Genomic DNA, 72089 nt, shown 5'->3' with positions numbered 1-72089 from the left:
CCCCTCCCCCTGTAACCACCACACTCTTATCAATGTCTCTTAGTTTCACTTTTATGTCCCACCTACGTATGGAATAATGCAGTTCCTGTTTTTTTCTGATTTACTTATTTCACTTCGTATAATGTTATCAAGATCCCACCATTTTGCTGTAAATGATCCGATGTCATCATTTCTTATGGCTGAGTAGTATTCCATAGGGTATATGTGCCACATCTTAATTTTTGACTTACTTGCTTGAAGTTAAAGTTTATTAAGAAATAAACATATTCTTTACCATTCTATGTTGGAGTCTCAAAAAAATGGGAGTTGGTGGAGATTTCTGCTTGGAAGTTTAAAAGAGAGAGAATCTTGATCCTGGCTGCTGTGGAACCTCGGAATAAGGAATAGCAACCAGGATTTGCAAGTCCCACAACTGGAAGAGAGCAGAACTCACAGGAATGTGGCACTTTAGATGTGGGAGGACCACAGCGAATGCCCTGTAGATGCTGGAGAGGATCAGGGCTAACATGCACAGCTGGAGCCTGCCCAGATCAGTGGTGCTCAACCAGTGATGGGAGACCATTGTTCACCAGAGGCTTTAAGATACAGCAAGGAGAAATAGCTCAGCACTGCTCTGGCACTGGGAGCCTGAGAAAGAGCACCAACAAACTGATGCTTTACTTTCCGTTGATACCATTTCAGGCCATCGTTTTGTCCCAGCATGTCAACTCTCTGTATCTTTTACATTCCATAACTATCACTCAGCACAGAGATATGACTCTATTGTAACACAATGGAAATTAATAAAGTTCAGCCAAAGGTTGTCCTGGCTTAGATGGAGAGGTCAGCATCACAATTCCTCAAAGTTTCTCCTCTGAAGTGAGAAGCCTCTGGAATAAGAACAAGTAGTGGCAGAATCCCACCAGGAGCCACATCTGAAACTTTTTCTTTACTGCTTCACTGCTTCCCCACAGCTTACTTGGAGACTAGGCAATGACAGGGAACAGCTAGTTTAGAGATTGAGGTCCACGAAGGAAGCTGGGTTCATAGGCAAGGGACTAGGGCAGGCATGGCCAACATACGGCCCGCGGGCCGGATCCGGCCATGAGTTTATGCGGCCTGCGATTAAATTTTTAATATTTTCTGCTACTTTAAAATCTCAGCTACTCAGAAGCAGAGGCGTCTTTGATTATTGGAAATCGAGATATTTAAGAAGATAGTGATACGCGGAAAAGAATTCCGCGTGTGACTAATTTGGGGTTAACTTCCAATAATTGGTCGAATGGATTTGCAATACTTCTTTATTTTTTTAAAAAAATTCCATTATAAAGATTTACAACTTTTGTACTCGTCTGTACTCGATATGAACTGTTTGACGTTTAGCAGCGATGTGAAACCCACATTCTTTTAGGTGGAGTTTGCCAGTGCACACCCAAGGTCAAACAATTCGTTATTTTTGTGGTCAAGTGTGCTGAATCAAGTGGCATTATAGCATAGACAATAGCTGTAGTTGATAACTGAAAACGTGTCCAGGCTGTTTGTAAAATGAAATAATTGTTTTATTTGTGATATAACCCCTTCAAACTCATTCTATTAATTATTGTTTCGATTGATTGCGATAGTTTGGATATTTATACGGTATGTAATTACATTTTTATTAAAATATATTTTTATTAAAATAATATTGTATATTAAAATTTTTTCACTCACATTTATTCATAAACAAATTACATAATAACATTTTGTTTACTTAAATGAATTGTTTTTGTATTTAACATTTTTTAATTTTAATATTTTGTCTAGCCCGTGAAAAAAGTTTTCTTTCTAATCTGGCCCGGGCAAAAACTGTTGGCCATGCCTGAACTAGGGATAGCCTTTTAGCTCTTTCTTAGATGAATCCAAATCCCGGAATTGGCCTTGAATCAGGAGAATGACTGGAATTCGAAAACCTTTGGTTCCAAATCCTATTCTAAGCCACACAGTAAACACTATGGGAAGGAGGGAAGTAGAGGGAGCGATGCACTTTCTCCCACAACACTGGCTATATTTCCATACCATGTCTCAGATTCTTGCTCATCCCCATCTGCCCTCCAAGGGCTCTGGAATCCAAAGGCAAGGGTGAGGAAACAGTAAAAAGAGAGAAGATGGAAATGGAAGGCAGGAAGAGGAAGGTGTTCAGAAGTCTCACTATGTGGGAAGAAGTGGAGAAGGGGTTTCAAAGTAAGGCAAAGAGCATCTGGAGCTATGGTGCTTTTGCTTCTTTTTTGAGCTCTCTGCCTCACTTTTAAATAAGTAACTTCAGATTATGAGCAAGGAGGGTGTTCCTAGCTACTAGCATAAAGGACCAGAAGAAACTGAACAGGGAAGGAATAAAGTTCAGGGTTAATAACTTTGCTATTGAATTCTACTATGAAAATTTCAGAAGTAAATTTCCTTGATAAATTTTAGTTCATCTTTCATGTGAGAGAAATGTCAGCTACTCCCTTCTAATTAGCATTGCTAAAATGCCTGGTAAGATGGGCAACTAGATCAAGGCTTTCATTTCCTGTCGCTTTTGTATGGGGAGCTGCCACAGCAATCAATGTCTGTGTAGCTTTCATTCTCTTGGTTCTTGCTGTTCTCTCTGACAGCAAGGAATTCTCTTCCTTCACAGAACAAATACCATTTTGTTAAAAATGAATGCCTGTCATTTATTCCTTGCAACTAATGTGCATTTTATGAAAGGATTTAGGTGGCTCACACAGAAGTCCCACAATGCAGTTCTCCATTGGAAGCCATTTTTATTTCCTGAAATTGTTAACTGGATTACTATAATAAACTTTTAAGCACTCCTCTATTCTGAGAAAATTGCTCTCAGAATCAGTAGTATCGAACACAAATAAAGAGACAATAAGATCATTTTTTTCATGAAACCAAGCTCCTATTTACAGCTTAGTTTGTTTACCTAAACTGGGGAATTGTGGGAGGTTCCATGAACATTCTTGAGATTCTAGTTGCACAGAGAGAATTTGGGGTTGTTATCTAGAAATTGATTCTTCCCAGAGTGGGTGATTGAGCCAGTCATGTAACAACCCTGGGTGGAGCTGTGGGTGTATCCTTAGGAACAGTGAGGGCTCACTCTGAACCTAAGGCTGAGTTTCTCCACCATGTCACTATAGACATTTTGAATCAGATAGTTCTGCATTATAACGGCTGCCCTGTGCACTGTAGGATGTTTAGTAACATCCCCGGCCTCTGCCCATTAGATGCCAATACCCTTCCTCCAGTGGTGACAACTGAAATGTCTAGACACTGTCGCATAAGGGGAATATTGCTCCCTGTTGAAAACTAGTGACCTAAAGCACACAATTGTTTCTTCTGATGCAGTTGTAGAAGGCTTTAAACACTTTTCTTCAAAGGGTTGCACAGCTTGAGAGAGCCACTGGAGAGCAAGAAAGAATGCTAATTAGAGCAGCTTTGTAGAGATGTCCTTGAGGAACCCCATAGAAATTGTGGGAGAAAGAGAGGTCCCAAGGGAAACTTGGTGAGATCCTTGATAAGAGTAAGTCCTGGGATTCTAAGAGCTTTAGGGAGGCAGCCACCAATGAGAACACACGCCAAGATCTGAGAAGAACCTGCATTAAAATATGACTGTCAATTGATAAGGCTCCATAACTCAGGGCTAGGTGTTTCTTTGTGAGGAAAGTCAGTCATCAGCCTCTTCCATCTGCTTAATGTAGTGGCCTTAGTGCAAAGAGGGAAGAGATTGTTGATTTTATCTTGATTTTTCATGAAGAGAAGACATTGTTCAATTTAATAAGCATTTAATTTGTGCCTATTGTTTATTAAGTTCTGTGTTTGGTTATGGAGATATTGGTAGATTACATAAATGGCCACAAATTGTTTATTCCTCTGTATCTGTACCTTGGGGTAGTGCTCTCCCACACTGACTCTGGGGTTAGCCAGGTAATTTGTTTCCAATGGGTCAGTAGTAAATGTGATACAAGTAGAGACCTGAAAAGCTCTTGCTCATTGGATCTTAATCACTCTTGAGGCTCTTGGGACCCTGCCACTGCTGCCATGTGCAGAAGTACAAGTAGTCAGCTGGAGGATCACAAACCTGTGGCCTAAGGGCTCCTATCACCCTAGCTGATAGCCATCCAACTTACCGAAACAAACCAGCAGCTAACTGATGTGGCTCAGCTAAGCATAGCAGAGGACCAGCAAAAGAAACATCCAGCAGAAATGCCAACCCACAAAATTGTGATCGAAATTCATGGTTGTGGTTTTTAGGTACCTGAGTTTTAAGGTAGTTTGCTATGTAGTAAAAGTTATTGAGACATAGTTCCTGTCTGTAGGACTCTACAGTTTAATAGACCACTAATTTACTTCCAAAGGAGCCTGCTTGTGTAATCAAAAATTTAGAGCCATGGTAGATGGTAATACTGGTCACCCACATTCTTTTCCCCTGGAATACTAGATAAAACTATAAACTCTGACACCAAAGTGCTTGGGTTCAAATCCCAGCTCCATCCCTTACTAGCTGTGTGCTCCTGAGTAGATTGCTTAATCTTTGTGCTTCTATTTCTTCATCTGTAAAAGGGAGTAAAATAATACATACCTTGTAGAGTTTTCAAGAGGATTAATATATACAAAGTTTTTATAACAGGACCCAATACTTAGTGTTTTGAAAATATTAGCTATAATGGTTGGTCTAAAATAGAATTAGCATTACATTTTTTTCTTTTTCTTTTTAAACAAGACTTTCCCTTAAATATAATAGCAATATAGCCTGACCATGTGGTAGCACAGTGGATAGAATGTTGGCCTGAGATGCTGAAGACCCAGGTTCGAAACCCCAAGGTAACTGGCTTTAGCGTGGGCTCATCTTGCTTGAGTGTGGGCTCATCAGCTTGAGCTCGGGGTTGTCAGCTTGAGCGTGGGATCATAGACATGACTGCTTGGCGGTTGGCTTGAGTCCAAAGGTCACTGGCTTGAAGCTCAAGGTTGCTGGCCTGAGCAAGGGGTCACTGGCTCATTGGAGCCCCGCTGTCAAGGCACATCTGAGGAATCAATCAATGAATAACTAAGGTGCCACAATGAAGAATTGATATTTCTCATCTTTCTTTCTCCTCCTTTTTGTATGTCTGTCCCTGACTCTCTCTCTCTCTCTCTCTTTCTCTTGCTAAAAAAATGAAAAATAAAAAATAGCAATATATGTTCTTTGTGGAAAATTAAATAAGAAACACTGGAAAAGTTCAAATAGGAGAACAAATGTCACCTTCAGATTACGTGCCAACTTTAGCAATAACACATTTTATTGTATATCAAGTTACTATAATCATCTGTTAAAGAAAGGTCATTCAAGACACTCAGGGAATAAATGTATCAAGTGCTTAGTTGGGTGGTGCCCTTTATGCAGACTTTACTCAGTGTACATGTCTCCAGGTGGATTAAAGGAGGTCAAGTAGTTCTATGTCCTACAGCAACTGGGGGGATAACATGCAAATCCCAATGAACTAAAACGTTAGGGCAAAGTGCAAAAGAAAACCAGCAAGGAAGACAACAATTAGTAGCTCTGAACACTGGAATATTTCTAACTGAAGAAGACATTTTTACCTTTTGTTTTTTGTTTTTGTTTTTGTGACAGAGACAGAGAGAGGGACTGACAGACAGGAAGAGAGAGAGAGATGAGAAGCATCAAGTCTTTGTTGTGGCTCCTTTGTCTCCTTAGTTGTTCATTTGCTTTTTCATATGTGCCTTGACTGGGGGGCTGCAGCAGAGCGAGTGATCCCTTGCTCAAGCCAGCAACCTTAGGCTCAAGCCAGTGATCTTGGAGTTTTGAACCTGAGTCCTTTAATCCCAGGTCAATGCTCTATCCACTTCGCCACCGCTTGGTTAAGCTTACCTTTCTTGATGTACAGGGCTGCCCAATAATTTCAAAAGGGAAGTTTTTATTAAGCTTGCTTTTGTAGAAGCAGATGCCATGTCTTAGAATGGTATAGCTGCTCACCGAGGTCACATGAGTAGTGATTGGTGGAGCTGGCCTAATGTTCAGTGTCACTGACCTAAAAATCCAGGCCTTTCCTCACCTCCCTGCCACATCTCATACAATCTGGAAACAGTGCCTGCCGAGTGAAGAAGTCTTGAGACCAAAAGTCATTTCAGGCGCTTTTTAGTGATGTTAGTATGACCTCATTAGGATGTGAAAGCTAAGAGTGAGAACAGAGCATGTTTTCTAAGACATCCTGAAGCCTGTAGGGCAAACACTAACTATCCTGTAGACCATCATATTAGAGTTGGTAAGATTGGGTGCCATTTTCCAAACTCTCTTGTTGTTGAAAGGCTTTTAAATCTATGTAAATGAACTGGGTAGTTGAAGTGCAGGTAGGAGTGGGGGAAGTCGACATGGGATAAAGTACAAATTCAAGGGCAGGAATTACAATTGGGCTCACTGTAGGTATTGGTTGTATTTCCACCAAAAGTAGTCAGCCACTCCAAAAACCCAAAGCCATATTTGTTAAAATAAGAAAACATCCATTTTCCACCAGGACCCAAATATTAGGCTTAATTTAGCCATAGTACCAAGAATAATGAAGTTAAAATTTTACCTCTTTATCCAATATTTAGTTGCTTTACATGTCAGGAATGGTGTTAGGCATGGGTGACAGAGCTTAGATAAGAGCACCTTCATGGACTTCAGAATCTGGGCAGCTAAAGACACTTAGAGAAAAAGGGCATTGAAGTATGTGTGCAATTTTCAGGAGTAGGTAGAGTACAGTGGGTGGGTGGAAAAAATAGATGTTTAGTTTGGGGATTTGGGAGGGGACAAGAAGATCTTCATGGACTAGTTATCTTTGAGCTAAGTTTTTTTCCCCCTTGAAACAGCTTTATTGGAGTTTAATTTATATATCATACTATAACACTCATTTTAGGCATATAATTTAATGAATTTTAGTCATTTTACAAAGTTGTGCAATTATCATCACCATCTAATTTTAGAATGGTTCCATCACCTCCAAAAGATCCCTAGTACCCATTGGCGTCACACCTCCAGGCAAACAACTCAACTTTCTGAAGTTTTGTGAAATCAGTAGGTGCCCAGTCACCAGGGAGGGGGGGGGAAGGAGGTTTCTGGAAAGGAGGGCAGCTTGAGCAAAAGCAGAAGCATGGACGGATGTGGTGTGCTTTAAGAAATAGCAGCAGTTTAATAAGGCTGAAGCTCAAGGTTTGTGGAGATAGGGGTGTGTACAGTTCAGGGAGAGCAATAGAGAAACTTTCTGAGAAGTGAGTTTTTTTTCAGAGTGGAGATGTTTATTGACAGAAGGGGGCTGGGCTTCTAGCCTCTGCTTCTGGCCAGCCAGAGTGAGGGAGAAAGGACGAAGCAGGTGCCCAGTGGGGAGGGCAGCACAGCCGGGCCCTAACTTCCTACTGCAGAAACCACACCTGGGGCCAGCCTCAGGTGCTGGGGGCATATTGCAGTGCCAGCAGGTCAAAGTCATTTTCCTCGGCCAGGTACTCCTTGATAAAGAGGTGGAACCTGTGGGTGTCCTTCAGCTGGGACAAGTAGCAGTTTATCACATTGGGGGGCTTGCCCAGGTGCTGGGGCAGGATGATAAGGTTAACTAGAGTCTTCGGGTGGCTGCTGTTCTTGTCCAGTGCCTCCTGAAAAATGTCCCAGATAACCTCCCAGTGGCCCTGGGCCATATAACAGTCTGCCTCCCCTTGAGTAGCAGCAGGGTGAACAAGCACTTGTTGGGTGAGACTAGCATCCTCGTCTTGGTCCTGCATTTTCTTTAGCTCCTTCCGGGTGAGGTCTAGGTGGTCCAGATTCAGCAGGATCTGCACTGTCGTGGCTGTCTCCCTGAAGCAGGGTGTGCAGGGCAGCGTCTGGGTTCTGGCCATGGAAGTAGATGGAGGCGACCATTAGCAGGAAGGTGGTGTTGGTCACATCCATACTCCTGCTCATATCTTGGTCTAGCTTGGGGATGATTGTGTCCCTCTGGCTGTTGCTGGCCAAGTACTCTGCAAACATGCATGTAGCCTAGAGCTCAGGGACCAAAAACGGCTTGATCTTATCCAGGACAACACCATATTTCCTCTGTGCCAGGTACGCTCTGTACAGGAAGACGTTGCTTTCCACCTCTCTCTCTGGACTTGATGTCTTCACCTGCCTTACCTCGTTGATGCACTGCTGGTAGCTGCCAATGTCGAAGGGCATTCCTCATGTAGAACAGCTCATCCACCTTCCCAGAGCCGCCGGATGCTGGGTAGGGGCCGGAGGCACCATGTCGCTCTGGTCTCACCTATTCCTTGACAAATGAGTTTGGAGAAAAATGCACAGTGTAACCACCACTCCAGTTAGCATATAGAACATTTCCATCACCCTTAACAAACCTCTTATAACCCTTCTGAATCAATTCCTGAGTCCTCTGCTTCCCCAAGAAACGACCATTCATAATACTACTTTTACCTGTTCTAGAACTTCATAATTACAATTGTATAGTATGTACTTATTTGTTTCTGGCTTATTTATTTATTTATTCATTTTAGAGGAGAGAGAGAGAGAGAGAGAGAGAGAGAGAGAGAGAGAGAGAGAGAGGAGGAGCAGGAAGCGTCAACTCCAACACGTGCCTTGACCGGGCAAGCCCAGGGTTTTGAACCGGCAACCTCAGCATTCCAGGTTGATGCTTTATCCACTGCACCACCACAGGTCAGGCATGTTTCTGGCTTCTTTTGCTCAACATAGTGCTCATCCATTCTGTTGAGTGTGTTTTATTGCTGAAGAGGGTTTTAAAAACACTTTTAAGTGTCTATGATTGTTTAGAAATTCCTCAAGTAATTCATTCACAATACATTCAATAGCTGCTTGAGTCCCTCCTATGTGAAAGGCATAATGTGGATGTTGGGGTTACAACAGGCAACAAGGAATTAATAGTTCCTACCTTTGTGGAACTTATGCTCTGTTGAGAGAAAGCTAGTTGTACAAAAGCTATGAAACATTTATAGCAAGATGTAGAGATTCAAGTTTATTTTTTAATTTTTTGTGAATATTTTATTTTTCTTAAAAATGACTTTGTTGAGTTACATATTTTATGCCATAATATTTACTAGTTTTACGTGCATAATTCAGTAATCCATAGTAATTTTATACAGTTGTGCCACCATCACCATGATCCAATTTTAGAATATTTCCATTACCCCTAAAAGGTCCCGGTGACCATTTGCTGTCATTCTCCATTCCTATCCCTCACCTTAGGAAACCACTGATGTACTTTCTGTATAGATTTTCCTTTTCTGAACATTTCATAAAAATGGAATTATACAATGTGTCTTTTTGTGTCTGGCTTCTTTCACTTAGCACGATGTTTTTGAGGTTCATCCATATTGTAGCGGGTGTTAGTACTTTGTTCTTTTATTTCTGAGTAGTGTTGCATTGCATGGGTAGACCACATTTTCTCTATCTATTTTCCAGTAGATGGACATTTGGGTTACTTCTATAAGTCTTGTATGAATACATGTCTTGTAGAGACATGTCTTCATTCATTTCTCTTTGGTTGATACCTACGAGTGGAATTGTTGGGTCATATGGTGACTCTATGTTCAACATTTTGAGAAACTGCCAAACTGTTTTCTAAAGCAGATGCACCATTTTACATTTTTCACCAGCAATCAAGGGAAGTCCTAGTTTCTTCACATTCTTATCTACACAGTGTGTTTTTAAAATCATTCTAGTGGGTGTGAAGTGGTATTTTATTTTTGTTTTGATTTGCATTTTACTAATGACTAATTCTGTTGAGTGTCTTTTATCTGCTTAGTGGCCACTTGTATATCTCTTTTGGTGAAATGTCATTCAAATCTTTTGCCCATTTAAAAATTTGGTTGTCTTCTTTCAAATTATTTGTTGTATGAAACCTCAACATGTATAAAGGACTGGCAAAGAGAGAATGGCAACTTTCAGCACCTCAAAGTTAAATATGTCTATAGTCTGAGAAGGCTGAAATGGTGGGCACAGTCCTAACCTTATAGAGCTGTGCTGTCTAATAGGGTGGCCTCTAGCCAGATGCAGCTGTGGAGTATATGAAATGAGGCATGTTCAATATGAGATGTGCTGCAAGAATAAAGTACACACCAGTTTTCAAACACTTACTATGAAAATCTGAATGGAATGTATCTCAGTATTTTTAATTCCTCCCAGCTTTATTGAGATGTATATTGTGTAAGTTTAACATGTACAATCTGATGATTTGTTACACATATACAAAATGATTGCCACAGTTAACACATTCATCACCATACATAATTACTATATATATTTTTTATAGTGAGAACACTTAATATCTACTTGAATTCTTTTTTTTTTTCTATATTTTTCTGAAGCCGGAAACGGGGAGAGACAGTCAGACAGACTCCCGCATGCACCCGACCAGGATCCAACCAGCACGCCCACCAGGGGGCGATGCTCTGCCCATCAGGGGGCGATGCTCTGCCCATCCGGGGCGTCGCTCTGTTGCGTCCAGAGCCACTCTAGTGCCTGGAGCAGAGGCCGAGGAGCTATCCCCAGCACCCGGGCCATCTTTGCTCCAGTGGAGCCTCGGCTGCGGGAGGGGAAGAGAGAGACAGAGAGGAAGGAGAGGGGGAGGGGTGGAAAAGCAGATGGGCGCTTCTCCTGTGTGCCCTGGCCGGGAATCGAACCCCGGAATTCTGCACGCCAGGCCAACGCTCTACCACTGAGGCAACTGGCCAGGGCGAATTCTTGATTATATACTGAGATGATAATATTTTGGATAGATTGGCTAAAATAAAATATAGTATTAAAGTTAATTTACCTTTTTGGAAATTGTTGTAAAACATGACTATTTAAAAAAATTTGAAATTACATATAAGACTTCCAGTATATTCCTATTGCATAACACTGTTCTGGAACCTTGGCAGTCAAGAATCTGGATCTTCTTCTGTAGAGAAATGGGAAGGCATTAATGAGTTTTCAGCAAAAAAAATTATGACTGCTTAAAAAATTTTTTGATTTATTGTGTTGACATGGTTTCAGGTGTCACACTTAATATAATATGCTCTACATACTGCTTCTCTTTTCTCCTTTTTAAAAGCTTCTCTTATATTTTATTTTTTATTTATTGACTTTAATGAGAAAGGAAGAGAGAGAGAGAGAGAGAGAGAGAAAGGGACATTGATCTGTTCCTGTATGTGCCCTGACCAGAGATTGAACTGGCAACCTCTGTGATTTGGGACAATGCTTTAACAAACTGAGCTATTTGGCCAGGGCTTTTTTTTTTTTTTTTTAAAAAAAGAGAGATCACTTTGAATTAATATGGAGAATAATTTAAAGGGGACAGTGGTGACTGTCAAGAAACTGGGTAGGCAGCTTTGCAATAATCCAGTCCTTGGCAATATTACTTTTAAAAAAAAAACTTAATGAAGCAGGAGTTCCAAGTATGACTTTAAAATAATTATTATATAAATTAGTTCATCCTCCTCCCTCCATGAAACACCGCTCCCTACTCTCCCCTAAGTCAGCTATTCTATTAAAGTTTGGGTCACTTAGATATTCAATCTTTTCTGGTTAGTGCTGACAAATTATTGTTTTTCCTGTTCTTAAAAGTGGGAGAACTGGTTACATTATTTAGTTTCCACTTTAAGTTTTTTAAAGGAATTAGATTACAAACACAAAGTAAGTATAGAAAAACAAGTCTGAGTATTTTTTGAACTATTCATTGAATATTAAATTTTGGTAAATTTTTAATCAAGAATCTCATAATTGCTAGAGCTCTAAAGAAAACTCAGAGCTAGCTTAATGATTAGAACAGAGTAAATTTTACTTTTTCTTTTGGTGAATTTTTTTCAGAAGTACTTTTAAGATTGGGCACAAATCCTTCAGCTATTCAGAATAAAGCCTGTTATCCAAAGTTTTTTATTTTTTTAAGGTGAAAAAAGTTAATAAACAGTCTAGAATTCTTTGTTCGTAGAAGAAAAAAAGGCAAATAAAGTACAGTATGTTTATAAAGGTATATGCACGTATTTAAGAATCAGTTCTAGTACTTTCTGTTCCCTGGAGAATCACTGGGTAAAATTAACTTTAAGAAAACATCTACCGCCCTGGCTGGTTGGCTCAGCGGTAGAGCATCGGCCTGGCATGCGGGGAACCTGGGTTCGACTCCCGGCCAGGGCACATAGGAGAAGCGCCCATTTGCTTCTCCACCCTGCCCCCCTCCTTCCTCTCTGTCTCTCTCTTCCCCTCCTGCAGCCAAGGCTCCATTGGAGCAAAGATGGCCCGGGCGCTGGGGATGGCTCCTTGGCCGCTGCCCCAGGCGCTAGAGTGGCTCTGGTCGCGGCAGAGCGACGCCCCGGAGGGGCAGAGCATCGCCCCCTGGTGGGCAGAGCGTCACCCCTGGTGGGTGTGCTGGGTGGATCCCGGTGGGGCGCATGAGGGAGTCTGTCTGACTGTCTCTCCCCGTTTCCAGCTTCAGAAAAATACAAAAAAAACCAAAAAACCAAAAAAAAAACACCATCTACCAGGCCCCTCAAAGGTTAAATTAAATTGAGGTGTGCTACTGGCAATTTGATTATGTTTTCTTCTCTTCAGATTAGTCATCTAATATAGATTGGAGCCCTATTTTTATATGTTTGTATAGGTCACCTGAAAGTCTGCTTCAAAATTCTAATGTTTTTTTCTTTTACGAAAAATTTCTCTCAGAAGGTAACCTTTGTCTCCTCTGGGCATAATAGAAGTGTTTATATAAAAATAGCAATGGAAAATGAATTATATTTTGTGACATACTGAGTTGTAAAACAAAATTATACTTCTGTACTCTGCAGGTACTCTTTTCTTTTCCCAAATGTGTAGGTGTAGAAGAAGAGGTTCGGAAGAGATTTGAGCTGCTATTATAGTTGTTTGAGAGAGAAGAATTAGGGTTGTCATTATAGACAGGAGGAAGCCATGACCATGGTCATGGGTTTAGAGCTAGTCAAGAACCGTGTGTGTGTGTGTGTGTGTGTGTGTGTGTGTGTATTTCTGCCACAAACCTGCCCCTGATATCTGACATTTCTGGTATTAGCTTATTCCTTGTATTTTAATGGCTCCTTAATAATACCTCTAGAAATTTATTCTTCCCTCCTAAAATCCTCCAGCCATCACACTTCGTCACTTTCTACTCTTTCTTTCTGCAGTCATTGCCAGATGCCCAGTTCAATCTTCTTCCTTGAAAAAAAATATATTTTCAAGTTTTCTGTCATTCTTTCCAGCACTACTTTTGCACAATTTTTGGTGATTTAAATACAGTGATTCTCATTATTTTTGGTAATTGTACTCTGTAAAGGAACCATGAACACTGAATTTATGAATGCTGAACCATTGCTGCTGGGGGAAATACAGAGTTAGATACCAAGGACTGGGTTAACCTTACCAGGTAAATAGTCAAGATCTGGAAATACAACTACAATTGGAACCACCTCCTGGTGGAGCTTATGTCAGTCCACCATTATCCTCCAAGAAACCCTATTCTTTGCACAACTGAAAAGTTAAGTGGGGATGTATATACTGAGAATCACCATCCACGCATTTCTTGGGAATTTCATGGTAACATGAATTGCTACAATTTCCTCAGATATGGTATTGTTCTTTATGTTCCATTTTGAGTGAAAGGGGTAACCCTGGGGGTTTCCATTTGGCTCATCTCACCTGTGGATAAGAATAATGGGTTTTTGGGACTCTGGTAACTATTTACATCTTCAAAGCTTTCCACTTTTCTTGGCCAACAGAAAGAATTGAAAGCTACTGTTTTCTTTCAGAGGAAAAGTATTTTTTTAAACCTTTTTGATATAAATTTTACATGTAGCTAATATGCTAAGCTGAGCAATTGTAAAATTATTTTCATCATTGCATTTATTGTGTCAACCAAATCTTTGGCTCCAAATATGCTGTTCCTGTAAAAATTTCATTTCAGCTGTCAGGGTAATCAAAATTGTTTAAAGCTTTCTTTGAATACTGACTTGAAATGAAATAATACAATATGCTATCAAATGCCAGGTTCTACAGAAGGAAGGTACCAGATAGAGATAGGTTTTACATTTTTTAAAAGTCAATTAAAATTTTATTTTACTTTGAGATAATTTGAAGTAACTGTTCCTGACATGTATAATTTTAGAGTATATCAGGTGGCTTTTCAACCCAAAATCAGATTTGGGAGTGCATAATTAAACACATAAAATGCAGAACAATACCTCATTTATTTAAATTATCTTCTGATGCCACAGTTTACAATGTGTACTGGTGTTTTTGTAATGTTGTTGCATTACATAGGCAGAAAAATAAAATGATGACGACAAGTTTTATCTTTAAAACTTTGACACTACAGATCTGTATTTCTAAAACAGCACAAGCTTCAGATGTTTATAAGCTACAGGATCTTCTTATTCTATTACAGAATAACAATGTTGTTGAGGTTGGGGATGACACAAATATGGAAATGAGAAACAAATTTTGGAGAGAACTCACTGAGTAGTCAAAAGGCTATGCAAAATATTGTTCAAAGGAAATTTCTATTTTAAAACAATACCTAGCTTAGTAAAAAACCAAAACAACCCAAGAACATAAGACTGAATCTTGGGAGACACTATGAGAATAAAAGTACCAGGTTGGGTATTGTGTGAGTTTGCCATTCTGGAGCAGCAGAGACGGACAGTTTTCATTCTCCTCACACCTCTTCTTTATTGAAAGCCTCTTGGCAACCTTCCCATCTGTCCTCAGACTTCTTCCTCTGACTGCTGTTGTATTTGCCTCTTAGAATTTTTTTTTTTGCTTTTAGTGTTTATTTATCCATCCATCCTTCCATCCAATAACCTTTTGTTGATCACCGCTTTACAGGAAGTTAATTATAGTAGGCTTGATAATTGGAAATGATGTTGGTCTGTGTTACCTAACCACTCAGACACAGGGAAAACTTCAGGGAAAAAGTGAATCAATTGATTCACCAATTTCCAGGGTCTAGATCTTGGCATTATTAATTTTTGCTGACTAGCTTTATGAACTGGTCATTGTATCAGACACTGGCATGGGATTAAGATAAAACAGACATCAATTAGCAAATTGGAAATGGGAATCAATCAGGTGGAATGAGAATGCGGGATGTAAACAGGGAGAGAGAGGCTAGGGAAAAAGGGGTTAAGAAAAGTTGTGAGGTGATTAAATATTTCCATCACCATCTCATATGCCTAATATCTGTTAGTAGGTGCCCCCTCAAATTTCCATGACATTATATTGCTTTATAACTAGCAAAGGTCCCCTCTCCAGCCCCATTCCTATTTTCCACTGGGGCACCATAATGCCTCTGTTTTTAACCTCTGAATTCAATCTTCCAATATGTTTCATCTACGTGTCTTATGTCCCTTTCCAATATGGCAGAGTCCTGTCCTAATGGCCAGTCTTTCCACCTTGATTAACTAGCCAATGAAAATACTTAAAGGGGACATTCAACAATGCAGCAACTGTAGTGGCTTTAATGGAGCTTAGCAAATAGACAGGGCTTTCACTACTAAGCACACACACTATGTAATCAGTTACCTATTAATAGTCTTTCTTAAAAAATAATGAAAATGGCCTCTATTTTCAGATGACACAATTTTCTGCCCAGAAAATCTGGAGGACTCTACCAAAAATAGTTTTAGAAATAATAAGTGACTATAAGACACAAGACAGACATACAAAGTCAATGGTATTTCTCTGTAACTAAAATGAGCATATATACACCTAAATTAAAATACAATATTATTTACAATTACTAAAAGAAAAAATAAAGAGAAAACTTCAAAATACCAATGAAAGAAATCAAAACAGATTCAAATAAATGGAAAGACATACTGAATGTAATAAAGATTTCAATTCTCTTCAAACTGACGTACAGTTTCAACACAATTCTTACCAAGTACAAAATTACGTATGTTTGTAAGTGAATACAGGATGACTACAGAATTTACATGGAAAGGTAAAGGACTAAGAATAGTCAAAAGAATCTTGAAAAAGAAAAGATCAAAGTGGTAGGAATCATTCCACCCAAGACTCACAGCATAGCTATATCAATCAAGCCTGTGCAAAATGCAATATTGACAGAGGAATAGACATATAGATCAATGGAACAGAACAGAAGACCAAGAAATAGATCCACAAAATATGCTTAACTGGTTATTTGATCTTTATTAAGATGAAATTCATGTAACATAAAGTTAACCATTTTTTAAATTAATTTGAATGAGATGACATTGATAAATCAGGGTACATATGTTCAGAGAAAACACCTCTAGGTTATTTTGACATTTGATTATGCTGCATTCCCATCACCCAAAGTCCAATTGTCTTCTGTCACCTCTAACTGGTTTTCTTTATGCCCTTCCCTTCCCCCAACCCCCTCCCTCTCCACCCCCCCACTCCATAACCCCCACACTCTTGTCCATGTCTCTGAGTCTCATTTTTATGTCCCACCTATGTATAGAATCATATACTGAGCGAAATAAGTAAATCAGAAAAAACTAAGAACTATATGATTCCAAAGTTAACTATTTTTAAAATGAAACAAATCAGTGGCATTTAGTACTCTTACAATAGGTGCAACCACCACCTCTCTCCAGTTCCAAAATATTTTTATCATTCCAAAATACACCCCCATGCCCATTAAATAGTTACTCACCATTTCTTCAACCACCAATCTGCTTTCTGTGAATTTACCTATTCCAAATTTTTTACATAAATAAAATCATACAATATATGACCTTAGTGTCTGGCTTCTTTCATTTAGCATTGTTTCTGAGATTTATTCATGTTGTAGCATGTAATCAAGACTATTCTTATGGTTGAATAGTATCTCATCAAATGTATTTACAATATTTACATATACTTATCCAATTTTATTCATTCATAGACATTTGGGTTGTTTCTAACTTTGGCTATTGCCAGTGGTGCTGCTCTAAATATTAATATGCAAGTCTTTGTTTGAGAGCCTGTTTTCAATTCTTTTGGTTATATACCAAGAGTAGAACCACTGGATCATATGGTTATTCTGTGTTTAACTTTTTGAGGATATAAGAAACTGTTTCCATAGCAATCAAACCATTTAACATTCCCACCAGCAATATGCAAGGCTTCCAGTTATCTATGTCCTAGCCAATATTAGTAATCTTGATATGAGCTTTGCCAAAATACCACTCCCCATTCAGTAGCCAGTAATTGTTCTTTCCCAAATTCCTCTTTAGTAAATGGCAGGAGGGGTACATAAAGCTTCAGCTACAAGTTTTTTTCCTTTGGGGTATGGAGCAGTGAATTCAGATACATAAACAGTAGAACAGATTGCTAAAAATGGCTTCAATACTTTTCAGCTCCTCCCATCAAGAGATGACATCTATTTCCTTATCCTTGAAATTGAGGTTGGGTGTGGGACTTGCTTTGACCAATGGAAAGTAGAGGAAGTGACATCAGTGTGGCTTCTGCTTTTGTTTGACTTGGGACCTTGTAACCACTGTGAAGGAACCCAGGTGATCCTGTTATATGAAGAAAGGCATGTGGCCTTGTTGTTCCAGCTTGCCAACAACCACAGATGTGTGAGACCACCTTAGATGATCTAGCCACCAGTCAGTTGTCTATGTGATCTGCCTCAATGCCTTTTTGGGCTTTTTGTTTGTTGGGTTTTTTTGTTTTGTTTTGTTTTTGTTAAAGGAGAGGGAGTTCTTTGTTACTTTGTATAACCCGAATGCAGTTGGAGCCCCATATGGTTCAGTCCCTTATCAGTGTTACTTTAAAAGAAACACCACTGTGGCAGAAAAACATAGTTGACAATTCACATCTATACTCAGTCTCTTGGGGAAAAAATGCCAGTAAGAGAGTACATTCTAATTGTAGCAAAGCTTAAAAAAGCATTTTCTTTAGACATCTTTATTGTTCTTTTTTTTTTTTTCAGAGATAGAGAGTCAGAGAGAGGGATAGATAGAGACAGACAGACAGGAACGGAGAGAGATGAGAGGCGTCAATCATCAGTTTTTCCTTGCGACACCTTAGTTGTTCATTGATTGCTTTCTCATATGTGCCTTGACCATGGGCCTTCAGCAGACCGAGAACCCCTTGCTCAAGCCAGCAAAATTGGCTCCAAGCTGGTGAGCTTTGCTCAAACCAGATGAGCCTGCGCTCAAGCTGGTGACCTCAGGGTTTCGAACCTGGGCCTTCCGCATCTCAGTTCGACGCTGTATACACTGTGCCACCGCCTGGTCAGGCTGCTCTTAATCTTTCTAATATGCTCTTCAATGACATTCTTAAAAGTTCTTCCTTGAAGTGGTTCACGAAAATATAAAATGTTGTTTTCTCCTTGTTTTGTTAGCCTTTAAAAACTCTTCCCCGAAATCAAAATGCATGGCTCTTCTGTCTCTTGATGATGAATTCCCACTCAAGTATATAGCTAAAACTCTCTTTCTTGTCCTCTCATCTAAACTGTCCCCTTACCACTGTGACATTCCTTCATTTACTTTCTGTTTCTTTTCCACCCCCGTGTTGTTCATGCACAGTGATGCCTTCCTAGAAGTTAGTGCTTTCTGCATCAGACCCTCTACGGTACATTTGGACCTTTGGGGTGAGTAATCTCTTTTTATTTCTCTAAGAGTCATTTCATTATTCAGACTCCATGCACTACAGGAGAAACTTGATGTTTAACTCTCAAGTAAAATTCCTTCCCCTTTAGTAATGGGAGGAAAGTATGAAGGGCTGAAACATTCATTATTAACATAGCCTTATGTAAATTTTTATTATGTAAATATGGAAGAATGTGGTGTAAATATACTTAAAAAAGTCTTATCTCTGAAACAAAATTTGAAATAACATGAACCTCCCCAAATGAGAAAAAAAAATCAGTCATCACAAATGTTTAAAACTCATATACTGAGTGACTTTAAAACTCTATTTATGCTATTGTTAAGGTAGCTGATAAACAGAACTACATGATACTATTCTTTGTCTGTTTTATGAGAAAATTATTTTTAAATTTTAGAAGTTTGAATTATAGAAGGTGTTCCAGAAAAAATACCAAAAACCCTGCTTAAAGGGACTTTGCCATTCTGTCCTGTTGTACTTGCTTTTGTGGCTGAGGCGGGGGGAAAAAAATTAGGAAAAACTAGGAAATGAGGGTTAAATTTTTAAAAATATTTTATTGATTTTAGAGAGATGATATATAGAGAGAAATGTGGGGGGATTCAATGAGCTGCTGCAGGGAAAGAGCCTGGCCTACATTGTAAGTGCTGAATAAATGTGAGATACTTTTGTGTTGTTACCACATCCACCGTGTTGAAAGCATGCACTCTCAATTTCATAGAACTCTTGGAGTTGCTAACATGGTTTGATGACCAGACTACCTTGATATCATTTGAAACTTTTGGGTCTTGGATCCCTTCTAATCTTTAATGACTGAGATAGTATGAGGAAGACATAGTTAATGATCCCTTCTTAATCTCAGGCCATCTGTAAAGAGAACTGCATGGCAGCTGTCATTTTCTAATTTCCTGCCCCATCTTCTGGGAAAACAGTAACTTCTTACTCAGGAGGGATGGTATGTTTTTCAGGCAAGATTAAGCCATTCTGAGAGAGGGGAAATTACCCATATCTTCTTATTTACTGACCTTTTTGGGAAAATTACTGCTATTTGCATTCTTCTTTATTTAATGGCAGAAAAATTCTTTAAAAGCAATTAATGAAAGTATTTATTTCTAACTATATTAAAGCCAAATTTTCTGTCTCTAGTTAAAATGGCAGGTAGAATGAATCCTTGACAGTATGATTAGGGTTTTCCATGGCAACCAGATAGAAACAAGGGAGAAGACCAAGTTCTGGGCATTTGTACTTTTCTCCTACTCATTGGGGACCCTACGGAACATGTTTGTGGATGGCACCTTACCATGGTACTTGGTGCACTCAAGTCTAGAGTTTCAAATCCCCCTTTCTACCCAAGGTAGGGCAAAGAGATCCCAGTGAATAATCATATCATAGATTGGATTATATTTTTCAGTCCATAAAATGTTTTTATTTATATTAGTTTATTTAATCATGTTATCACTCTAAGGTAAGTCATCTTCATTTTAAAGGTGAGAAAGCAGGTTCAGAAAATAAAATGGTTTGGTAGAGCCAAGTGGCAGAGCCAGGGCCTGTACCATCCAGCTACTAAGCTGGCCACTAATCATTTTTTTCTCTGGAAACTTTCCTGACTCTCTTGCTTCCTTTCATTCCTATCATAATCCCATAATAATCAATGGCTATTTTTGATCCACAGTGCATCTTCTGCCTTCTTAGTTTCTTGTCTTTATTCCAATGTATCCTACACATAGCAGCATGAATACTTTCTTCAGCTTTTATTTGGATTAGGTCATTCCCATTCTAAACATAACTCTCAATTACCTTTGGAATAAAATTAAACCACCTTTTATACACTCTAAAGTCTTCAGTCTGTAAACTCCTCCACTTGATGGCCCCCTTGCCTACCCCACTCTGCTTAGACATCCTACTCCAGCTTCATAAGCTTACCTACGCTCCTCACAGATAGTGCACATTTATACCTATCTGTTAACCCATGAACCTCTGAATATGTTACCTTTCCTGTTCAAAATGCATCCCTCTTCATTTTACTAAAAACAATTTGCTTAAATTTGTTTAACTCAGTGTTAACCAAATTTATTTTACTAGGGAACACTTTTGCTCACAAGATAGGTATTAAAACTGTGCTGGATAGCTTCTGTCTAGCTTTTGTTCCTCCAAGTCTACCCTCAATCTTCTTCCACTCTGCTATATGTTCATGAGGGAGGCTGACCAGTATAAATCACATCAACAGTTCCTCATTGGGCACTGCCATGGTTAGTTTTATGTGTCAACTTGGCTGGGCTGTATTATCTACTTATTTAATCAAGAATGAATATAGATATTGCTGTGAAGATATTTTGTAGATGTAGCTAATATCTACATTGAGTACACTTTAAGTAAAGCAGATTCATAATGTAGATGGGCCTCATCCAATCAGTTTAAGGCCTTGAGAGCAAAAAAGAGATTCCCCCCCCCCAAAATTGTAGCTCCGCCTGACCTGTGGTGGCGCAGTGGATAAAGCGTCGACCTGGAATGCTGAGGTCGCCGGTTCGAAACACTGGGCTTGCCTGGTCAAGGCACATATGGGAATTGATGCTTCCAGCTCCTCCCCCACTTCTCTTTCTCTGTCTCTCCTCTCTCTCTCTCTCTCTGTCTCTCTCTCTGTCTCTCCCTCTCCTCTCTAAAATGAATAAATTTAAAAAAATTAAAAAAAAAAAGAAATTGTAACTCTAGTTTGCAATATCACTCCCTGCCCCCCAATCGCATGAACCAATTCCTTAAAATTAATCTCTCTTTCTCTCTCTCAAAATATTGGTTTTGTTTCTCTGGAGAACCCTGCTGATACACTCTTTAACTCCTGGGTTGGTTTGGCCAGTGAGGCCTACCTGTAGAAGATTAGAAGGAGAGTGGGGTTAAGGTATTTATTCCTTAGGTTACAGTCTACTGAGTTGCTTATAGTTGATGATGTCTGTGAATGGAAATCCCAGCTCTGATCTGGAGTCTTCTCCCTGTGACTCTCCTTGATTCTGGTTTTAGTAAACCATCCCACATTGTTTTCCCTTGGAGTGTAGGGATGGTCACAACTCTCTGCTATTACTAGACCTGGGGTCCTGCACTATCTCTTGTGGTTTCTCTACACTCTCTTCCTCTTTGCAAATAGCCCATTATTAAACTTTCCTATATTGCACTATTTGATGTGCCATTTGTTTCCTGACATGACCTTGACTGCTATATCTCAATGAATTAGTGTTCCAAGGAATATACTTTGGGAAACTATGTTTCAACTTCAAGCTTTCTCTTATTAGGATGGTAAAATTGTAGGGTTCACTGTGTTTCAAAGCAGCCTAGGAGAAGTGAGGATAGACTTCATAGAAAATGACATTCATGTATTAGGAGTTGAACTATGGATAGGTTTAATTGAGCTGGTAGGTGTGGCAACAGAGACTAAAAACTAACATTTGTGAACTTGACAATTATAAAATGCTTCTGCACATTTTATCTCATTTAATCTTCTCAACAATCCTCTTAGGTGGGCAATTATCTAGTGTCACAGATAATCAAGGAGATAAGCAAATAAGCAGAGATGTCAGGGACTCATGAGAAATTTGTCTAATTAAAGTGGAGAGTTCTTCATGAAAATTAGGGAAGAATAAGGTTTCCATAGATCAGGTAGGGCCAAATTATTTGCGATCCTGAGGGTAGAGGTGAGGAATTGGATTTGATACATGAAGCTTCAGAGAACTTTTGAAGGATTATTTTAAAATCTTTTAATGGACTGTATGAATAATACATGTTTAAAGCAGAATATTTAAGAAAGTACAGTATAAAGCAGGGGTCTCAAACTTGCGGCCTGCGGGCCGCATGCGGCCCGCTGAACAATTTTGTGTGGCCCGCAGACTAATCCACGAAGTTCAAAATATTTTGGATAAAATTAAGTAAGCCTAGGGGCCTACTTGTATTTTTCATTTCTCTAGCATCCCAGCTAGATATTAGCTTAGTTAACAGCAGTTGTGATGCGAACTACAGTTTCTGGTCGTTTTGTGACACTGAGTAAACTGCATGTACGATTGTGCTTGTTGTACTGATTTTTTTTTGTTTTCAACTGCAGTGAGAAAAGTGTTGCGTAACAGTTGCCTTTTGTAGACCTAGTACGGCCCGCTGAACGGCTGTGATCTTGCTCTGCAGCCCACATGCTGAGTTGAGTTTGAGACCCCTGGTATAAAGAAAGAAAAAACTAAACATCACTCATAATTTTATCACCAAATGATATCCTTATTTTTTCTCCTAAAAATTGAGATTGATCAATATTTATAATATTGTATGCAGTTTTACTCAGCTGACTCAGAGCTTCTCAACTGTGGCACTATTGACATTTGGGCAGGATGATGCTTTGTTGTGTGGGGAGAGGACTGCCTGTGTATTGTAAAGTGTTCAGCAGTATCCCTGGCTTCTACCCATTAAATGCCTGAAGCACCTTCCCCCCTCAGTTATGGCAACCAAAAATGTCTATAGACATTGCCAAATATCCTTTGATGGGCTGAATCATCCTTGGTGGAGACTCTCTGATATAACTTCATATTGTGAGCATTTTCTACCATGTCACTAATAATCATTAAAAAATCCATGTGATGTATGTACCATACTTTCTTTACTCATGTTTTTTTTTCTTTTTTTGGCTGTTTGGTCTATTTTATGCATATATTACCATCATGAACAGCACAATAATGAGTCTCCTTGCATATAAATCTTTAGTTGGAGCTCTGATTATCTCCTTAGGACCAATTCCTAAAAGTCCATTTCTGAGCTGAAGGGCATCGACATTTCAGGGCTTTTGGTATATTTTTCTGAAAAAGTGCCTCCTTGAATGGTTGTACAAATATATATACCTACTAGCCAGTGATGCATGAGTGTCCCTGTCTTACCAACCTTTAAAAGCACTGAGGATTATTTGTAGAAACATTCCTGGTACATTTACAGGTTAAAAGAAATGATATCCTCATATTTTAATTTATACTTTTTGATCTTTAGTAAAGTTTTTTCATGTGTGGCTTAGAAATTTATTTTCTTTTACTTATAAATTTCTTTTATTTGTTTACTTTTAAATTTTATTTACTTCCTCTTATTTAACTTGTAAATTGTTGAATTTTTAAAAAAGATATTGTTTATTTATTTAACAGGATGGGATGTAGAGTGAGAAGTATCAATTCATAGTTGCTTCACTTTAGTTGTTAATTGATTGCTTGTCATGTGTGCCCTGACTGGGCAAGCCCAAGGTTTCAAATCTGGGACCTCAGCATTCCAAGTTGATGCTTTATCCGTTGCACCACCACAGGTCAGGCACAAATTATTGAATGTTTTCATCATTAAGACAGTGTTTAGAAAACATCAGCTGGCTTGTGTTTGAAAGAACTATGATGATTTTAATTTCTTTTTCTCAGTGGTATTGTTTCCCCAGTTTTCAACTCAGATTCAGTTTCCAGACTATATCACAAAGTCACTCAACTTTGTGAAGAAAATCTAACATTTTCCTAAAAAGAAAAAAAGCACAGAAAGAAAGAAAGAAAAGGAAAACGAAAACTTGTGAGTAGACTCAATTTTTCTAGGTTACAACCCTAAAGTTGCACTTTATGTAGTTGAGTTTGCCAGTGTTTTCTCATTATTATAACAAAATAGATTGCTGTTCACTGTTGTGCTCTCCCGTCGGATAGAAAACTAGAACCGGAATCCAGACCCAGCCCTTCTCCCAACTAATTCTGTGACCTTAGGCAAATGACTCCATCTTCCTAAACCTAACTCCCTTCATTTCTAAAATAATGTGGTGAGAAAAGATCATCTCTCAGATACTTTAGAAATGTATAAATTAGTATTTATTAAACAGGAAGAAAAGAAATAACTCAATAACAACAAATTGGGGCCCTGGAGTTTTTTGGGGGGAGGGAAAGGAAGAGGGATGCAATTCTAAAATAATATAATAAAAATTTAAAAATGCAGCACTTGTATTTGTATTCCAATTTAAAAAATTTTTATTTATTGATTTTAGCAAGAAAAGAAAGAAGGGAGAGAGAGAGAGAGGAAGGGACAGACAGGATCATCAATCTGTTTCTGTATTTGCCCTGACCATGGGTTTCAACTGGCAACCTCTGAGCTTCCGGATGATGCTCTAACCAACCATGCTATCGAGCCAGGGCTGTATTCCAATTTATTTCTTTTTTGTATTTTTCTGAAGTGAGAAGCAGGGAGGCAGAGAGACAGACTCCCACATGCGCCTGACAGGGATCCACCCGGCATGCCCACCAGGGGTGATGCTCTGCCCATCTGGGCCGTTGTTCCATTGCAGCTGGAGCTATTCTAGTGCCTGAGGTGGAGGCCATGGAGCCATCCTCAGTGCCTGGGCCAACTTTGCTCTAATGGAACCTTGGCTGTGGGAGAGGAAGAGAGAAAAACAGAGAAAGGAGAGGGGGAAGGGTGGAGAAACAGATGGGCGCTTCTCCTGTGTGCCTGACCAGGAATCAAACTCAGGACTTCCACAGGCTGGGCTAACTAACGCTCTACCGCTGAGCCAGTCAGCCAGGGCCTGTATTCCAATTTTTAATGAACTTTCCTTTTCTTACCTTTTACTATTCTGCAGCCCTTTTGTTCACCAACAGTGGCAATTTTTCCAAAGCACTTCAATGTTACAAGAGCAGAGGTAGAATGTGAATGTTTCCGTAGGGCTGTTGTCGAGGCAGCAAAAGACACAAAATTGGCTTGGCCAGTGATATATATATATCAGGGGTAGTCAACCTTTTTATACCTACTGCCCACTTTTGTATCTCTGTTAGTAGTAAAATTTTCTAACCACCCACCGGTTCCAGAATAATGGTGATTTATAAAGTAGGGAAGTCACTTTACTTTATAAAATTTATAAAGCAGAGTTACAACAAGTTAAAGCATATAATAATAATTACTTACCAAGTACTTTATGTTGGATTTTCGCTAAGTTTGGCAGAATAAATCTTTATAAAACTTACTATAAAGATAGTTAAATCTATCTTTTTATTTATACTTTGATTGCTCCACTACCGCCCACCAAGAAAGCTGGAATGCCTACTAGTGGGTGGTAGGGACCAGGTTGACTACCACTAATATATATCATTGTTATTGTTACCAGACTGAAGGATTCTGTTTGCCTGCATGAATCAAAGTCTGATAAGACATAAGAGTTTGCAGCCAAAAAAATAATGGCACCATGTCCGGAGTCACAGGTAGCTCGTGCTCAAAGACATGACTCCCTGATGACCTCTAGTCTAGGGGATGGGTTATACAGGGAAAAAAATTCTTAATCATGGTTACTAAGGAAGTTAGAATCATTGTCTCTACTGATTGGTCAGTGTTAGGCCAGGTAGTAGCTGATCATTGCATCTACTCTGGATGTCAACCATGGCAGTTGCTTCATCTGATTTCACCACTTTTTTGAACCTGGAGCTGAAACACAACTGAGATCTAGATGTTATCTGTACTTTGACCAAAACTCTGTCTCTGTGGTCAATAAACCCGAGGCTTTGTTTCTAAGACTACTGGATGCTGACCAGAACTTCATTGTCCTGAAGGTTTAATGATTTAGCAAGGAGAGGGAGGTGGGTGAGTCGGGGTACTAGGTGAAGATAGTTTGAGTAGAAGGAAAAAAGTCCAAATAAAAAGGCAGATTGAAGAAAATAAAGTTCTTGCACAGTTACATTATACATACATGTTAGAATTAATATATATGTAATGTACATAAAAATATAACAAATATATATCATCTTAGAAATATATATCCACCCATCCAACCATCCATCCATCCATCCATCCATCCATCCATCCATCCATCCATCCATCTATATATCTGCTTATTGAGTGTCTTCTCCACTGGAATAAACGTTCCATGAGGGGTGAGATTTGTATCTATCTTGTCCATCATGAGATCCTCAACACCTAAGACAGTGCCCAACATATAGTATCTGCTCAATAGGTAACTGAAGAACGTATGCATAAATGAATAAATGTGTTACAATTTTGTTTGTCATTTATACCTCAATAAAGCTGGAAAAAATGAATGAGTGACTGGTGTAAGGCCAATAGTCATGGCCATTGCGGCCATGCACGTGCAGGTTCCCATTAGATTCAGACAGACAGTAAAGACACAGTGGAGCCAAAGAATGGTGGGCCATTCCTTTACTAAAGTCTCACACCAGCTGATGAGCAACACACAGGGAAAATACTTCCCTTTCACTCAGGGCTCCCAAAGTCACTGATACATTCTCCAATTCCACAACCAGGAGAATCTTCTCTGGTTTCTCCTAGAATCAAAGGCCCCACCAGTCTCAGCAGAGCTTGCAAAAGCCCTCAGTTCTGGTCCCCATCTGCACACCTTCTCTTTCTCTGCACAGACCGGCTTCTTCTTCAGCACTCTGCATTCTCTCTTCTCTCACCCTGCAAACATGGCTTCCTCCTGCCTCTTCTCCTTCTTCTCTCCTTTTCAAAACATTCTGGCGTGAAAACCTCTCCTCCAGCAAACATTAGCAAGACAATGACCCTTCTCAAGCGGGAAGATAATTTGCAATTTCAGAAACATATACCTGGTGCTGCCCAGCCCCTAATGCAAACATTATAAGCAAGAAAACATAAATATATTATTTTACAAACTTATTTGCCCAACAACTGGATATCTCAGCAACACATACAAATATAATGCATGGATACAACTCATTCAGAATTACAAAAGCTTTATGTTTGTAGTTTTGTGTCCATGGAGCTTGAACCCTAACTGTGTTTCTCAAAATGTGCCCTCCACAAGAAATCCAGCATATGTAGCTATTTTTAATTTAACTAAAAGAATGAGATCAATCATGTACCTGAATGATTGACTGAAGGAATAAATGGAGAAATGAAAAAAGTAAAGGACCAGAGGAACTTATACGTATCTAAAATAAACTTGGCTAAAAAAGTAATTTTAAAGAAGAGTTTGAGGTGATCACATTGTAAAGTATGAAAATGTTGAATCACTATATTGTATGCTTAAAACTGAGATAACCAATATGTTATATAGCAACTATACTTAAATAAAATTTTTAAAAAGAAGAGTTTGGATTTTATAATTTTTCTCTGTCATAATTTAAATGTTTTTTAAAGAATGCTTTAATGAAGACAATTTTGGAAATAAGCAAGCACTAACAATATGATTATCATTTATTAAGACAGAAATTCATGAAAACAGATGCTATCAATTTTTTATCACTTAAGATATAGATGAATACATGTTTACAAATACATTAACAAGAAAGATGATGAAACTGCAGATGCAAATACATATATAAATATAATTGTAGATATATAGATACAGGAAAGGGAACCCAGATAAGAACTGCATAACAGTGAAAACCATTGAGCTCCATTTGCTGTCTCACTTGTAAAATAAGTGGAAATTCTGTCAAAGATGATGAAAAAATAGCTATGATTGCAATGATTTCAAGGCATTTACAAAATACAAGAAGATTTTGTAGAATTATCACTGCAGCAACAAGCAATTTCAAACTTATGCTAGAGAACTCCATTTTGTCATGGAATTGTAGACAAATAATTCTAAAGAGTACCAGATTTAGACCCTATTGTGTGAAATTTGTTCCTGAAGTTCAGTAAGCCTGAGTTGTTTGAGGTGTAGGACTGTAAGTTTGCTACTTGTTTTCAAATGGGCAGTTGAGATGTATTGGTAGTAAATGCGGCGGTTGAGGTATATGTGTAGTCAAATAAATACTCAAAAGTACTAAGATAAAAGAGAATTAATTTGAATGACACGTTCGGTTCAGAGACAAACTTCTTCAGTCCCTAAACAAGTTGTGTTACTATTTCTTAAAATGAATTACCATTTCCCCTGGTAATAGAAGGCAATTTGCAGCATTTAACAAGCACTCACAATATGCATTTGGCATTGAGCTTTTACTTTAAGATTTATTCCTCAAAAAGCTTTCATTCAGTTTGTTTTGATGTTCTAATGACTACAGTGAATATGTCTAATTAATTGTAGCAAAGACTAGTGAGCTGTTCACATTTGTTTTCTTTCTGCCTAGACACACAGCTGGACTACATTTCCCAGCCTCCCTTGCAGTTGAGTACAACTAGGTGTGACCAAGGGCTGGCCAGTGGGATGTAGGTGGAAGCTATGTGCAGTACTTTCAGGCTTGACTATTATGACTTTCTATGTGATCCTCTACTCTAGGGTGACAAAGTCATTGTCAACTTGAATCCTTGTGAGACTCTGTGGGGCAGACCTCCAACACACATTCCTAACCTCTAGTTGACTGGACTTTATTGAATTAGCTTTGACTGACATTTTAGGGCAACTAGCATTACCCTAACTAACATATAAGATTGAGACTGGGAACCCTCTAGAACAGAGGCAGCAGAAACACATAAATGATCATTACAATTGTACAAATAGAAACAACAAAAGTATGAAAGCATGTTTGACCTCTCCCATTATGGTGATCTGGGCCTGTCTATTCTTAAATTATTATGCAACAGCTGCCCACATGCTGGGAAATAATTGAAATGGGGCCTTAATAAAGACAAACAAAAATAATAACCAATCTGACTAAAAAATTTCAGTTAAAAAACCATTATGAAGAAGGATAAGGATACTTCCTATGTATAATTCAATCACAAAGAGGTTTTACTGCTTTTTTACTTACTGTAGTAACTTATTAAAGGTGGAGTGACAGAAAGAGAAAAGAGAAAGAAAGGATAGATGTAAGGGAATAGATATCTGTAACTGGCTTTTCTGGTTCAGGACTTGATCCGAATAAAGTTGAGTAAGTCATGCTGAGTGTGAGCACTCCGGACAGAAGCACTGTGCTAACTTAGGGCTTACCTTTAGCACCCATTGCAGAAAGATCTTTCAAGTACTCCAGAGTAAAAAATCCTGTTTTGAGCAAAAATGCAGAATAGTGGGAAGGAAGGAGAAATATAATTGATGATATAACATCAAAACCTGCACTCTGAAGCTATTGGGCAAAAAAGAAGAGATAAAAAATAAGATCTTTTGTGTTGAGTGAAAATTGAGCATCTCTTCTGCCTTCTTATGATAACATCAAAGCTCCTCTTATTTTAATACAACTATATTAGAAAGCTTTGTGGAAACATAAATCATACAATTGTAACTGGAGAAACCATGTAACTTGTAGTCCAAACCAGGAAGGTGGGAAGGTCTAAAATAAATAAAATATTTATTTATTGACCAATGATTTGGTTTTGTTATACTGATGGATCTAAAGATAGTTTTATTAGAAATAAAATCTTTCAGAAATAAAAGTAATATATATGTGTATATATCAAAGCAAAATGAAAATACTTGTGTATTGATAATTTTGACATTAAAAAAACAGAAAGAGCAATTATTCTTGTATATATTTACACATTTTAAAATTGAGGTATAATTGACATATAACTTCACATTAGTTTTAGGTGCATAACATAATGATTTAATATTTGTAACTGACACATTTTTATTAGTTTTCTAGCTGTATCATTTTTGTAAGGTGGTGTCACTGGTATTTAAAATGTATTTTAAACGTAAAGACACATGTAGCCCCATGTTCATTGCAGCACTGTTCACAGTGGCCAAGACATGGAAACAACCAAAAAGCCCTTCAATAGAAGACTGGATAAAGAAGATGTGGCACATATACACTATGGAATACTACTCAGCCATAAGAAATGATGACATCAGATCATTTACAGCAAAATGGTGGGATCTTGATAACATTATACGGAGTGAAATAAGTAAATCAGAAAAAAACAAGAACTACATGATTCCATATATTGGTGTAACATAAAAACGAGACTAAGAGACATGGACAAGAGTGTGGTGGTTACCAGGGGTGGGGGGAGGTAGGACGCAGGAGGGAGGGAGGGAGAGAGTTAGGGGGAGGGGGAGGGGCACAGAGAAAACTAGATAGAGGGTGACGGAGGACAATCGGACTCTGGGAGAGGGGTATGCAACATAATTTAATGACAAGATAACCTAGACATGTTTTCTTTGAATATATGTACCCTGATTTATTAATGTCATCCCACTAACATTAATAAAAATTTATTTAAAAAATGTATTTTAATATGATTTTATTGTTTTTAATGATTTTTTCATAAAATGGGCTGTAATTTTCTTTAAGGTTACATTTATGTAGTTAATAACTTGAGATTGTTGACATAATCAACTCTTTATCTCTAGAACATAATTTATTTTTTTAATTTTATTTAGAAAATTAACTTTAACAGGATGCCATTCATCAATAAGAGTACATAAGTTTCAGGTAAACATCTCTATAGGATTTGAACTGTTGATTATGTTGTATACCCATCACCCAAAGTCAAATCATTTTCCATCACCTTATATTTGTCCCTCTTCACACCCTTTCCTTACCCGCTCCCCAGTGTCCCCCTCCCCTTAGTAATCACTTCACTTTTATCTATGTCCATGAGTCTCAGTTTTATATCCCACCTATGTGTGAAATCATACAGTTGTTAGCTTTTTCTGATTTACTAATTTCACTCAGTATAATGTTCTCAAGGTCCGTCCATGTTGTCATAAATGGCACTATGCACTATGTCAACATTTCTTATGGCTGAGTAAGTATTACATTGTATGTATGTACCACATATTTTTTATCCAATCCTCTATCGAGGAACACTTTGGTTGTTTCCATGTCTTGGACACTGTGAATAATGCTGTGATGAACGTGGAATTGTATGTGTCTTTACATACCACTGTTTTCGAATTTTTGTGGTACGTACTCAGTAGAGGGATTGCTGGGTTATATGGTAGTTCTATTCTTAGTTTTTGAGGAACCACCATACTTTCTTCCATAATGGTTTACTAATTTGCATTCCCACCAGCAGTGAATGGAGATTTCTTTTTCTCCACAGCCTCTCCAACACTTGTTAATCTGATAGGTATGAGGTGGTAGTTCATTGTAGTTCTGATTTGCATTTCTCGAATAGCTAGTGAAGATGAGCATCTTTTCATATATCTGTTGGCCATTTGTATGTCCTCTTGGGAGAAGTGTCCGTTCAGGTCCTTTCCCCATTTTTTTAATTGAATTGTTTGCTTGTGACTGAGCTTTGTGAGTTCTTTATATATTTTGGATATTAACCACTTATTGGAGCTACTGTTTGCAAGTATCATCTCCCATTTAGTTGGCTGCCTATTTGTTTTGTTGTCAGTTTCTTTTGCTGTGCAGAAGCTTTTTAGTTTGATATAGTCTTATTCATTTATTTTTGCCTTTACTTCCCTTGCCTTTGGGGTCAAATTCATAAATTGTTCTCTACAGCCAAGGTCCATGAGCTTAGTGCCTATGTTTTCGTCTATGTAATTTATAGTGTCAGATCTTATATTTAGGTCTTTGATCCATTTTGAATTAATTTTTTCACAAAGAGACAAACCATAATCAAGTTTCATTCTTTTGCATGTGGCTTTGTAATTTTCTTAGCACCATTTATTGAAGAAGTTTTCTTTTCTCCATTGTGTGATTTTTGGCTCCTTTGTTGAAGATGATTTGTCCATATATATGTGGTTTATTTCTGGGCTTTTAATTCTGTTCCATTGGTTTGTACATGTGTTCTTCTGCTAATACCATGCTGTTTTCATTATTGTGGCTCTATCGTATAATTTAAAGTCAAGTAGTGTAGCTTCATTCTTTTTCCACAGGATTGCTTTAGCTGTTCAAGTTTTTAATGATTCCATACAAACCTGCTAATTTTTTGTTCTATATATTTAAAAAAAGACATTTGGATTTTGATAGGTATTGCATTACATTTGTTTATTGCTTTGGGTAATATGGCCATTTTAACTATGTCGATTATTCCAATCCATGAACATGGAATATTTTTTTTATTTCAATACATGTCACCAAATTTAGATGCTGCAAAATTGTAAGCTTTGTCAATTTGAATGCGTTTAGTGAAGAATGAGTGTCATCCAAAGGATCTTCCCACAGCAAGATATTCCAAAGACCAGAGGTGGATTTAACAGAGGGTGCACTGGGCATGCGCCTTGGGCACCAACTTCTGAAGGGCCCCAACTTACACTGTTTTCTAATGACAAGGGGCCCAATATTTTCTTCTGCTCTTGAGGCCTCAACTGACCTTAATTCACCTCTGCCAAAGACAATAATAAAAGCTCAAGGCAAATAATGTACATGGCGTGAAGTCTTCTCATTTACATATATTGCTTGTTTTCTCTTGCATTTGTACAGCTATGTATTAATGACTTCTGTCTGCAGGTTTTATTTCAATCACTTTTCAGTTCGGTAAATGTTTAAATATTTTGGTTCTCCATTTGTTGAATACTTTCATGAAAGATTTTCAATAGATTTTGGAAAAATGCAACCAAAATTTAAAGAACTCTTTGCACACTCACAAAAATATATCATGGGAAGACTCAAAAGCTCAAACATTTCTAAAGTCTGATGGATGAGGGTAGCAAAGAAAGAATGTATTGCCATACTGATTATTATGATTATTTTTTTTAGTTCAACATTATCTTTGTCACAAAAATTTTGTAGTTCAGTTAGTCTGTGTATATATATAAAAGTATTTGAAGTTTTGACAGCTACAGCTTCTATTCTGGTTGGTGCAATAGTCCTGCTTGTTTGAGCACTATCATGAATAATGTATGCGGCAAACCAATTCCAAGAAACTATTTTCTCTGTAGGTTTTTTAATGAAATAATACCATTGTTTGTACCACATCACTATTCTCCATGAAATAAGAAGTGCATGTTTCATATAAAAACAAACACCTTTATCTGCCATGTTGAACTTTATAACTGAATTTGTTTCATACAGTGCTAGGTCTTCACACCTTTGGCAGATGCTTGTGTTCAATTGCTATCTTCAGCTATGGACTTTTTTAAAGTTGAATTTATTGAGGTGACACTACTTAACATAATTATACAGGTTTCAGGTGCCCAATTCTACAACACATCTCTGTACAGTGTATTTTGTGTTCACCACCCCAAGTCAAGTCTTTTTTTTTCTAAGATTTTATTTACTGATTTTAGAGAGAGACGAGAAAGAGAGGAAGGTGGGGGAGGGTGGGAAGCATCAACTTATAGTAGTTGTTTCTCATACATGCCTTGACCGGGCAAGCCCAGAGTTCTAAACCTGCGACCCCAGCATTCCAGGTTGATGCTTTTATCCACTGCACCACCACAGGTCAGGCACATTTATTATTATTAATAGTGATGTTAATACTAACCTTTTTAAGTTCTTACTATCTGTTAATTTAAAGGTTGATTTTGCCTCCCTCCACATCAGGCATCAGCAAACATTTTCTGTAAAAGGCCAGATAATAAATATTTCAAACAAATCAAGTCTTTTTATTTTTTATTTTATTTATTTTGAGTGAGTGAGAGAGAGACAGAGACAGAGAGAGAGACATACAGACAGACAGACAGGGAGAGGGAAGAAGCATCAACTCGTAGTTGTGGCACTTTAGTTGTGCATTGATTGCTTGTCATAGGTGCCTTGATCAGGGGACTCCATCAGAGCTAGTGACCCCTTGCTCAAGTCAGCGACCCTGGAACCATGTCAGTGACCTCATGCTCAAGCTGGTGACTGTGTGCACAAGTCAGATGAGCCCATGCTCAAGCCAATGACCTTGGGGTCTTGAACCTGGTACCTCAGCATCCCAGGTTAATGGTCTATCCAGTGCACCACCACTGGTCATGCTTAATCACTTGTTAAAGAGAGAATTTTAGCTCTTGCCAGTTTGCTTAGTGGGTTAGTGTCATTTCAATACACAGAGATTGCAGGTTTGTTCCCCGGTCAGGGCACATACAGGAATAGATCGATGTTCCTGTCTCTCTCTCTCTCTAGAATCAATAAATAAAATTTTAAAAAGTTAAAAAAAGAAAGAGAGAATTCTATTTGCTGCCTTTGGGTCTCACATGCTACTGCATGAGACCATTGCAGAGGCTGGGATTGCAAAATAGAAGTCTACTAAATTTATTCAGTTTATATAAAAGCATGTGTTAATAGTATTTTTTCTGAAATAATCAAACTCATAGAAGCCAAGAGTAGAATGGTAGTTGATAAGGGTTGAGGGGAAAAAGAAATGGATGATGTTAGTCAAAGGGTACAAAGTTTCAGTCATGCAAGATGAATAAATTTTAGAGATATAATGTGCAGAATAGTGATGATAGTTCAGAATACTGTATTATGTACTTAAAATTTGCTAGGAAGATAGATCTTAAATTTAATCTTCTCACCACACACACACAGTAATAATTATGTAGAGATGATGAATATGTTAATTAGCTTGATGTGGTTATCTTTTCATAATGTATAGGTATATCAAAACATTAAATTGTATACTTCAAATATATACAATTTTTAATGTCAAAAGTATCTCAGAAAAGCTGTTAAAATATTATTATTTCACTAAAAATGAAAAATTCAGAACAAACTTGAGAAGATGCTAAAATGATTTGTCCCTAGCCAAAGAGTATGGTTATTTTAACTCTAACACACCATTAGCTGGAAAACATCCTGCCACTGTAATAGTGATGATTTTCACATACTATGAGAAGCCATGAGAAGTAGCATTGAATAAAATTGTAAGGGGGTTCAAGACATGAAAACATCAATTAGGTTAAAAAAAGGCATTTAAAGCAGGGGTAGTCAACCTTTTTATACCTACTGCCCACTTTTGTATCTCTGTTAGTAGTAAAATTTTCTAACCGCCCATCGGTTCCACAGTAATATTGATTTATAAAGTAGGGAAATCACTTTACTTTATAAAATTTATAAAGCAGAGTTACTGCAAGTTAAAGCATATAATAATAATTACTTACCAAGTACTTTATGTCGGATTTTTGCTAAGTTTGGCAGAACAAATCTTTATAAAACAATTTACTATAGTTAAATCTATCTTTTTATTTATATGTTGGTTGCTCTGCTACCACCCACCATGAAAGCTGGAACACCCACTAGTGGGTGGTAGGGACCAGGTTGACTACCACTGATTTAAAGCATCACTGAAGAAAGAATTTTAGGCTCTTTGTGCGCAGAAGGCAAGCAAATATAGCTGGTCGAGACAAGGCTATATAGCATTAGCTAACATGAATTTGAGTTCTGCAGATTCTACCACTTAGTAGTTGGGATTTTGAGCACATTGTTTAACTCCATATATGCCCCCCTTATCCCATCTGTATCATGGGGACAATAACTACCTAATTCACAGAGTCTATCTAAGTATCAAATGCATAATATGTAATATATTGAGAATGGTGCCTGGTCAATAGCAAGGACTCAATACATGTTGTTTATCATTGCATTCAGGCTCTTGAGATAAGTGTTAGTGAATACAGTCTGTGACAACACTGAAGTAGAAAAACCACAGATCACACCTAGTATAACATTTCTTGTAGTTTAGAGGCTTTATTCTTTTAGATTATATTATCCATTAAGCAGTAATGATGGACACTGACACTGTCATTAATAATGGGTTGTTAGGTCAATAAAACAGCAACACATCTGGTAAAAATAACCAACCGACCAAACAAGCTTTATTCATTGGTTGGGTACACACCAATGTGGCTTAAACAAATAGTTATTTAATATTTTGAATGTAACAAAGAATCCAGTGTTGGACAGTCGAGAGCTAGTGGTTCCATAGTGACACCAAGGTTTTAGGTTTTATCTCTTTCTTCAGCCATTCTCGGTATGTAATTCCTGCTCAGACCAGAATTGACTGTTTCTCTTCTAGCATCGTGCCCACATTACAGACAGGAGAAAAGACAGAGCAGAAGACACATAGTAGAGGAGGCTCTACCTGAGACTTCCTTGGTGCAGGAACTCTCTTAGAAGCCTTGCATAACTTCCACCTACACTTCATTGACCCAAACTGGGTCATCTGGTGATCTGTCAGCAAGGGAAATAGGGTAGCATAGTTTTTAGCTGGCGTCTTGCCTCTTCCAGCAAAAGCAGAATTCTTTTAGCAAAAGAAAGTGAGGGAATAGATACTAGATTGCTAAATGTAGAATTCTGCTGCTTTCAGATTCACTTGCTATTGCACAAGATCACTGTGAAGCTGGAATTACAAAGTGAATGTCTCACCCCAGCTGACTTCGTCACACATCATGTTTTTCATTTTCCATCTAGTTGTCATGAAGTCACACTGATACATTCATTAAGAAACTGGAGGAATTTACGAGCACCTGGGAGACCTAGTTCTCAAAACGTTTATTTGAAAGGCCATTTAGCCAATTCAAGACATTGCATTGTGAACAATTTGTCTTTTTAGAGGAGTATGGGGAAAGTCAAGCCATACTGTTTTATTTAGGGGAATTTATATCATCCTATCCCTGGATAGATTTTAACACCACAGATAGAAAATAAAAACAAGATTTTTTTTTCTTGTTCTCAGAACATTTTGAGGACAATAATATCTTTGAGACTAGGTTTGGGTTGGTTTTCTCTAGTTCCTCTGCAACTGTTAGCAAAAGCCTATTGTAATAATGAGCAAGTCTCTGTAAGACAAATGATGATAAAACAAAACAGGGTGATTTTCTGTATAAGAAATCTGTCTCCACCCAGATACAAATCCCCCTCCAAATAAAACCCAGTTATCTTTATTCTTTTTCTAGTCATTTAATATGTAAAGTTAGGTTATTTACTTAGGATCTCTCTTCTTTTTTGAGATAGGCCTGTAATAATATACACTTCCCTCATATTACTGCTTTCACTGCATCCCAAAAGTTTAGATATGTCATGTTGTCATTCTCATTTTTTATATATATCTTTGATCTCTGCTTTTATTTCTTCTTGACTCAATAATTTTTTAGATGTTGTTTAATTTCCACATTTTTGTGAGTTTTTTAAAAAAATCCTTTTTGCAGTTAAATTCTAATTTCAGAGCATTATTTCAGAGAATAAGCTCGGTATAATTTCAATCTTCTTGAATTTATAGAGGCTAGTTTTGGGGTCCAACATATGATCTATTCTTGAGAATGTTCCATGTGCACTGGAGAAGAATGTATAATCTGATGTTCTGAGAAGAAAGATTCTGTAAATGTCAATTATGTTCATTTGGTCTAGTGGAGTGGTTGGCAAACTCATTAGTCAACAGAGCCAAATATCAACAGTACAACAATTGAAATTTCTTTTGAGAGCCAAATTTTTTAAACTTAAACTATATAGGTAGGTACTTTCCTTATCGAGGTCGTACCTGCACATGGTATTTTGTGGAGGAGCCACATTCAAGGGGCCAAAGAGCTGCATGTGGCTCATGAGCCACGGTTTGCTGACCACTGGTAGTGTGTCATTTAAGGCTGTTATTTCTTTTTTTTCTTTTTCTATTTTTATTTTTTTAGCATGCCAGAGCATGCATACACATGGAGACAGGGACAGACATAAAGGAAAGGAGAGAGATGAGAAGCATCAACTCATATTTGCGGCACTTCAGTTGTTTGTTGATTGCTTTTTCATGCATATCTTGATTGAAGGGACTCCAGCTGAGCCAGTGATTCCTTGCTTAAGCCAGTAACCTTGGGCTCAAGTAAGCGATTATGGGCTTCAAGCCAGAGACTTTTAGGCTTAACCCAACAACCCTGGGGCCATGTCTATGATCCCATGCTCAAGCTAGTGATCCATTGCTCAAGCTGGTGAACCTGTGCCCAAGCCAGCTACCTTGGGATTTCAAATGTGAGCCAACACTCAATCCTTTGCGCCATCACCTGGTCAGGCTGAGGGCAATATTTCTTTATTGATTCTCTGTTTTAATAATCTAGCCAGAGGTGTCAATGGAGTATTAAGATTTCCTAACCATCATTGTGTTTTTGTTTGCTTCCCCTTTTAGTTCTGTTAGTAGTTGTTTTATGTATTTTGGTGCTCCCTGATATGGTGCATATATATTTAAAAATGCTATGTATTCTTGATGTAGTGTCCCCTTTATTATTATGACTTGTCCGTCTTTGTCTCTTATTACCTTTGTTGTCTTGAAATCAATATTTTCTGATATAGGTACAGCTACAGCTGCTTTTATTTGGATATTATTTGCTTGGAGAATTATTTTTCACTTTGAATCTGCTTTTTTCCTTGAGCTTAGAAGTGTCTCCTGAAGGCAGCACATGCTTGAGTTTTGTTTTTTTATTTAATATGCTACTCTGTGCCTCTTTACTGGTGAGTCCAGTCCATTTACATTTAGGGTAATTATTGATGCATAAGAATTTCCTACAGCCACTTTATCTTTTGTTTTCTGGTAGTTGTGACTCTTTTTGTTTGTTTCCTTTGTGTTTTTGTCATTTGTTTTTATTTGGTGGTATTCTATGCCCAAGGTCAACAGAAAAAAGGGAATAATAAAAGAGAAGAACTGAGTGAAATAAAGAACAACAACAAATTATAGAAAAAATACAACAAAGAGCTGGTTCTTTGAAAATATCAACAAGGTTGATGAACCCCTGGCTAGACTCACTGAGAAAAAAATAGAAAGGACTTAAACAACAAAATCAGAAATGAAAGAGGAAGAGTTGTAGACATCATAGAAATACAAAGGATAATACAAAAACACTATGAAAACTACATGCTACCAAGTTCAAAAATTTGGAAGAATTGGACAAGTTCCTAGAACTGTACAATTTCCCTAGACTGACTCATGAAGAAATGTAAAATCTAAATAGACTAATAAACAGTGAGGAAATACAAATAACTATAAAAAAATTCCTCAAAAATAAAAATCTATGACCAGATGGCTTCACTAATGAATTCTACGGAACATTCAAGGAAGTTTTGATACCTATTCTCAATATCTTCCAAAAAAAACTGAAGAAGAGGCAGTGAGGCAGTATTTCTAACATACTTTATGAGGCCAACGTAACCCTCATACTAAAAACTGGCAAAGGCAACACAAAAAAGAAAACTATAGACCAATATCTCTAATGAAACAGATGCAAAAATTCTAAACAAAATATTGGCAAATCAAATACAACATTAAAATTGTAATACATCATGATCAAGTGGAGTTTATTCCAGGAACACAAGAATGGTTTAACATATGCAAATTGATTAATGTAACAAAAGAAAGGAAAAAATATGATCTTATTAATATATGCAAAAAAGGCATTTAAAAAGATACAATATTCATTTATGATTAAAACACTCAAAAAATGAGTATGGAAGGAAATTACCTAAACCTAATAAAGGCCATATGTGACAATCCCTCAGCCAGTTTCATACTCAATGGTAAAAAACTGAAAGCTTTTCCTCACAAAATCAGGAATAAGACAAGGATGCCCACTGTCACCACTCTTATTCAACATAGTTCTGTAACTCCTAAGCAGAACAATAAGGCAAGAGAAAGAAATAAAAAGCATCCATATTGGGAAAGAATAAGTAAAGGTACAGATGGCATTATTCTGTATTTAGAAAACTCCAAAGGATTCACCAAAAACAATTAAGAACAATAAACAAATACAGTCAAGTTGCAGGATACAAAATTAATATACAAAAATCTACTGTTTTCCTGTACTCCAACAATGAAATCTCAGAAAATAAATTGAAAAAAATTCCTTTTACAATTACAACAACAACAAAATATACCTAGGAATAAACTAAACAAAGGTTGTAAAGGACCTATATACTGAAAACTAGTAAGCATTATTAAAAGAGATCAAAATGACACAAGCTTGGCCTGTGGAAACACAGTGGATAGAACGTTGACCTGGAATGCTGAGATTAGTGGTTCAAAACCCTAGACTTTCCCAGTCAATGCACATATGACAAACAACAAGCAAGCAATGAACAACTAAAGTAAAGCAATTATACTTCCTGCTCCCCTCCACTCTTCTCTATGTAAAATCAACAAGTAAAATCTTAAAAAAAAAGCCACAATGAAATGGAAAAATATTCCATGTTTTTTGATTGGAAAAATCAGCATAGTTAAAACAGTTATATTACTCAAAGCAATATACAGATTTAATATAATCCTCATTAAAATTCCAATGTCATTTTTTAAAGAAATAAAACAAAAAAATATCAAGATATTTATGGAACCATAAAAGACCCCGAATAGCAAAAGCAATCTTGAGAAAAAAAGAATGAAGCTGGAGGCTTCACATTATCTGATTTCAAATTATACTACAGAGCCACAATAATCAAAGCAGCATGATATCAGCAGGAAAACGGACACACAGACTAACGTAGTAGAACCAAAAGCTCAGAAATAAAACCTCATGCATATGGGCAAATAACTTTTGACAAAGGAGCAAAAAACACACAATGGAGAAAAGAAAGCCTCTTCAATAAATGGTGCTAGGAAAATTGGAAAGCCTCATGCAAAAGAATGGAACTTGACTATAGTTTGTCAAGTGGGGTTAAAGACCTAACTATAAGATCTAAAACAATAAATTTTATAGAAGAAAACATATGTACTAAACTTACGAACCTTGGCTGTGGAGAATAATTTATGAATTTGACCTCAAAGGCAAGGGAAGTTATGACAATAATAAATGAATGAGACTATATTAAACTCAAAAGCTTCTGCACAGCAAAATAACAAACAACAAAATAAAAAGACAGCCAACCAAATGTGAGATGATATTTGTAAACAACAGCTCTGATAAGGGGTTTATATCCAAAATATATAAAGAACTCTGAAAACTCAGCAACAAACAAGCAAAAAAATTCAATTAAAAAATGAGGAGATGACCTGAATAGATAATTCTCCCAAGAAGACATATAAAAGGCCAACAGATATATGAAAAGATGTTCATCTTCACAAGCTATCAGAGGTATGCAAAGCAAAACTACAATGAGATACTACCTCACACCTGTTAGATTGGCTATTATCAACAAGACAGGTAATAACAAGTGTTGGAGAGGCTGTGGAGAAAAATGAACCCTTATTTACTGCTGGTGGGAATGTAAACTGGTGCAGCCATTATAAAAGAAAGTATAGTGGTTCCTCAAAAAATTAAGAGTAGAGCTACCATATGACCCAGCAATCCCTCTACTGGATATCTACCTAAAAAACTTGAAAACATCTCTACGCAAAGACATATACATTCCCATGTTCATTGTAACATTATTCATGGTAGCCAAGACATGGAAACAACTAAACTGTCCCTCAATAGTGGATTGGGTAAAGAAGATGTGGTACATTTATGCAATGGAATATTAGTCATAAGAAATGATAATATATTGCCATTTATGACAACATGGATGGACCTTGAGAATGTTATATGAAATAAGTCAATCAGAAAATATAAGAACTATGATTTCACACATAGGTAGGATATAAAACCAAGACTCATGGACATAGACAAAAGTGAAGTGGTTACCAGAGGGTAAAGAGGGGGATAAAAGGGACCAAATATGCAGTGATGGAAAATGGTTTGACTTTAGGGGATGGGCACATAATGCAATGACATCTTTGGGACACTTCCTAGCTTGCATTTCCCCTAAAGCTTATGCTGAGAGAAGGAGTCAGGTACAGATCATTTAAATGGGATGTGATCCTAGACTTTACAAGGGAGGGAGTGAGGAAAGCTTATAAAGAGTGAGTTAATGAATGCATTACAACAGAGGGCAACTGGGGCTCATCCTGCTGGGGATATCAGGAGGCAATACACAATAAATCTCAGACCAGGTAGAACACACCTGCAAAGAGTGACTTGGGGCATTTAGCCATTGACTTCTGCCCATCTTTGGTTGATTTAACCTGGGGGTGCTGAGTCTGGGTTGCCCCAGTGCACAGGCTCAATAAGCTCCCTCGGTACCAACAGAACACAGGGACTTGAGGCAGGGAGCTGCCAGGGGTTCCAGGAACCATCCACTGTAGCTGCAGGTTGATTTCAAAGTGGGTGGAGGTGAAACTGGGCCGGGCACCAACAGTGTCTGCCACAGGGAATGTATTACCATTAATTATTCAGAAGGAGTATTATATCTTAATGTAAGCTGTGATAGGATTCAAATAATTTAACAGCCAGTTCTCTGCCCTAATGACTGTTTTAAGTATTAAAAAATGATATACCAAAATGTAGTATATTATTTCATGCATTTAATACTTAAATAAGAACAATAAAAGAGGTACACAAAAGTATATTATAAGACTTTAAAATATTAATGAAAAAATATTAAATAATATCAGACATAAAACAATAAAACTGTTATTTAAGGTATTTTCATATTGCTTCTTGATTGGTGTCCTCACTTGCAAATTTTTTCACCTATGGATGGAATGAACATTGCTATGGGCACTTAGAATACACTGTCGCATAGATGAATGTTAAAAAGAGTAAGAAATATAAATTTATGATTTTCACATTGGGTGGCTGCCCAGGTGCCCACCTTAGAAAGAACCCTGATGACAAGTGCCATTTTAACAACCTATTCGCCAAACTTAACAAAAAATTAGGTATCGGTTCTGCCGGACCAGTGCAAACCAATTGAATCCCACTACTGGCTGCAAGTACAGAAATTTTTTTTTTTTACTATATATATCTTTAAGTTTACTATTTACTATATTTGCAGGATAATAAACTTAAAAATAAACTTATTTTTAAGTTTATTATCCTGGCTGTCCCTCTGCTGTGCCTGTTTTTAGAAGCTTGTATCTTTGTTTGCATAGCTCTAATCTCTTCTATTATTTTCATCCTTTTGTTCTTTTCCATCTTATTTTGAAGTGCTCTTCAAGTTTGCCTTATGAATTTATTTTTATTTTTATTTTTTGGACAGAGACAGAGAAAGAGTCAGAGAGAGGGACGGATAGATGAGAAGCATCAATTCTTCGTTGTGGCACCTTAGTTGTTCATTGATTGCTTTCTCATTTGTGCCTTGACTGGAGGGGGGGAGACTACAGTAGAGTGAGTGACCCCTTGCTCAAGCCAGCAACCTTGGGCTTTAAGCCAGTGACCTTTGGGCTCAACCCAGCGACCCCTTGCTCAAGCTGTACTCAAGCCGGATGAGCCCATGTTCAAGCCGGCGACCTTGGGCTTTTGAACTTGGGTCCTCCGAATCCCACTCCAACGCTCTATTCATTGTACCCCCACCTGGTCAGGCTTGCCTTATCCACTTTTGAGTTGTTTGTTTGCTAATGTAGATTCCACTTTTTTGTTGGCTGTGGTGGATACTTTACAAATTGTGCCTTTGTTTGTAATTTCCTTGGATTATTTTCAAATGTTTCCAGCTCTCAGGTTACCCTTTACTTCTAAGTGCATTCTATTTTCATGCCAGACTTTTGTGCTTTCACCTTTCATTACCTGCTTCATAGAGTTCACATTTTCTCATATATATTTTTTTTGACAGCAGCCCAATTTTCTTCTGTATCCCCATAGTAGCATGTTTCCTAGACCTTTGTTACTCTAACTGTGGTCTGAGCACCAGCAGCATCAACATCACCAAAGGGCTTGCTAGAAATGTAGATTTTTAGACTCTACTGCAGATTTACTAAATCAGAATCTGCATTTTAACAGGAGCCCCAGGTGATCTGTAGGTATGATGGGGTGGAGAGCACCTATCCATGATTCCCTGAAAGATGGTCTAGGGCTCCAATTAGGAACACAGACTTGCAATTTTTATTTGAATCTCAGCATTTCCACACCACCCAATCTTTGGGAGACTTAGCTATTCTTTCCAAACTTTGGTTTACTCATCCCCAGATGGGAATAATAACTTTCATCTTAGGAGGAGATTCTGAAAATTAAATTTGATAAGTAGAGGAAGTGCCAAAACGAGTACCTCGTTTGAAAAATAGCTGCTATATGATTGGTTTTTAATATTGCAAAACATTTTTATTGGTCGTTTCATGTTGAATTCTTTTTTCCCTCTCCTGTTAGCTCATCCCTGAAAGAAAGAGACTTAGCTTGTAAAAGTCAAGTTACACCACTACCCCCTATTGTGTTCATGGACCAAATAGGGATTGTCACAATCTCTGACTCAGATTTTAACTGGAAGGGTGGGTTGATGAGGATAGTCCTTAGCCAAATTTCAGCCCTAAGTGCCCAGGAAAATGATCTTCCTGCAGAAAGAAGTGGGTCAGACCTGTTTTCTCTGAGGTAGGGGTGGATATTGGAGGTTAGTTTTATCTCACTCCTACTTGCTTCCTCTCTGACTCTGTCTTGTTTTGAAGGACTAGAACATGGTCAGTTTCTCAGTCAAGCACATTTCCCATACAGCCCTCAGAGTTTCTCCTAGAGAATGTCAAGTCATTGATTGTTTTACTCAGCTTCCAGTGCTATTGTGAATCAAAATGTCCTATGTATCAATGGGTGTTGTTCAGGAATAATGAAAATGGACAATCAGACAACACTAACTAGCTACCATTACACCTGGGAAGTTCAGAAGTATTTTATACTTGGGTTGTGCTGACCTTTGAAATTTCAGTTTTACACTTCCCACACTTTAATACACTATTCATTGGGAAAGCTGAAGCTGCCTTTCCTAAGCCAAATTGAAATTTTCATACATCAGGTGATGAATTTGTATTTCAATCCATCACATGTGGTGCTACCTGTCATTCAACAGTCAAGTTTGGAAGCCTCTCCATCTTTGCATGGCAGTGCTTGTGCCATTAATGAATGTTTTATTACATTTTGTCTTTATTATTTTATAAAAATGTCAGTGAGAGAAGTGTAGGTCTCAAACTCAATATAGATCCTTAAGCATACTGAAAGCTGATAATCTTTAATTTTATTTGGATGCTCATCAGACTTACACAGGTGGACTATTTTAATTGTGAAGAAAATGAATAAAAATAATAAATCTCTCCAAAGTGCTGAAAACACCTTATAAAAGAGTGTGTCAAAATGATTGATACATTTTGAGTTTTTCTAATATTTTTTTATTATCTCTGAGAATTACATCCTTATATAGGGGAGAAAAAATAATTTTTTCTCCACATTTCTAAGTTCTTGACTTGAGACCCCCTGTAATCAAAAACAGAGTAGCAGGAGGAAAACAAACAGATGTTTAATAACATGTGTACCTTCTGTATATGTGGGAGAGACCCAGAAAAACTGAGTAACTCCTCCAAATGGCCCAAGCCTCCACCTTAAATACCATCTCTAGCTAAAGACAAAAGATATGGGGTTCCTGGTACACAGAGGGAGACATCCTTACAAATAGAGATTTCCTTTATATATAAATATGTTTCTTATTTAAAAAGGGTAACTTCTATTTAGTTTTCAGAGCTTCTCCTGTGCCTGCTGTTTATTTTGCTTGTTTGTTTTGTTTTAAACAACTAACTCAAAATAATCCTTATGCCAAAGAGACATATTCTGCTCCCCGTCATTCTTTTTTATTATTGTTGTTGTTTTTGTATTTTTCTGAAGTGAGAAGCGGGGAGGCAGAGAGACAGACTCCTGCGTGTGCCCTACCAGGATCGACCAGCATGTCCACCAGGGGAGATGCCCTGTCCATATGGGGTGTTGCTCCGTTGCAACAGGAGCCATTCTGGTGCCTAAGGCAGACCAGGGAGCCGTCCTCAGCGCCCAGGCCACCTTTGCTCCAATGGAGCCTTGGCTGCAGGAGGGGAAGAGAGAGACAGAGAAAGAGAAGAGGGGGAAGGGTGGAGAAGCAGATGGGCACTTCTCTGGTGTGCCCTGGCCGGAAATTGAACCTGGGACTTCCACATGCCGGACTGACACTCTACTACTGAGCCAATCGGCCAGGGCCTCCCCTTCATTCCTATGTAATCCTATTGTTTGACTTCCTCATATTGGCATGTGAACATATCATTAGGAAGATAATTTGTATCAAACTATGGGGCTGTTATACTATCCTATTTTTGATGCAAATATAATTATAACTTATTTTTTATTTTTCTATAATTTAAAATATAGTTTAAAAGCTCAAAGAATGGAGATTCTTATTAATTAATAAAAATACTGTTCTTTTTTCCCCTCATAAATATGTGAGGTGACTTAAATAATTGTGCTTTCTTTTTTCTTTTTTGTCCTCAGATATTGCCAGCACTAAATAAATGACTGAGGGCTATAGGTACCATTCCTAAGTTATTATTAACCTCATAGCAATCAGGAAACTAGAAAATAGTTTTATGATAGCCCAGAGGCTAATTCACAATTGACTAACTTTTACAAATGCCACAGTTAATTTTTTCCATTCCATTTGAGAACAGGCATTTTCAGGTTTCAAATTCCTGGTTGGAGAGTGGTTGTTTTAGGAAAAAAATATACAGTTTTATCATTTTATGGGCTCAGATCCAACTCTCTCACTCTGAACCTATGAAAGTCCCTAGAGTCTAAGAATATTTTAATATATTTAAAGGTGATAAAAAACAATGCTGTTTATACATTTTGGGGTAACATGTGGAGTGAGATAGGTGAAGTTTTTTCCCATAAAACTGCTGTGTGATCTTGGAGAGTTTAATGGGAGTCCTGTTTTCCTCATATGTAAAGAGGAACCTAATAGGGTTAATTAGGTATTAATCTAACAGGTTGATGATTGAACCAAACCAGTTGCACCCAGTCTGTAATACTGTCTTAGCAGCTCTTGGTGGTGTCAAAATTTATGACAGAGACCTTAACCTAGACAGGAATCAGAAGGGACTGTGGGAAGATTTCTCACACTGTAGGTTGGTTGTGAAAACCCTTTTGTTTACAACAGCCCTTTTTCCTCCTCTTCCTCTCTGTAAAAAGAGCTCCCTATTTCTTCTTCTTGCTCTCTTTGTGTGCACATGGCTGCAGGTACTGAATTGTAATCCTTTCTTTTCCCTGAATAAGTTCTTTTGGGTAATGAGATACCTAGTTGATTTTTAAAATTAATTTTAATGGGGTGACATTGATAAATCAGGGTAAATATGTTCAGAGAAAACATCTCTAGGTTATTTCGACATTTGATTATGCTGCATTCCCATCACCCAAAGTCAAATTGTCTTCCGTCACCTCCTAGTTGACTTTTGTTTGTGCTCAACAGTAGTTTTTTTAAAAGTATTGACATGTTTTTTTATTCATAAACTTCATCATCAATATCATTAATAACTTTATTCTTTTGTGGACAAAAAGGGGCATTGTCATAAATCTAGCAGAAAGTAACCTCACAGCACAGGATGATTATAAATTTCTAACTGGGCAGGTCATAGTGGGTAGTCACGTCCCAGGCATATAGCTTTTTTAGTTAAAGGTTTAAGTCAGCCCTGTCCATTGTTTTTGTTAACATACCTTTGACATGCCAGAAGTAATCTTCTTTTCCAGACACCTCGAAGGTGTCAGCACCCCAAAAGGAGAACTTAATCCTGTTGACTGTCCTGTACCTTGCTTTCTCCCACTTTCATGTAATCCTCCTTATGCTCCCTCCTTAATCTCAAATACATAAAAGAAACCTCAAAACTGTCCTTCTCTGATCATTTGACATCTTGTTTTCTAGGAATTGTCATCAGTTTTAATTTAAATAAACTCTTACAAGAATTATAAATATTTACAGGTTTGGACATTTCTTCTCAGAAACACTTCTCAGAAAGCACACTTGATGAGTTTAATGACTGAATGTTCAAGAGTGCAATGATAAGATGTCTGTGACTAAATATGGATTGTGGTAGGTATAAGTGGATTCTGTGAAATGCCTATTTATGTGTGAGGCCCTAAAAAGCATTTGTTACTTACAAATATTTTTTTGCACTGTATTTTCTTCAAAATAGGTGAATCATTTTTAACTTTGTAGCCTTGGACATTCTATGATTGCTTTCCAAATGATTAAGAAACTTGGAAATATGTACAGTTTTCATTTTAGTTTCTACATTTATACTTACTTGTGAATACTGAAATGAGCCTATGAAAACCTTTCTGAATCGTGTGTTTGTTGGGTGATAATTCTCCATGGGTGTCCTGCATTTCTGAACAAAGGCATCAATAGACTATCAACTGCAGATTATCTTTTCAAGGATGCTTGTATAATAAAAAGCCTTAGAATATAGAGATAGTATCTCCCTTCAAAGCAAAGGGCAGATTTGTTTGCTTTCTAGGATAGTCATGATAATGTTGCTTTCCAGGGAAGGTTTAGTAGTAGTCCCTTTATCAAAGATTGGTGTTTCCAAGGCTCAGTGTCCCTCACTGCATGTTCAGGCATCATCTGGACCTTATTGCATTACCCTATGAAAACTGGAGCATAAATGAGGTTATGCTGACTACTACTAGTGATGTCTTTTGTCCTTTGTCTCTGACCCAAGAGTCAATCATATGCATAGTATACAAAGGATGTGTGGTCCCACAGAGATTTTATCTAGATACTCTTAATCTTCCTATTCCTTCCTCCTAACAGGTAGGTAGGAGGAGACAGAGGGGACCAAAGGCTAATGATAGGACTTCTTAGAGTGGAGTGAAGATTAAAGGATATAATGAATGTAAAGCATTAAATGAATTGTCTGGCACTGATCAATTGTTCAAAAGAGCATAGCTATTTAATTTTTCTTCTGTCTATTAAAAGTTCATCTGAGTATGGTTTTGTTTTCTCTTAACTGGAGCATGTTGTGTTGCCATTGATTTTAGTGGTCCTTTGAAAATCAGACCTAAGCTTGTTTTGCCTAAGTGAATACCAGAAATTCTTTTCTGTCTTTATTTAGTACGATTATTTGATACCATTACCTTTGAGATACGGCACCTCAAACTCCAGCCCAGGCAATTTTCAAGTATGGATGTTAGCACTGACTTTTAAATTCCTTAATTTTATTCATTAGTTTGCAGTACCAAAAGTTATAAAATATCCTTCTGAGATCCTCATAAATTGCTTCTGGTGGCTCTGCCAGCATCTATTATCTTCTTCTTACAATCCCCCCCCCCCAAAAAAAAAGTCTGATTTTTTTTGGAAAAGATTTATTTTTTAGAAATGTTTTTCTACAGCCACTTCATTTGCTACACTCTTCAACTTGCATTCATCTCATTCTTTAGTAAAAATAAACAGAAGTGCTGTGTAGTTTATAGACAAGCAGCCACAGAGAAGACTTTTTAATCCTATTTATGAGGCTTTATCCATTTTAAGGTGTTATCCAACACAGATGTGTAATTAGCAGTTCGGAGACTCTGCTACCTAAGGAAGGACTCTTTTGTTTTTCCAAACACCCATTTTAGAATTCATTCCAGGTTCCATTTAGACCAATCTTTGTGTGAAATACAATTGTTTGGATTATTATGACCCATGTCAGTAATGAGATGATTATACTTTTTAGTGAAAAGGCTGTATTGTTGAACAATGCCTCCTTTTCTGCTGTTGCTGTACGTCTTTGTCAATTGTGCTTGTTTTGAGGAACAAATTATGGCTTTGGGAAAGGGCTAACAAAAACTGAGGAAGGATATTGCATTTCTTGGTTCTGTACTTAACTAAACCAGCTGTTTTGTTCTTTCCTTTTCCCCCAAGGGTGTCTTATTAGAAATAAATGTGATTCATTTTCAGTTAAAAAAAGGCACTGTAAGATGGCTTTGGATTTAACAACATCAAAGCATGTGATAAATGAAGAACACAAAGCAGAGAAAAATACATTTGGGAGGCCATTTTGAACTTGATGGTAAAAATTGATAAGCCCTTCCCCTCCCTAGATATTGGTTTTGAAACATTAGTGAAGTATAAACAGCAAAAATAGAGAAAGCAAACCTAGAAGGGACTTTGCTAAATTTAAAATCATTACATGTAATCAAAGGTCACTTAACAATTTCTAAAGCATCTTTTATGGGCCAATTACCATAAAGTTGTTTACTTTTTAAAACTTGTGTATTGGGTAAAGATCCTTCCCCAAATGCCTGAGATCTCTTAAGCATGTTCCCCTTTGTCTAGCCTGAGCCCCCACTTAGCAACACAAGTGGGAAACATGACATTACAACAGGCCAATAATTTCAATGGAGAAGTACTTTTAAAATATGGGCACATGGTGTGCAAATGATGAAGTAGGAACTCCAGCCCTTGTTCTCAAACATTGAAGCCTGTGCTACTCCACTGCTCTGCTCCATGCAGAGATTAAGAAAGGGACTGTGGAAGGCAGCCCATTGCCCCCTGAATCCATTTTCCTCTTCTTCCAGGGTGCTAGAGTCTACACTCCCACATTTCCTTGCAATTAAGTGCGTTTGTTCGTGTGACCAAGTTCTCCTCGATAACATTTGAATATGTACAGCTTTCAACTCTTTTGCTAAGTCCCTGTTCCTGCTATTCAGAATTCCAGACTTGTCAGCAACCTGGCTTTGGCCACAAAGATAAGGACTATGTTGTAAACATCTTAGAGCCACAGATAGAGGGATCCATGGCCCCTGGATGACTTTGCAAATCACCCCCTGGACCAGGACCTCCTTCCCAGGAGTGTAGCCCATTGGAGTCCTGGGTTAATTAAAGGCATATAAGAACTAATGCATGGGAGGGTTAAAACTTTCATGCAACCAGGGGGCTGCATAGGAACCACATTACAATTTAATCCTGTCTCCAAGGTGTCAGTCTTTTAGGGGACTTATGGAGTAGTTAAGAATCTTCCAAAGGATCCTAGCATTAGCCACCTCTTTCCACAGTACATGATAGTGGGGCTGGAGGAATGCTGTAGGGATATATTATGATGTAATCAGCCTGATGTTGCAAATAATGATTCAACTCATTTTTCATGTTCACCTTATGTGCTTTTGGCATCTCATGATCTTCAGCATATGAAGAATCTGGCCTATCTTAGCCATACTGGGCTTTGGGGTGATCCCCCATGTCCCTAATCAATGGATAAGTAGGCAAATACTCAGATGCACGTAAATACTAAATTTCAATTTGTTGAGAGGGGAAAAAAGGTTGATGGAAGTAATCACCAGGTGACACTGTTTAATAGAAGAGGAAATGCAGACTGAAGGTCAGTGGCCTTGCTTGGGACAGGATGGCATGGCATGATCATATTTTCTGATTCTGGAAGACCTGTGTTCTTCAAAAACCCAGGATACATCCCTAAACCTATTGATGTCATTATAGGCTAAACCTTTAATTTTTTCATCTTAAAATTAAAAAGATAGTTAGGTGAAAGATGGGATCACAGCATACATTTTTGAGATAAATATTTTTTAAATTAAAAGATGGAATTTAGATTGGAATTGCATTAAATCTTTAAGTCACCTTAGGAGGAACTGACAAAGCACAATTCTATATATTTAAATCTGGGTTTATATGTCTTAGTAAACTTTTATAATTTTATCTTAGGGGTTCTGCATATTAAAGAAATGGGTACTTTATGTTTTTCGTTGCTCTTGTGACTGTGATCTGTTTTGCAAGTATTTATTCCATTTGGCTTTTTTGGGGAAGTAAAACTATTGCTCTTTATATATTTATCTTCTGTGCAATCACTTTATTGAAATTTCTTACCAATTTAAATAATTTTAGTGGATTTTATTTTGGTTTATATGTGCATTGTTTTATTTTTGTGACAGAGACAGTGAAAGGAACAAATAGGTACAGACAGGCAGGAAAGGAGAGAGATAAGAAGCATCAATTCTTCTTTGCGTCATCTTAGTTGTTCATTAATTGCTTTCTCATATGTGCCTTGACTGGGGGGGGGGAGCTATAGTAGAGCGAGTGACCCCTTGCTCGACCCAGCGAACTTGGGCTCAAACCAGCGACCTTGGGCTTCAAGCCAGTGGCCCTTGGGCTCAAGCTAGTGACCATGGGATCATGTTTATGATCCCATACTCAAGCTAGCAACCCGCGCTCAATCCAGTGAGCCTGTGCTCAAGTTGAATGAGGCGGTGGTCAACCTAGGGACCTCGGCGTTTTGAACCTGGGTCCTCTGCATCCCAATCTAATGCTCTATACACTGTGCCACTGCCTAGTCAGGTGTGTATTGTTTTCTTAACCTTCTTTTCAATTTTTCATTGTTAGCATATTGAAATGCAACTTATTTTTGAGTGTTGATTTTGTATGCTGCAACTTTGCTAAATTTATCTATTAGTTTTAATTTTTTTTTGGTGGAGTCTTTAGGATTTTCTATATATAAAATTATGCCACCTGCAAACAGAACATTTTACTTCTTTTCCTATTTGAATGCCTTCTATTTCTTTTTCTTGCCTAAAGGTTCTGGTTAGGACTTCCAATACTATACATATGTTGAATAACAGTAGATAGAGTAGGCATCCTTGTCTTGTTCTTAATCTTAGATGAAAAATTTCAGTTTTTCACCATTAAATATGATCTTACCTGTGGACTTTCCATATATGGCCTTTATTTTGTTTGTTGAGATTTTAATCATGAAAAGATGTTTAATTTTGTTAATGCTTTTTCTGCATCTATTGATATGATCATATGATTTCCCCCCTCTCATTCTGTTAATGTGGTGTGTCACATTTATTGATTGGTGTATGTTGTACCAACCTTGCATCCCAGGATAAATCCCACTTGATCATGATGCATGATCTTTTTAATGTACTGTTGAGTTTAGTTTGATAATATTTTGTTGAGGATTTTTGCATCTATGTTCATCAGAAATAGTGGCCTAAATATTTCTTTTTTGTAATGTCACATGAGTTCTTAATAAAAAGGATTCTGGCAGAGTCAGAGTGAGAGTAGAAGGGGATGTGATGATGGAAACAGAGATTGGGTGATGCACTTTGAAGATGGAGGAAGAGTCCAGAAGCCAAGGAATACTGACAGCCACTAGCAGGCTGGAAGAAGAAAGGGGGTGTATTCCCCTCTGGAGGCTCCAGAAGGAACCAGCCCTGCTGCCATACTGACTTTAGCCCAGTGAAACTGGTTTTAGACTTCTTACTTCCAGTACTATCCAAGAATAAGTCTGTCCTGTTTTAAACCACCAAATTTGTGGTAATTTTTAAAAGTAGTAATAGAAAATTAATACACCTCTCTGCTGACTTATTGATTTTTTATTTCTTAAAAAACTACTTGCATTCAAATTGTCTTCTCAAAGTTTGCTCCTAGGGAGATGCAAACTATGACACTCACCATCTTTATTCTATCCTTTATCCCTTCTTTTTACCCCATTCCAAGCTCACATTGTACCATTGCTGGACAGTTGCTGAGGTCTCTATCAGAGACTAATAAAATATTAAACCCACTACCAACACACAGCCATATTTAATGACTGAATTTTAGGTTATACTTTCAGTATTCTCTTCACATGTTTTCTTATTTCTCTGTAGCTATAATATTTTACTTGCTATGAATTGTGAAACATTTTTGTTCAAATGAAGTTAAGTCACTCCTGAAAGTTCAAAGTGATTTGGCACTCATTAATTTCATTTGAACAAAAATCTTTTAAAATTTTTTTCTTAACATTGATTTTGAAGAATTTTAAGGCACTTATTTATCAAGTACATTAATTATATTGCATTTATGAAGGCAGAGAAGTGAATATCTACTACATTTACTGGAGATTACTTACAGAGACAGAATCAATTATAACTGGCATCAGTGAAAAGGGAATAATGAGGGGTAGTGAGTGACAGTATCATTGGAAGGGCTGAAGAGTCAGATGGTAAGCTGGACTACCAGGAAAGACTTTCAAAGAAAACCACAAAACTCAGTCTCCAGGGACACTGCTGCTCCTACTATAAGCTAAAAGGTGCTTTCTGCATGGGCCACTACCACTAAAGTGTTGGTTTGGGAGCCGCTGCCTCTGCTGTGATAGGGAAAACCACTTTTGCTAAGTCAGGAAACCACACCTCAGCTGCTGCCATTGGAACTAGGGCACCTCAGCTATGATCTGCATCTACAAAATGAGCTTCTCACACCTGGCCTCTCTTCCTACATAACTTGGTTCCAAATCCAAATATTGGATGAGTGCATCTGTTGTGCAGAATCTAAATCTCATCCACAATTTTAGTTGTAAGGGAGTCTAAAAAATAGAGCTGGATGCTTTCAAGTGTCTGTAATCTAGGAAGGCACAGAAGGGAATTGAGCAATCCAGTTTGCAAAACCCACTACAACCATGTGCTAGCAACAATATTGGAGCTATAAGAAGAAAAAATGTTCTGCTTAGTGCTCCTTGGAATAGAAAACTGCATTAGCTACAACAGCCCATTCCAGTTAATTAAGATTACTACTCTACTATACCTTTTATGTTTGGCTTTCCTTTGGTTATGCCAATATTTTGGTAAACTTTCATGAAACAATTTAAAAAAATAAGCTGACTCAGGTCACAGACTGCAACTTCCCTCTCTTATGTTTCTACTTGCCAACCACAGTGTTTTGGAATCTACAGCTGTTGGATAATAGTTTTGGGCTGTTTCCTTCCATAATCAGAGATGAAAGTTCTTGAATTAATGTAGAAATTATCTAGTTGAATTAGATCCTGGGGCTATAAAATCTTGAATTATGCCCAACTATCATAATTTTTTATGAGTTTTTGTCATGGTGCGATTCTTTGACTATCCAGAATCCATGTTCAAGGGAAAAGAGAAATAAGTGCTATGCTGTGAAAAGACTTCTTGGAGAAGTCTTGTTTGATTGAAGGTGAAGAACTTTGATAGAGGCCCTGGCTGGTTGGCTCAGTGGTAGAGCATCGGCCTGGCGTGCAGAAGTCCCGGGTTCGATTCCCAGGGCACACAGGGGAAGCGCCCATCTGCTTCTCCACCCCTCCCCCTCTCCTTCCTCTCTGTCTCTCTCTTCCCCTCCCACAGCCAAGGCTCCATTGGAGCAAAGATGGCCCGGGCGCTGGGGATGGCTCCTTGGCCTCTGCCCCAGGCGCTAGAGTGGCTCTGGTCGCAACAGAGCGATGCCCCGGAGGGGCAGAGCGTCGCCCCCTGGTGGGCGTGCCGGGTGGATCCCGGTCGGGCACATGCGGGAGTCTGTCTGACTGTCTCTCCCCGTTTCCAGATTCAGAAAAATACAAAAAAAAAAAAAAAAAAAAGAACTTTGATAGAGGCTGTCACTACTTTTTCTTCTTTCTCATTCCCTGGTGTTTAATTTGCTAATGGTTCTAGTTCCATTAGATGCTATGATGGGGGTGGGAGAAGCAGCAAAAACTGCTATTTAATCGACAGAACTGTTTTTGCCTTTGCTTCCTATGGAAAACATTGGGAGACATCTGATAAAATTAGCTTTGTGAAAATAACATTTTAAAGGCAGGTGAATGTTGGCTTTTATAATTTTACCCCTGGATTTTCATGCATTCGTCTTTAAAGATTTTTGGCTTGCAATGAGAAACCAAAATATAACTTTAGGAAGATGGTTTATCCATCAAATAGTTTTGAAAATAGCTGTTTAGTGAAATATGAATCATGAAACTGGGCTTCTTGAAAAAGCTTTAAGGGCAAGCTGTTTCTTTTCTGAGAGCATCATCAAAACTTGTATATTACAGAAATTTGAATAATGATAGGGGATCTTGGGAAGCCAGCAGTAAAATATAAATAACAAACATCTGGAAAGTTGGCAGGCATGAGTTTACAGGATACCTTGTGTGGTGACAGGTATGCAAGGTAAATGCTAGGGAATCAGGTGGGAGCAATCATTGTAGGAAGTGGGACCAGAGGCTGCAACATGAGAGATTGAGGTTTTCTGTCTATATTTGTTTCCAAAACAGATGACCAGGAAACTAGCCACTAGTTTATGGTTTATATTGCATGTTACATAGATCTTTCTGGGAATATTTTGCGTTTCTATTAAACAAATTCAACACTGTGTTCAAAATTCTGCATAGAACTCCCCCTTGGGCTTATTTGTCCCCAAATAAATTAAAGAACATTTTACTAAAACCAATATTATTTCTCATCTAAAATGATTATATAAAAAGCCTTTACCATTGATTTAAAGCTTTGTTATCAGTTATAAACTGTTCACATTAAAATCAGTCTTCATTTCAATTAAGCTTTTCTTTCTTTCTTGTTCTTAGACCAGTGGTTCTCAACGTGTGGTGCCCATTTTTAATTTTTTTGAGGTGATTTCATACTGTTTTCCACAGTGGCTGCACCAGTCTGCATTCCCATCAACAGTGTACCAGGGTTCCCTTTTCTCCACACCCTCGGCAACACTTGTTTGTTGATATATTGATGATAGTTATTCTAACAGGTGTGAGGTGATAATGTCATTGTGGTTTTAATTTACATTTCTCTGATGATTACTAATGTTGAGCATCTTTTCATATGTCTGGTAATCATCTGTATGTCCTCTTTGGAGAAATGTCTATTCAGGCCCTTTGCCCATTTTTAATTTGGATTGTGTGTGTTTTTTTGGTGTTTAGTTGTATAAGTTCTTTAAAAAGTTTAAATATTTACACATTATCAGATGTATCATTGGCAAATTCTCCCATTCAGTGGGTTCCCTCTTAATTTTGTTGATCGTTTCCTTTGCTGAGAAAAAACTCATGATTTCATGCAGATGTGAAGTTTAATGAACAAAATGAACTCACTAGCAAAATAAAAACAGATTCATAGGTACAGAGAACAGACTGAATCCTGTGAGAGGAGAGTGAGCTTGGGAGGCTGAGTGAAAAAGATGAAGAAAATGAGCAGCCCCCCACCCAAACCAACCAACCCACAAACTCATAGACACAGAAAAAAAAAAGTTTGGTCCCAGACGAGCAGCATCTGCATCATAAGAACTTTTAGAAATGCAGATTCTCAGGCCTGACTACAGATCCACAGAATCACTATGAGGTGGGGCCCAGTGATCTGTGTTTAAACAAACCCTCTAGGTGATTCTGAAGTTTAAACCAAGTGTAAGAGCCACTGCTAGTCTAGGTTAGAGATAGAGAATAAGCTATGGTCATCTCAACTCAAATTTTCTTTTTATTTCAGAGGGAAATTTTCTATGCAGTTAATTTAGACTAGAAGACAGTACTACTTGAACTAAATGGTACTAAGGTCATCTTAATCAGAGTTGGGAAAAATCCCCTTTAGGTGATTAACTACAATGTAGAATTAGGAAGAAATGACCTCTTGCTCATTTGTACCTGGTCTGTATTATTTGACAATTATCTTATTTTTTTTCTGTAAGCATTTATTCTCAAAAAATTTTAAAAAGTAAGAAATTATTTTAGCCCTGGCAAGATAGCTCTGTTGATGAGAGCATTGACCCAATGCACAAAGGTTGTGAGTTTGATCCTCGGTCAAGGCACATACAGAAACAGATGGATGTTTCTATCCATCTCTCTCTCTTCCTTCTTCTTTCTCTAAAATCAATAAGATAAACATTAAAGAAATCCTGCAAAACTTAAAATAGTTATTATGTGGTTCTTCTTTAAAGAAAAGTTTACTGACCCTAGCTCTAAGTGATTCAATGTAACAAAATCTTACATATATGCTTGTATAGTGCATGTGAATACAAATACAAAAGTTAAAAAGAAAACCCAACGCACCAACTTCACTCTGGATGCACAGGAGGGATGATGTTCTCTTTTACTTTGAGAATCCTTCCCCTTAAGAGAGAAAGGATGGAAGGCAAGGTTGCTTCATTATTTATTTATTTGATTAAGTATTCATTGGGTGCCTACTCTGGGGAAGAGGCTCCCGGGATTGCAGGAGGCAAAGCATAATCCTTCTTCCTGGGGTCTCACAGTCTAGCAAGGGAGTCAGACATGTTAAATCATTGGAATACATAATGATGAGTGCTGTAAGAAAAAGAAGAAAAAAAAATGCTATCAGAGCCACAGCCTCGGCAAAAAAGTGTGTAAATCTGCCCAAGGCTTTTTTTTGTGTGTGTGTGTGTGTGCTATAACTGAGAGGGTATTTTACAAAAAAGCGGTTGTGTTGGAATAAAAAATGCCAGAGAGAGGTTTTATTCTTTCTGAGCTAACAAAGATGATGAAAGAGTATTTGTCTAATTGAAAACCAGAACAAAATGTTTAGACCTAAGAATATTACTGTATGTTTTCTTTCCCCCCCCCTCGGGGCTCTAACTTTATACAACTAGATTTGTGTCCTTTGAATTCTTACCCATTCAAATTTTACAATGGATTATTTGATGCTTCATGAGGACAAAATCCGCATCTTATTGTTGTAGACATTTTTCACAGAAGCAAAATATATTTTCCTCTTTTGGTTTATCATAGGTTTAGCACATAATAGAAGCATAGCAGTCTATAAGAGTGTTTAAAACTGAAGAGAGTATTCATCCCTGTGAATGCAGGGAGATGAAAAACCACCAGCTTCACTTCTAGCATGCTGAGTTTTCATTTTCATTTTAGATTAGTTCTCACTACTTCTTTTGGACAATGTTAAAACAGAAGCTCTTTAGTACTTGCTTGCTCAGATATAGAACAAAATGTGAAGAAGTATGATGGAATGGTTGATATACAAAGTAGAGAGTTCGTGTTCACATTACATTTCCTTGATGGCTTCCTTTTTTGCTCCTGGAGGCCAACTCTCCACATTTTCTATTCTCCTTTATGGACTGAAAGGATGACCTGCATGGATTCCATGAATGTGCTTTCTGCCCTCTGGCTTCTGGTTGGGTTCAGCCAATGGGTAGCCCAGGCAGGCTGCAGAAAGAGAAGAGAGTGCAGTTCAGGGTATTTATTTCCCCAGCTTCTTCCTGTAGGGTCATCCTAAGTTGCATTTCCTGGCTGAAGGAAGGACGTGTAGCCAATTTCACTGGATTCTCACTGTTCAAAGGTTCCAGTAACTGCCTTCTCCTTGACTCTTCGGTGCTCTGTTGTTACTAGCCTTAGGGTACTTCATCATTCCTGGTGATTTTCTTATTGCCTCTCTCCTGTTTGTCAATATTTTCTTTATAAGACTCTCCTTGCATTAGCTCAGCTGACTGTGCCATGCTGGGGAACTGAGGGATTCCGTTTTCCTATAAGGTTGTTTTTAAAATCAAAAATCTTAAATGCATAGTGGAACTTGCTATTAAAAGAATGCTGAGGTGGATCTTTTTATAGAGGGAAGAGTTTTTCTGTAAATCTAAATGGACATCCCTTAATAAAAAAAAATCTGTCTTGCTATAGTTTTCAGATAAAAAAACATTAGCAAACAAATATATGGAATGCTACTTTATTTTTCCATGCAATTTCAAGTTTAGGATTTTCAGATACCTTTCAGAACACATCTCATTCCTCTTCCTCATGACAGTCTTCAAATATTATAAGATATTTTCTATTTTTGTCCTCCTGAGGTTGTTCTTCATTGTGATGAGTCACTACCTTCACACTCAAGTCCAACAAATACTCCTTACAGAACATGATTTAAAAATTTAAATCAGATAAGTTCAATTCATCTCCTCTGAATATGCTTTGTCGAAGAAATCCGACATTTGAGGCCTGAATCAGATGCAATCTACTGGAAAATTACAGGCAAAAAAATAATTTGACCAAATTTGCTAGTACCCAGGAACACTAAAGTGTAATCAAATTCCTATAAGGTATTTGAGGAGTCCTGTTGAAGAAACATGAATTTTCACTGTGAACTGATGGCACTAAGATACATACTGGAGGAATGCAAAAGCTAATGAGATAGGGACTATACAATGATCAACTAAAAATCTAGTCTGTTGAAGTGTCTTTGGATCTGATTATGCCACCTAGTATATTATTTGACATCCCAACTTTCCGTCATTCTTTTGTTTCTTCAATATAGCATCAATATTCTCTCCCTAGCCTCTTCAATAAATGGTGCTGGGAAAACTGGAAAGCCACATGCAAAAGAATGAAACTGGACTACAGTTTGTCCCCCTGTACTAAAATTAACTCAAAATGGATCAAAGATCTAAACATAAGACCTAAAACAATAAAGTACATAGAAGAAGACATAGGTACTAAACTCATGGACCTGGGTTTTAAAGAGCATTTTATAAATTTGACTCCAAAGGCAAGAGAAGTGAAGGCAAAAATTAATGAATGGGACTACATCAGACTAAGAAGTTTTTGCTCAGCAAGAGAAACTGATAACAAAATAAACAGAAAGCCAACTAAATGGGAAATGATATTTTCAAACAACAGCTCAGATAAGGGCCTAATATCCAAAATATACAAAGAACTCATAAAACTCAACAACAAACAAACAAACAATCCAATAAAAAAATGGGAAGAGTACATGAACAGATACTTCTCTCAGGAAGAAATACAAATGGCCAACAGATATATGAAAAGATGCTCATCTTCATTAGTTATTAGAGAAATGCAAATCAAAACTGCAATGAGATACCACCTCACACCTGTTAGATTAGCTATTATTAACAAGACAGGTAATAGCAAATTTTGGAGAGGCTGTGGAGAAAAAGGAACCCTCATACACTGTTGGTGGGAATGTAAAGTAGTACAACCGTTATGAAAGAAAGTATGGTGGTTCCTCAAAAAACTGAAAACAGAACTACCTTATGACCCAGCAACCCCTCTACTGGGTATATACCCCCAAAACTCAGAAACATTGATACGTAAAGACACATGCAGCCCCATGTTTATTGCAGCATTGTTCACAGTGGCCAGGACATGGAAACAACCAAAAAGCCCGTCAATAGATGACTGGATAAAGAAGATGTGGCACATACACACTATGGAATACTACTCAGCCATAAGAAATGATGACATCGGAACATTTACAGCAAAATGGTGGGATCTTGATAACATTATACGAAGTGAAATAAGTAAATCAGAAAAAAACCAGGAACTGCATTATTCCATACGTAGGTGGGACATAAAAGTGAAACTAAGAGATATTGATAAGAGTGTGGTGGTTACGGGGGGAGGGGGGAGAGGGAGAGGGAAAGCGGGAGGGGCACAAAGAAAACTAGATAGAAGGTGACAGAGGACAATCTGACTTTGGGTGATGGGTATGCAACATAACTGAACGACAAGATAACCTGGACTTGTTATCTTTGAATATATTTATCCTGATTTCTTGATGTCTCCCCATTAAAAAAATAAAATTATAAAAAAAAATTCTCTCCCAAATTTGTGATCAATATGTTAAATAATCAGAGGTGAGAAGATAGCCATCAGGAACTTTCTCCTATCTTGACTTGACTCAGCAATGAGATGCTATGAGATAAAGATATCCAAGCATTAAAAATCCATTCAACTCTTCATTCCCCGAGAATTTCTTGACAGACTTTTTCCATTACTTTCCTCGTTTTCAGATTCTCTCTGGCTACTACATTCCCTGATATACCATTCAGATGTCTCCAACAGGAATGAGATTCTCATGGTTAGATGTTAGTGGTCCAGAGAGAATCTTTTCTCATCACGAACAGCACATCTCTCCTTCAATCTACTTAACAGTCCTTTCAATAAACTGTTCTAGCATCTTGTTCTACAAATGCTCATTAGTCTATAAATACAGAATTCTCCTTTGCCTTTTTCAGAATTAGGACCACCTGGTCTGTTCATGCTTTCAGCTTCTCTCACATATTTCATGATTCTTCAAAGTTATTAAATGTGATGTCTGGTCTAACTTTTTCCAAAGTTCTGCAATGTAACTAGTCAAGTCAAAGATTTTAAAATACCCTCTTATAATCTTCTCACCCATATTTGTCTCCCATTCACTGTTAACACTGTGATCTATACACACCAGTGCAAAGATTATTCTTAATAGGGAAGAATTAAGAAAATGGCTTTAGGTTAAGTAGAGTTATTTTCTTTATCATCTATTAACATTACATTATCTGCCTCAAGTAATACCTTTTTTTCCCTAAATTTGTATTTTTCTCTAAGCATTTAAAACATGTTTATCTTTCCTGCCTTAGCTAAGCTCACTATATTTGATGCTGCCTCTTTTAAGCTTTGGGAACTGCTTGGTTTTCTACTTTCCAAATCAAAGCTACTCAAATAACTTCTTATCCTTTTCCTCTCATATACTCACCTAATATTTATCCTCATTTTCTCCCATCCTGGAGTGATCCAATCTCATATTTTGCCAGTGTCCTCTGGCTCTTTGCCTTCTTTTCTGGCCAGATTTCTGTGAATTAGGGTTAAACTATGCATGGTGTATGGGTGTGCTTGTGTGCATGCTTCTTACGTGTGTGTGTGTGTGTGTGTGTGTGTGTATGTAATAGAGTCTATGTGATGAACCTCTCACCTTTACTTGTTTGTTATTTCCTCTTTCTTTCAACACTAAAATATTTATGAGAGCAAGATGCTTTCTTGTTCATTACTGCATCCCTGGTGTGTAGCACAGTGTTTGATGTTAATATACTCCATGAATAGTTATTCAACAAACGACCTCTCCCTCATACAAAGATCTTGTAAGCAGCATTTCTTTGATGCAAGTCTTCTGATTACTCTTGATCAAATTAAGTAACAAATAAGCAACATATTTCCATGATTTATTAAAAAGGTAGCACCCACAGAGGATGAGCTCTTTTCCTCTAATGGAAAGGATAAACAAAATAGTAGTCAGAAAGTAAGACAATGTATGTTGGTATTCAGCAACCCCCTAATATTTCTCCTTCAGTCAATAGCATCCTTTTTCACCTAGTGATCTTCCAGATTTTTCTTCTTCTTAAGTAAAAGAGACAGTTTTTTTAGTAATGAAATATTTTTCAAGTGCTTGATATTTATTAGTTCCACTACTAAGACTCACTTACATCTCTTCATGTATCTATGATAACATTTCCATGAAGTATGTGTGATTATTCTCATTTTCCAGATGAGAAACTAAGGCACAGGAGATTAGTGTCAGTTACCAGTTCATTGTAAGTACTCAATAAATAGTAGCTACTATTATTGTTATAATTATTGGTTTCTCCTTGTAGAGTGCTCCAAGGGAGGTATGGAGAAAGTGCTTTTGCAGTTTAAAGAATATGGTGATGAACTGCGAGGTGCAGTCATTTTGCTATAGATTGGGGGACGGGTATAAAAATGAGCAAGTGTTCATTCTTAGATAATTAATAATTGCGTGTCTGTCTGTTTGCAAAGGAAGGAAGTTATCATCAGGGCACAAAGGTAGCACAGAAGAGGAAAGATTATCACCAACCTCATGAAGGAGGTAGCATTTGAAATGAAATTTCAGTAGTCTTTCCTAGTCCTGCAAAAGCAGACATGTGGGAAGATTCAGAGCACAACCTGCGGGCTACCTGGTAGCTGCGCTTTCTTGTTCCTTCTATCATGTGGTTTAAAACTCTTGACTCTAGTTTTAAGCTCTGGCCCCTCCCAGCCTTTGACCTGTTAAGATTACCCCTCCCCATGACATACAGCATCTAGGGCCTTCTTTACTTGTTCTTACATTGCTCTTATTTTGACCTATTTGCCCTAATCTAAACTCTTAGTTCTGTAATCTTGTTCTAAATTCTGCTTGTGGTCTTCTGGGTTTTCTGTTTGCTATTGGCAGTTCTAACAACAAGTTGTTTGCTGATTCCATGGATCTTGGCTTATCCCTCTGGTCTTCATCACCAACTCCTACCTTGAGCCAGCACGAACCTCTACTCTGATTCTAGTTCTTGGTTCCCAAACCCTTTTCTTCTCCCTTGTCTCCCTTCTTATTCCCTTTTCCCCACTCATATTTTTATGGACACAGAGGAGCAAAGTAGAATAAAGTAAGTAAAACAGAACAGAATATAATAAAATAGACAAATTTAACCTCTATTTCAGATTTTGACATGATTTGAAGACAATTCTCTCACTCCCCTTTACTTTCCACCACAAAGATCTTCAGACACTAGTTTCCCCATGACATTATTTGCAGCTATACTATCATCAGCTTCATTGTCTTCTGGACGACTCTAGTTTCTTTCCACACCACCATCTCTTTAGTCATTGCAAATTATTTTTTGCAGGAACTAATTTCTAGACTCCCAATAGCATATCCAGAGTATGGAATTTTATTTGTCTTGCACTTTCCATCATTTTTCTTAGGAGAAAATATGTTGCTGTGCCTTCCATATCCCCTTGACAATCACACTCAACCTCATTTTTGGTCCAGCTATGAAGCAAGCAGGAAGTGGCAGAGAGTTAATGTTCCTAGAGCAGACCTCAAATAATCATAGACTTTTCATACCTCTTAGTCAGGGCAACTGTGAGACATAGTATGCACTATTTTACATAATTCAGAGGGATTAGCTCCAGTTGCTCACAGTAGTACTGGCTTGATAACACATTTTATTGGCTTCCTTCCCTTTTCTTTCTTACTCATTCCATTATTGGCATTTCCTGGGGTTATCTCTCAAATAAACTATTTTTGTCTGAAATTTTGATTATGTATCTGCTTCTGAGGGAAATCCAAACCAAAACACTATTTTATATGGATTTCCCATATCTCACAAAACAAGATGTTATGTGTAGGTTTAGCTCATTTGTTTTCCTTTGTGCTTTGCATGTAGCTAAATTATAGTGTCAATCTCTATTAAAACTCCTTTGTTTTATTAATTAAAAAATTAGCGATGAAAAATATTATTCTCATTTATAATTATTACAGTATTTAATAGTGGGAAATTTATGTATCAATAAATTTCCCCCTATGGGTAAGGCACACTCAAAATTAAACATGGTGCTTGGTTCTATGGGTCTTTTAGGCCAACAAGGCCTAGACATCTCATTGTCGTGAAGCATTGTCCTTAACCAAGAGTCATTTGGTGAAATAGCACAGCATTTAATGATAAATAAAAACATTTGGAGAATGTTTTCCCACTCTAGCTCATAGTGCATTTTTTTTGTTTTTTTTTATAAATAAATTTTTATTTTAATGGGGTGACATCAATAAATCAGGGTACATATATTCAAAGAAAACATTTCCAGGTCATCTTGTCATTTAGTTCTGTTGCATACCCATCACCCAAAGAGAGATCGTCCTCCGTCACCCTCTATCCAGTTTTCTTTGTACCCCTCCCCCTCCCCTTGCCCCTCTCCCTCCTTCCCTCCCCCCACCCCCCGTAACCACCCCACTCCTGTCCATGTCTCTTAGTCTCGTTTTTATGTCCCACCAATGTATGGAATCCTGCAGTTCTTGTTTTTTTCTGATTCACTTATTTCACTCCGCATAATGTTATCAAGATTCCACCATTCTGCTGTAAGTGATCCGATGTCATCATTTCTTCTAGCTGAATAGTATACCATGGTGTATATGTGCCCCATCTTCTTTATCCAGTCTTCTATTTTTTTTTACAGTGATTAAAAGCCTTTAGGCAAACTCTTGGCCAATACAGCAAGAATCCATAAAGGAGTAGTGTCCTTAACATGTTCACCAAGTCCAAGTTGGCCCCATCACCATGCCAAATTCCTGAAAAATGCAACCCAACCACAGTTCAGTCTGTTAGGAGCTGTCACAGGGAGCAGGAGTCCAGGAAAAGTCCACATCCAGGAAAAGTCCTCATGGCACTGGAATTGTTGTCACCATTCTATACTTTGCAGCTCATGTCCAAGCCCCAATGACTGCTGCTTCTAGCCGGTAATGATTCAGGTAGACTGGAAAAGCCATTTGCAGCATGCGTGGAAATGGAGCTTCTGTTCTCATCTGCCTGGAGAGATGAGACCAGGTTGCTTTTCCCTGGAGCTCTGCAACTGTGGCATGGTCAAGAGAACCTTGGGATACACTAAGCTGGGTGGCAAAGGTAGATTCATAATAGAAGTTGTCAAAAGGGGGAAAGAGAGCTCTAAATTAGGAGTAGGTCCCAGCCTGAAATATGAGTGGGGCATTGAGGTAGGAGGGATAAAGGAAACACTATATATTAAGCAAAGCAGCAGAAAATAGGACTATCAACACCCACAACAGAGATCTTTGAGGGAAGAATAAAAAACCTGACTATTCAGGCAAGACATAGTTAAGTGGCCCTTGTGCAAATGAGATCAGTTTACCTGCTTCTTGCAAGAAATACCCTAGGCTTGTCCACAGTGTCGTAGATGGGGCCAACGGCCCTGGGCACCTTCAGCCTTCAGTGGCTAACCCCAGCATTCTGGGCAAGGTTAGATCATAGGTGGCTGGAGCAGGGCTGGAAGAGACTGAACCCTCCCTTAGAGGAGCAAGGGGGAAGCCTACCTTCCAGTGTCCCTGTTTCCTCACAGCAGAGGCATGTAAGCCTGGCAGGCTTTAGCTCAATGACCTTCCTTTCCACTATTGAAGCCGGACCCAGATGGCATCCTATGAGACCCCTTTGGGGCGCTGGAGCCTTTAAGGGTGTATCCTAAAAGCTGGTAGTTCCCCTGATCTCTATTGGTGTTTTTCTGCCTCTAGGTATCTTAAAAGCCATGCTCAGAAGATCTTGCTGAGCGGTTTGAGGATCCCCATCCGCCTATATAAATCTTTTCCATATATCTGGGGCTATTTGGAAAAAGACAAAACAGTGTTATTAGCTGGATCTAATAAAGAAGGTAGTAGTTTGCAGGCGAAAAAGATTTGGTGTCTTCTGTTCATCAGCATTCAAAAGAAATGTAATTTTTTTTTTTAAGTAAGAAGCATGATATGGTAGCCCCGTAGGAGTTCCAGGATATGACTACCCCCTTTAAATTTTTTTTTAAAATTGACCTTAAAATGTTTGCTGAGTACACTTTAATAATACCTTAAAGATTGTAAGCATGACAAAATACAGTAAATGCTTTTGCTCCATATGCAGGAGCATTTTCAGTTTAGCCAGTTTAGGAAATCCAATAATAGAACAATGCATACAGACCATGAGATATAACATGCTTAGCAGCCTCTACTGTTCTGACAGAGGTTACTATAGATCCGGAATATGTATCCATTGTAATGTGGACATACGACTGTTTGCCAAATGAAGGTATATGAGTAACATTCACCTGCCAAAGTTGTCCTGGTAGGGGTCCTTGAGGGTTAACTCCAAATGAAGGGGCAGTATAGGACCCCTTGGACAGGATTTCCCAATCTGCCGTGCTGCTTCCTGAGAAAGTTGAAACTGTTTACACCGGGCTGCAGTGTTCTGGTGATGAATAGTATGAGACTGACTTGCTCAGTCTGTCATGGTTGCTCCATATAATTTTCTTTTGGGTAGCTTGATCAACAAGGGCATTCCTAGCCCCTGGCCGGTTGGCTCAGTGGTAGAGCATTGGCCTGGTGTGCAGGATTCCTGGGTTCGATTCCCAGTCAGAGCACACAGAAGAAGCGCCCATCTACTTCTCCACCCCTCCCCCTCTCCTTCCTCTCTGTCTCTCTCTTCCCCTCCCGCAGCCAAGGCTCCATTGGAGCAAAGCCACCCCGGGCACTAAGGATGGCCCCATGGCCTCTGCCTCAGGTGCTAGAATGGCTCTGGTTGTAGCAGAGCAACACCCCAGATGGGCAGAGCATTCCCCCCCCAGTAGGCATGCCAGGCAGATACCGGTCAGGCGCATGTGGGAGTCTGTCTGACTGTCTCCCCATTTCCATCTTCAGAAAAATACAAAAAATAAATAAATAAAAGAAAAAATACAACAAAAAAAAAGAAAAGAGAAAAAAAAAGAAAAGAAAAGAAAAGAAAAGAAAAAGGGCATTTTCTTGTGCAAAAGCTCCAGGGAGCATGGAGTGAGCTTGAGTATGTCCTATGAAACATGGAGCTCTATGTTGACATATAAGTCTTTGAAGAAGCAGGAACTGCTGAAATAGTTTATCAGCATTTGTCCCTAAGACAGCAGTCTTTATAGTGGAAACACCATAAGTAAATATTTGCTGTCTGTCTATAGATTAAGGGGGGAATATGGCAAATGCTGAAAAGCCATGATCTTTGTGCCCCTCCCCTCCCCCAACCCCCTCCCTCTCCTCCCCCCACCCTGTAACCCCAACACTGTTGTCCATGTCTCTCAGTCTCATCTTTATGTCCCACCTATGTATGGAATCATATAGTTCTTAGTTTTTTCTGATTTACTTCTTTTGCTCAGTATAATGTTATCAAGGCCCATCCATGTTGTTGTAAAAGATCCTATGTCATCATTTCTTATGGCTGAGTAGTATTCCATAGTATATATATACCAAGGCTTTTCAATCCACTCGTTCTCTGACGGACACTTGGGCTGTTTCCAGATCTTTGCTATTGTGAACAATGCTGCCATAAACATGGGGGTGCATTTCTTCTTTTCAAACAGTGCTATGGTGTTCTTGGGGTATATTCCTAACAGTGGTATAGCTGGGTCAAAAGGCAGTTCAATTTTTAATTTCTTGAGGAATCTCCATACTGTTTTCCACAGTGGCTGCACCAGTCTGCATTCCCACCAGTAGTGCAGGAGGGTTCCCTTTTCTCCACATCCTCGCCAGCACTTATTCTGTGTTGTTTTATTGATGAGCGCCATTCTGACTGGTATGAGGTGATATCTCATTGTGGTTTTAATTTGCATTTCTCTAATCATTAGTGATGTTGAACATTTTTTCATATGCCGATTGGCCATCTGTGTGTCCTCTTTGGAGAAGTGTCTATTCATTTCTTTTGCCCATTTTTGGATTGGATTGTTTGTCTTCCTGGTATTAAGTTTTACAAGTTCTTTATAAATTTTGGTTATTAACCTCTTATCAGATGCAATGTCAAATATATTCTCCCATTGTGTAGTTTGTCTTTTTATTCTGTTCTTATTGTCTTTAGCTGTGCAGAAGCTTTTTAGTTTGATAAAGTCCCATTTGTTTATCCTGTCTTTTATTTCACTTGCCTGTGGAGACTGTGCTGCGAGAGATGTCAGAGAGCTTACTGCCTATGTTTTCTTCTAAGATGCTTATGGTTTCACAGCTTACATTTAAGTCTTTTATCCATTTTGAGTTTATTTTTGTGAGTGGTGTAAGTTGGTGGTCTAGTTTCATTTTTTTTGCAGGTAGCTGTCCAAGTTTCCCAACACCATTTGTTGAAGAGGCTATCTTTACTCCGTTGTATTTCCTTACCTCCTTTGTCAAATATCAGTTGTCCATAGAGCTGTGGGTTTATTCTGGGTTCTCAGTTCTGTTCCATTGATCTATGTGCCTGTTCTTATACCAGTACCATGCTGTTTTGAGTACAATGGCCTTATAATATAACTTGATATCCGGAAGTGTGATACCTCCCACTTTATTCTTCCTTTTCAAGATTGCTGAGGCTATTCATGTTCTCTTTTGGTTCCATATAAATTTTTGGAATATGTGTTCTATATCTTTGAAGTAAGTCATTGGTATTTTAATCGGTATTGCATTGAATTTATAAATTGCTTTGGGTAATATAGACATTTTAATGATGCTTATCCTTCCTAACCATGAGCATGGTATATGCCTCCACTTATTCGTATCTTCCCTGATTTCTTTTATCAATATTTTATAATTTTCCGAGTACAAGTCTTTAATCTCCTTGGTTAGATTTATTCCTAGGTACTTTATTTTTTTGGTTGCAATGGTACAGGGGATTGATTCCTTGATTTCTCTTTCTGACAGTTCATTATTAGTGTATAATAATGCCTCTGATTTCTGAGTATTGATTTTATATCCTGCCACCTTGCCGAATTCATTTATCAGGTCTAGTAGTTTTTTGACTGAGACTTTAGGGTTTTCTATATACAATATCATATCATCTGCAAATAATGATAGTTTTACTTCTTCTTTTCCAATTCGGATGCCTTTTATTTCTTTTTCTTGTCTGATTGCTGTGGCTAGGACTTCCAGGACTATGTTAAATAAGAGTGGTAAAGGGGGGACACCTGCCTTGTTCCTGATCTTAAGGGGATTGCTTTTAATTTTTGCCCATTGAGTATGATGTTGGCTGTGGGTTTGTCATAGATAGCCTTTATCATGTTGAGGTATGTTCCCTGTATTCCCACTTTGCTGAGAGTTTTGATCATGAATGGGTGCTGGACTTTATCAATTGCCTTTTCTGCATCTATTGAAATTATCATGTGGTTTTTCTCCTTTCTTTTGTTTATGTGATGAATCACATTGATTGATTTGCGAATATTATACCAGCCTTGCCTCCCAAGAATAAATCCCACTTGATCATGGTGTATGATTTTTTTCATATATTGCTGGATCCGGTTTGCTAATATTTTGTTGAGGATTTTTGCATCTAAGTTCATCAGGGATATTGGCCTATAATTTTCTTTTTTTGTGTTGTCTTTGCCTGGTTTTGGAATCAGAATTATGCTCGCCTCATAAAAGGAGTTTGGAAGTCTTCCTTTCTCTTGAATTTTTTGAAATAGCTTGAGAAGGGTAGGAGTTAGTTCTTCTTTGAATATTTGGTAGAATTCACTTGTGAAGCCATCAGGCCCAGGACTTTTCTTTTTTGGGAGTTTTTTGATAGCTGTTTCAATCTCATTTGTTGTAATTGGTCTGTTTAGGTTTTCTGATTCTTCCAGATTGATTTTTGGAAGATTATATGATTCAAGGAATTTGTCCATTTCATCTAGGTTGTCTAGTTTTTTGGCGAACAGTTCTTCATTGTATTTTCTTACAATATTTTGTATTTCTGTTGTGTCAGTTGTTATTTCTCTACTCTCATTTCTAATTTTATTTATTTGAGTCCTCTCTCTTTTTTTCTTGGTGAGTCTCGTTAAAGGTTCATCGATCTTGTTTACCTTTTCAAAGAACCAGCTCCTGGTTTCATTGATCCTCTGTATTGTTTCTTTAGCCTCTATGTCATTTATTTCTGCTCTGATTTTTATTATTTCCTTTCTTCTACTAGCTCTGGGCTTTACTTGCTGTTATTTTTCTAGTTCTTTTAGATGCAGGGTTAAGTTGTTTATTTGAGATTTTTCTAGCTTCTTGAGGTATGCCTGTAATGCTATAAACTTCCCTCTCAGGACTGCTTTTGCTGTGTCCCATAAATTTTGAGTTGATGTATGCGCATTATCATTTGTTTCTAGGAATTTTTAATTTCTTCTTTGATCTCAATGTTAACCCATTCATTATTTAATAACATGCTATTTAGTTTCCAAGTGTTTGAATGTTTTTCAATTTTTCTATTGTGGTTGATTTCTAGTTTAATGCCATTGTGATCAGAGAAAGTGCTCAATATGATTTCAATCTTCTTAAATTTGTTGAGACTGCTTTTCTGCCCTAACATGTGGTCTATTCTAGAGAATGTACCATGAGTGCTTGAAAAGAATGTATATTCTGCTCTTTTAGGGTGAAAGGTTCTGAAGATATCTATTAAATTGAGTTGATCTAATATGTCCTTTAAGTCTGCTGTTTCTTTGTTAATTTTCTTTCTTGAGGATCTATCTAATGATGTTAATGGGGTATTGAAATCCCCTACTATTATAGTATTGCTGTTAATCTCGCCCTTTATATCCATCAAAGTCTGCTTTATGTATTTAGGGGCTCCTATATTAGGCGTGTAGATATTTATAATGGTTATATCTTCCTTTTGGATTGCTCCTTTTATCATTATGTAGTGACCTTCTTTATCTCCTAACTATGGTCTTTGTTTTAAAGTCCATTTTGTTTGATATAAGTATTGCTACCTCAGCTTTTTTTCCATTTCCATTTGCGTGAAATATTTTTTTCCATCCTTTTATCTTCAGTCTATGTGCATCTTTTGATTTAAGGTGTGTCTCTTGTAGACAGCATATGTATGGGTCCTGTTTTCTTATCCACGCAGCTACCCTATGTCTCTTGATCGGATCATTTAATCCATTAACATTTAAGGTTATTACTGATATGTAATTGTTTATTGCCATTTTTGTTCTTTAAAACTGTATTCCTCTTTTGCTATATTCTTTTTTTCCTTTGATCTGTTTACAAAAGGTCCCTTAGCATTTCTGCAGCCTTTGGTTGCAGTGAATTCCTTGAGTTTTTTTTTGTCTGTAA

Source organism: Saccopteryx leptura, chromosome X (genome assembly GCF_036850995.1).
Source record: "Saccopteryx leptura isolate mSacLep1 chromosome X, mSacLep1_pri_phased_curated, whole genome shotgun sequence".
Taxonomy (NCBI): Eukaryota; Metazoa; Chordata; class Mammalia; order Chiroptera; family Emballonuridae; genus Saccopteryx; species Saccopteryx leptura.
Note: the sequence above shows the minus strand (reverse complement) of the source record.